Source organism: Anomaloglossus baeobatrachus, chromosome 11, assembly GCF_048569485.1.
Source record: "Anomaloglossus baeobatrachus isolate aAnoBae1 chromosome 11, aAnoBae1.hap1, whole genome shotgun sequence".
NCBI lineage: Eukaryota > Metazoa > Chordata > Amphibia > Anura > Aromobatidae > Anomaloglossus > Anomaloglossus baeobatrachus.
In genome coordinates, this window is record NC_134363.1 from 158,042,999 (window position 1) to 158,115,087 (window position 72,089).

Genomic DNA, 72,089 nt, shown 5'->3' on the forward strand with positions numbered 1-72,089 from the left:
GTTCCAATCAACAATAACACATGATGTCACCGCCAGCTAATGGAAATCTTGCGCATGCGCGCGGATCATTTCAGCCTCATCAGTGCGCGTTTTGAGCTAGGTGCACGCTTTCCCGGTTTCATTAGGCGTACATGACCAGAAGTTCAGATTACGTGTACGTGAGCCATCTTCTGAACTTCGGGTCATGCGCAGTGCGCTTAATCAGGCCGCAAAGCGTCCACCCTGCTTCTCCGGTGCACTGATGTGGCCGAAATGAGCTTGTCATTAGCAAGGTTTCCATTACCTGGCGGTGACGTCGGCTGTTGGAAATCATGTTATGCTCACAGGGGCGTGATATCATGGAAAGAGGGCCGACTAGTCTTGAGAAACAATTCCCTTTTGACTAGTCACCTAATTAGCATAGAGACAGCGAGGTTTATAAGTTGCTTTTTTAAACAGTCATATTAGTGAATTGCATTAGACAGGGCTGATTAGGGAGGGAATTTCGGCATAGAGGTATCAATGCTGCTGGGCTGGAGGGCAGAGGAGACCTGACAGGTTCCCTTTAACCCCTTCACCGCCAACTAATTTTCTGTTTTTCGTTTTTTCCTCCCTTTCTACCAAGAGCCATAACTTTTTATTTATTTTTCCCATGAATATAGCCATATGAAGGCTTGTTTTTTTGCGGGACGAGTTGTACTTTTGAATTACACCATTCGTGCTGACCCATATTGTATTGGAAAATGGGAAAAATAAAAATTCCAAGTGCGGTGAAATTGCAAAACAAAGTGCAATTGCAAATGTGTTTTTTTGGGATTTTCTATTTACCATTCATTGTATGGTAAAACTGAACTGGCAGTATGATTGCCCAGGTCAGTACGAGTTCAGAGACAACAAACATGTATAATTTTACTTTTATCGAAGTTGTGGAATCAAATTCAAAATTTTGTAAAAAAAAAAAATAAAAATAAATAAATAAATAAAAAATAAAAAAAAAGAATTGAGCTTTTGGCGTCATTTTCTGAGACCCATAGCGATCTCATTTTTTCGGTATTTGAGCTCAGTGACGGCTTATTTTTGCGTCTTGAGCTGACGTTTTTAATTTTACAATTTTTGGATAGATGCGATCTTTTAATCACCTATATTATTTTAATGCAATATTGCGGAGACCAAAAAAATGTAACTCTGGCGATTTTATTTTTTTTAGCGCTACGCCGTTTACTGATCAGTTTAGTTGATGTTATATTTTGATAGATTGGGCATTTCTGATCACGGTGATACCAAATATCTGTTTGTTTTTTATTCTTTCATCTTCAATGGGGCAAATGGGGGGTGATTTGAACTTTTAGGGTGTTTTTTCATGTATTTTTTAAAAATATGTTTTTTTTTACATTGTTAACTGATTTTATTATTTCCCTTAAGGGACTTTATGCCTGCAGTCTTTAATCGCTTCTCCTGATCAGCAGAAATAATGTGTTCCTGTGAGTGCTGGCGCTCTGCTGGCATTCACAGGAAGTCATGAAAACGACAGGGGTCATCATCTGACCCTGCGCTGTCATGGCAACACATTGGCGCCCCGTTATCATGTCACAGGAGTATTGATGGCAGCAGGGAACAGTGCGATCCCGGCCGTTGCGTGTTAGACCCGCAACACACATCCGTTTTTTTTGTACGTGTGCGGTACGTATTTGCACGTACCGGAGACACAGAGATACGGAGACCCATGTTATTCAATGGTAGATGGCACACACACGTAAAATCACACGGAACGTGTGTCCGTGTGGTAAGTACGTGTGTGCGCTTTTCGACACGGACAACATGTCCGTTTTTGGCCGGCATCACGCAGGCACGGACCCGCTACAGTCTATGGGTCAGCAAGTCACCTGTGACTACATCGCTGTCACTCGGGCGAGTTGCTGTCACAGTTGGAGGATCCAGCGGTGGCCGCGAGTTACCTCAGTGATAGCTCAGCTGATCGTGCGGCTGTCTTCAGTTGCTGCGTGGAGCGGCGGTGTCTTCTGCAGCTCCTGTCACCTCCATGTAGCAGAGCTGGATGCGACGCTGGACCTCCGTGGATTAAGCGGACATGGAGGGGTTTTTCGTGCTTAATAAAGTGGTGAACGAGGGTACTTGTTAGTGTTTTTTATTGCAAATAAAGGATTTTTTTCTGGTGTGTGTTTATTTACTGTAACTTACAGATTACTCATGGAAGGTATCTCGGGGAGACGCCTGCCATGATTAATCTAGGATTTAGTGGCAGCTATGGGTTGCTGCCATTAACTCCTTATTACCCCGATTGCCAACGCACCAGGGCAAATCGGGAAGAGCCGGGTACTGTCCCAGAACTGTCGCATATAATGTATGCGGCAATTCTGGGCGGCTGCTGACTGATATTGTTAGGCTGGGGGGCTCCCCATAACATGGAGCTCCCCATCCTGAGAATACCAGCCTTCAGCCATATGGCTTTATCTGGCTGGTATTAAAATAGGGGGGACCGCATGCCGGTTTTTTTTTTATTATTTATTTATTTATTTTACTACACAGTATAGACACGCCCACCGGCTGCTGTGATTGGGTGCAGTGACACAGCTGTCACTCAGCGTGGGGGGCCTGTCTGACTGCAATCAATCACAGGCGCTTGTGGGCGGGGAAAGCAGGGAATACGAGATTGATTAATGAGCGGCTGGCTTTTTCAAAATAGTTAAAGCCGCCGGAGTTTTAATAACAGCTGAGCAGCGCCGCGCCGGAGATCGGGGATCGGTGAGTATATGAGACAGGGCTGCTCACTTCAGTAACTCAGGGGATTAGCGGTCACCGGTGAATCTTGCACAGGTGGCCGCTAATCAGGACGCGACACAGACAGAGCCGTGGCATGACAATGAAGTCGGGTGAAGTTCACTCGAGTTCATTCTCATCGCGCAACTCTGTCTGCTGTCAGCCGACATCTATAAACGACATTGTGCAACACACAAACACGGACATTCCACGTACACATACACGTTCATGCCACACGCACACACGGTCATTCCACATGCACACACAGACAGCATACGCCATCAACACGGATGTCATACGTACCGGAGAAACGCCCCTAGAAAACGGAACACGGACCCGAAAAACGGACTGTAAGACACGTACGTTTCTTTTTGCGGAAGTGTGTTTTAGGCCTCAGATTGTGCTGTCAGAGTTTGACAGCGCGATCTAAGGGGCTAACAGGCGCAAGTGGATCTCCGATCCACCTGTGGCTGTTAGCTGCACATGTCTGCTGATCCACTGGTGGACACAGACAGAAGAGGGTCCCTTTACAAGAACAAAATATGGGCCCTTTGCAGCCCAACACATCATAAAAATGCATAATTGCACCTGCTTTGATGGTGGAAATGGGCCCCCTTACCTTATGGGCCCCTGTGCGGCCGCACAGGTTGCTCCAATGATATGTCCGCCCCTGTGCTGGTCAGATCAGCAGACATTATGTGCGGGGAATAATTTGTGCTCGCCACATGAGCCCACATTAAAAGGGGCAGACGCGGCTAAGGACATATATATATATATATATATGTCCTTGGTCGTGAAGGGGTTAAACATCATGTAAAAAATCCCTGTGCTTCCCACATTCTGCTACTCTTCAGTTTTGCGCTCCGTCGTCCAATGCATTTGTTACTTTTAGAGCGCAGTATGTGAAATCTTTACTTGTAGTTCTACTGGACATTGCTTTAGAATATTCTCTGGGGGTTATAGGCTTTTGTGATGCCCTGGCCTATCAGGTCGTCACAAGGGCGCCGTGTAATCTGCCCTTCTGCATGGTACCCGCTCCTCCTTGGTTACGGGTCCTGTCAATTTGCTGTTGCTACCAACAGGTGTATCTAAATCCTGAGGAACACTCTGCACCACACCCACCAAACACCCATTGGGCAGCCTGAGGGGAATAGGGCCACCCAGATGGAGGGATGGAAGAGGGAGGGCAGAGATGTCAGTTAAGTTGAGTAGTAGTTGAGCAGTGAGACAGCGATGATAGGACAGGTCACGCTGTGGAGCTGGGCTCCTGTACCCGTCCCAGGTGCCAGACGTTGGCCTAGCCAGAAGGAACTGGAACCCTGGTCGCAGGGGGTAGTGACAGGGGGCACGGTGCTGCTATAGAGAGCAGGCCGGCTGCCTTGTGCTAAAATCGGGCAGGGGCCAGGGCACGACGGGGTACGCGGACCCTAGGCTGGGAAGAAGCTTCACGCAGCCCAGTAACTCACCCGACGGGAACGGAGTCTTCAGGAACCATTCCCCACCCGCTCCAAAATCGGGGTACTAGCGCAACGAGTGGGATAGGACTTCCCACAACTGTCCAGAAAATCCCAAGCGTGAACCCTGAGAGCAAGCTCACCCTGCTAGCGACGCAGATGAGCGGGACCCGAGTAGTTCCAAGCGAAAGGGATCCACCAAGTTACACACAGTGCCAAGGGACAAGGCTTCAGGCCAACCAGCAACACCAAAGGGGCACAGACCCAGCGTGCTCAACCAAAGGAGACAGAGCATGCAAGAGTTTGGTTAACCTGGTGTCAGCGTCAGTGACTTTGGACTGTGTGAGTACCTGATATCCCTTCACCCCCGACGGGTTCCCACACTCCATCCATCACCGAGTCCCGGGACACCACTCCCCCTACCTACGGAGGGGTTAACATCTCGAACTGCCACACCATCGTCCCCGGGGCCCCGCCACCCTAAACGGCAGCGGTCGTCCCTCACGTTACCACACACCGTGGGCGGCGTCACAAACATTATCCCATTCACCACCCAAAACATTCCCCTCTTTTTATTCCGGGTAGCCGCGCGACCCCGTCTCGGATCCGGAGACCCCTCGAGCCACTGTGGATCCGGGTCCGAGCAGCCCGTTGGCTGTCGCGGGGGAGGCACACTTTCACCACCTCCTCCCAGATGCTGACAGTCACAGCTTGGTAAAGTTAATTTGTCCAATTACTTTTAAGACCCTGAAATGAAGAGGCTTTATAGAAAAAGGGTTGTAATTCCTAAATGTTTCACAGGATATATTTTTGTGCAATCCCAGCTTAAAGTCTTCACTTCAACTGCATCTCAGTTGTTTCAGTTTAAATCCAAAATAGTGGCCTTCAGAGCTGAAATCACAAAGATTTGGGCACTGTCCAAATATTTCTGGACCTAACTGTCTATTCCGTTTGATCTGTAATACAAATAAATATACCAAATCCCAAAACAATTACACACTCTCAATGAACTCATTACCAATCTGCCTTATTTTTGGACACAGTTTAAAAATTCGGAAACTTTGATGAATTTTCCTGAAAGGTCTTTTTTTTCCTAATTGCAATAAAAAAAAAATCATCAAATAAAAAGTACATTCATTGAGATATTATGAACACCCCCCATTCTTTTTTTTTCCCCCCCAATGTGGTTCATTTCCCTGAGCGTTACACAACCTGTCAGCTGTGGCTACAAAGAAAGAGTTCAGCACATGAGGAATGTGCCCTAAATAGGAGTGTATTTTAGTGAGGATATGCACGCCAGCCAACTGTCCATAATTTGCAAGCAATGTGTCTCTTCACATCAATTTCAAAGCGTTGTCAGTGGGACGCACAATTTATACACAAATTGCACCGATAAATCGCTGCCTCAGCAACTTTCATACATCAGTTTAGTATAAGGGTAACTGAACTCACCGATCCATGTTGTGTTCGCTTTTTCCTAACTTCATATTTTGGGGGTAGTGGATGGGTCATGTCCTAAAGTTTAAGTGAGTGAAATTTCTTCTGTAATTAATTACATTCTATAATTGTAGGTCAGTGGGATAGTTCAGAACTTGATTTTACGGGCAAAAAAAAAAATTGTGAAAACTTTTATGAAGTTTGTGAAAACTCTGTGTTTTTACTTTATTTCACCACTGGGTCACTACCAATGATATATATTCTCTGTGTGTAGTAAAATACTTAAAGGGAACCTGTCACTAGATTTGGCGACTATAAGCTGCGGCCACCACCACTGAGCTCTTATATACAGAATTCTAGAATACTGTATATAAGAGCTCAGACCGCTCTTTATAGCGTAAAAAACACTTTTATAGTACTCACTTAAGGGGTGGTCTGGTCCGATGGGCGTCGCTACTCTCCTGTCCAGCGCCTCCTCTCTCCGGTCCGATGGGTGTCGCAGCTCTCCAGTCTGGCACCTCCTCTCTCCAGTGCTGTGGGTGTCGCTACTCTCCAATCCGGTGCCTCCTCTTTCCAGTCAGACGTCTCCTCTCTCCGGTCCGATGGGAGTTGCTGCTCTCCGGTCCGGCACCTTCTCTCTCCGGTCTGATGGGTGTCGCTGCTCTCCAGTTTGGCGCCTCCTCTCTCCGGTCCTGTGCCTCCTCTCTGCGGCCATAGCCATCCTTCTTCTGAGGCCCATGTGCATGACGCGTCCTACGTCATCCACACTCGCTGGCATTGAGGTCCTGCTCAGGGCAGATCAAAGTATTGTAGTGCGCATGCGCGGGTGGACTTTAATCTTTTCTTGTTCCTGCGCATTACAGTACTTTGATCTGCTTTCAGCACGGCTAATCAAAGTGCACCTGCGCAGGTCCTCAATGCCTGTTAGTGTGCATGACATAAGACGTGTCATGCACACTGGCGTCAGAAGAAGGAGGATGGCAATCACCGCAGAGAGGAGGTACAGGACCGCAGTGTCGGCCTGTGTGGATGACGTAAACAGCTCATCCACATTGGGATGGGTAGAAGGAGGATGGAGATAGCAGCAGAGAAGAGGCGCCAGACCAGAGAGCAGATACACTTATTGGACCAGAGAGCAATGACACCCAACGGACCGGACCGCCCCCTAGGTGTGTATAATAAAGGTGTTTTTTACATTATACAGCGTGGCCTGGGCTCTTATATACAGTATTCTAGAATGCTGTATATAAGAGCTCAGTGGTGGTGACCACAGCTTATAGTCGCTAAACCTAGTGACAGGTCCCCTTTACCAGCTGCCAGCTTCTGCTGTTCCCGATACTGCTCCAGTCCTCTTCACCACATGACCGGAGTTGGGAACTATTGGATCACTCTAATGTTTGCGGAAGTCACTTCTCAATGTAAAGCTATGAGACTCAAAACAAGGCTCTCATAGACTTAAAATAAGGGTAAGTGCACACAACTGTATTCTCTAGATGTCGGCTAAAAACGGTCCGGTTATGGAAATCAGATTCTGAGCAATGTTTGATCAGAGTAAGATCAGTTTTTTTTTTTCAAAGGTGGAGAGAAAAGAAAAAGTTTCTCCACCTTCTCCATTATGTCAGTCCATGAAAATCAGACTGCCCTCGCATGTCATCCAGTCCGGTCCGATGTTTTCCACAGACCCATAGAATTATATTGCTGATTTTGATCCAACATTTGGATCAAAAATCGGACATGCCTGATTTTATCCAACAAACCATTCAATCTGTTTGTTAAAAAAACACAGCTATCATCAAGCCCTAGTGCAATCACTAGCCCAGTAATAAAAAGGTAAAAAAAAACAAAAAAAACCACACAAAAATACTTTACTGAAATAAACACTCCCTGACATTTTGCCTCATTTACCACTTTAAAGAGAACCTATCAGTAGGATTTAGCACTATACAGTAAATACATGGCCATAGTGGCACCGTGATGTTGATTAAATGGATACCTGCAGTGAAGAATTCCAATCTTCGGTTGCTGAATAATCTTCCTCCAAAGTTTTCATGATGACATCATATGTGTATCGGGGCGGGACTTGGGGTCGTCTTCTTCTCAGCAGCTCCACCTGCATCCTCCGTTTCTTCTACAGGTCACAAATATTTGAGTGACCTGCCTCCTTTTTTAAATTCTGCGCCTTTGCCGCCACCATGTATGCAGTGTGCTTCTGTGTGCGGTCTGCAACTCTTCACTATAATAATGCCAGATGTGGCACATGCGCAGACGGAGATTTTAGGCTCAATTACCTCTTCATTAAGCCAAAACCTCGATCTGTGAATGCGCCTCGTCCAGAGCTGTTTTATTGAAACAGCCGAGTGATCAGCTGATCGCTCTCAAAAGCCGGGCGATCAGCTGATCTCACTCAAAAGCCGGCCGCCGGGCGATCAGCTGATCGTTCACAAAAGCCGCCGCCGGCCGATCAGCTGATCGTTCAGCCGCTGAGAGAGAAACATTGATTTCGATGATTAAACATAAGAGCTGAGCATGCGCAGTGAAAAAAAATAAAGGATTCCGCAGCTCAAAAAACGCTACATGCTGCGTTCCTGCCGCCCGGCGGTCAGTCGTTCCACGACTGATCCGTCATGCGGCGGATGCAACGCAGACACATTAGTCGTAATGCGTCGTCAATACAAGTCTGTGGGAAACAGCGCAAGCCGTTAACTGATTGTGGTGTTTTCCAAACCGGCGGATTGCGACTAACGCAAGTGTGAAAGTAGCCTAATTGAGCTGAGTATGTGCATGCGCTTAGTCAAGCACCATTTTCTTGAAGACCTACAGACCACTCACAGAATCACACTGGTGATCGTGCTGCCCACTGCAATCAAAGCGGAAGCCCAGAATTTCAAAAAGAAGGAAGGTCACTGAATAATCAATGGACCTGTGGAAAAAAACCCACAGGAGGCAAAAAAAGAAAAAAGAAAATTCCCCAGCGAATCCAAGCAACAAAGTCTAAGGAGCATTGTTCAGACACTTCATAGACTTTACCAACAGCCACTTCCGGCTCGCGCTGCGCTGTTCATGACTCGGGGACTTTGAAGAGCGGTGATATCTGTAGCATTACTGATGTCACCATTCTTCAGAGGCGTTGGGTCTTGTGCAGCATGACCCGGAAGTGGCTGTTGGTAAAGTCTATGGAGTGTTGGAACAATGCTCCATAGACTTTGTTGGTTGGATTCGCTGGACTATTTCAGACCTCCTGTGAATTTTTTTTTTTTAATAAAGTGGTTAACAAGGGATAGTATCTTTGTTTTATTTCTTTGTGTTTCTTTTCTTTTTAGCTTTCCATTAGTGGACTACGCCAGAGTCAGTGGACTACATCGGACCCGCTGAGGATTGTTTTCTTTTAAAATAAATTGGTGATCAAGGGGAGTCTTTATCTCAATAAAGTATTTTGTGTGTTTTTCCTTTTTATTACTGGGTAACTATTAGGGGTGTCTGCGCACTTGGATTTTTTTCTGTTTTCCAGTATATTACAATGTAAAGTGAACAGTGTCATTATAAACTATAACTTGTCCAGAAAAAAAAAAAAATATAACCAGGCCCTGATATGACTTTTATATACAGAAAAATAAAAAAAATGTTACGTATCTTTTAACTCCTTCACGACGATGTACGTCCTACGTCGCCTTCCCCGGTTACAGCGGGCTCATGTGTTGAGCCCGCGGCCATCCCCACACATTTCTGCTGATGTGATCAGCAGACATGTGTGGTTAAAAGGCACGGGTGGATCGGAGATCCACCCAGGCCTTTTAACCACTTGGATGGTGCTGAACCCCTTGGATTGTGCTGATCAAACTCTGACAGCACAATCTAAAGCGCTTCATGCAGGGAACATGCCATCCACGCCGCCATCGGCAGCCCCATAATGTTATCATGGGGAGCCAATGGGTTGACATTGCACCGCGGGGCCAGACGATGACCCCTGTCGCTGTCTCGATTTTTTTTTTTCTTGTGAATGCCAGCACTCACAGGAGATTAGCATTTCTGCTGATCAGAGAGATGCTGAAGCTGATGATGATACTGGAGCATCGCTCTGATCAGCACAAGTGATTGGACTGTGCAGTGATAAAGTCCCCTAGGAGGACTAGTAAACTCAGTAAAAAAAGTGAAAAAAAAAGTTTTAAAAAATAAAAATAAAAAGTTCAAATCACCCCCCTTTTGACCCATTGAAATTAAAACAATAATAAGAAAAAATACACATTTGGTATCGTGTGTTCAGAAATTCCCGATCAAAATATAAAATCAGTTAATCTGATCGGTACACAGCGAGAAAAAAAAATCCCAAACGCCCAAATTATGGGGTTTTTTTGGTGGCAACATTAAAATGCAATAACAAGCAATCAAAACATCGCATCTACCCAAAAATGGTATAATTAAAAATGCCAGCTCAAGACACAAAAAAATAAGATGTTACTAAACCCCAGATCCCGAAAAATAAGAATGCTACATCATACATGTCTCTTAAAACTATGACAAAAGCACAATTTAATTTTTAGTTTTTTATACAAACTTCTGAATTTTTTTTTCACCATTTAGGTAAAAGTATACATGTTTGGTATCACTAACTCGTAATGACCTGGGGAATCACAATGCCAAGTCAGTTTTTCAAAATAGGGAACATGGTAAATAAAAAAAACCCAAAAACAATTATGAGTGCACTTTTTTTTGCAATTTCACCACACTTAGAATTTTTTTTCCCCGTTCTCCACTACAATATGGGGAAGACTGAATGGTGTCGTTCAAAAGTAGAACTCGTCCCGCAAAAAAAAATAAGCCCTCATATGGCTATATTGATGGAAAAATAAAAAAGTTATGGCTCTTGGAAGAAAAAACAAAACAAAACTGCCAGGGTGTGAAAGTGTTTTAAAAAAATATGACTTGTCCAGGAAAAAAAAAAAAACATGCAGAAAAAAAAAAAATAAATAATGTCTTTTGTAAGAAGGGGAGGAAAAAACGAAACTGCAAAAACAAACAGATAAGCCCGATTTCACACATCCGGCTTTTCGCCGGTTTGGAGGATGCGGCGCACGCTAGTACAGTTTTTACAGTACAGTGGCAGCGCGACAAGCGCCGGTCACATGCTGTCATGTGACCGGAGATCATGTGACCCGGAAGTTACAGCGGTGTCACTGTACTGTAAACACTGTACGGGAGTTCGCCGCATCCGCCAAAAAGAAGGATGTGTGAAACTGGGGTAATCTTCTGCTTGGGAAGGAGTTAAATTAAACAAGCCACCCTCTCACCCTGATTGTTATACCATTAATTGGAAACACCAGATTTTGGTTTCACCTTCAAATTTTCTGCTATTGCTGAGGCCTCTTTTACACGTCCGCGTAACACACACACACACACGCCCCCTCGGATCCAGAGTGTGGCTTGAGGGATTCTACCGGACCCGGGAGTTGCGTGGACACTTCAAATGAAAGGGGACATATTTGTACGGGATTTGCCGTAGACAGTCTGTGACGCCACCCACGGTGTGTGGTGAAGTGTGGCGCCACCGCTGCTGTTGTGGGGCACCCGGGGGCGATGGGATGGCAGCTAGAGGTTAACCCCTCCGTGGGTAGGGATGTTGGCCCCGGGGCCCAGTGACTCTGTGCAGGGGACGGTGATGGCAGGGGCAGGCGCGCCTGGTCATACCAGGGAGTCTTAGTTTACTCACAATTAAATGAATCAGACAAGTCCAATGGTTAACCAAGGTGCTGGTGGCCGGCCGCCGCGGCCGGGTTTATTCTGGTACCTCACCCAGGGTGATGGCCTGTATCACTTTCCTCTGCACTGTGTTTTTTTGGCGTGGTGGACTTCCCGGTGTGGAACACTGGAGTCCGCTCCCGGTACTTCTGTTGGGAGCCGTGCCCGCTGACGCTGACCCGTTGGATCTACCGGGCCCTGGCCGATGCCCTATCCCTCTTGGTGGGTGGTTGTCTGCTTTTGGGACTTTAGTTTGGACAGGACCTATAATCCTGCCCACATTTGGTTAAGCAGCTAGGCCATTGGTTCCGGTCCTGGCTTCAGGGTCCAAGTACCCCCTCTGTGCACTGTTTCCGAGTCGGGTCACCGGTCTCGGTACTGCGGACTCCAACCCGGTCCACCTCGGATCTCCGGCTGCCGTCTTCCCGTCTCCCGACAGACACAGACCACCATCTGCCACCTAGCCAATACACCGGGGCTCCAACCCCGACACCTCTGCTCTCTGAACTTGAGCTTCACTTTCTCCTCCTTGTCCACTCCACTACAACTCCTACTTTAACTCAGACTTAACTTCAAATCTCTACTTTTCCGCCCCGGGTTCTCTAGACCCCTAGATGGGCGTTCTCCATCCGCCTGGTCTCGCCCACTGGTGTGCCTTTCCTACCCTGGGGGGGGTGACTGGGATTTTGTTGGCTAGGTTTAACCCTGTGAGGGATGGTATTATGCGGGGGCCTACGCTGTGTGACCACCTGGCGGCGCCACACACACACACTCACACTCCATGATCCATGGTGAAGGTACGTGTGTCCTCTATGTGGGACATCTGGATAGCACATGGACAGCATGAGCTGGTATACTTCCCTGTATCCGGCGCTGATGTTATTTCCAAGTCTGCGGTGAGTGCAGTGAATATACATAACCATAATGAGTGGACCCCGGAAGTAAAGGCAGAGACAGCAGCCCTGGAGACAGGTAAGTATAAAAATGCTTTATTTTTATCTGACCTGTGTTTTCTCTGGTATGTGTCAAACTGATCATGGACCACATAAGTGTGCGGTCTGTGTGACACCCATGCTGCCGGACACGTGTGTACTCCATACGGAACATGTGCACAGGCCCATTGAGGCCTCCTTCACATATCCGTGTCTCTGGTATGTATGACGTCCATTTTCACACCTACCGGAGACACTTAGACCTGTTAAAATCAATGGGTTTGAGCACACGTCTGTGTTTTCACAAGGACTGTGTGGAGCATACGTGTGTTCGTGCGCTCCACACGGCGACATGTCCATTTTTCTGCCAACAGCATGGGTGTCACACGGACCGCACACTGATGTGACACGTACCGGAGAAAACACGTCATTTAAAAATAAAGCATGTTTATACTTTCCTGTCTCCAGCACTTCTGTCTCTGCCGTTACTTCCGGGCCTCATTATGCTCATGTATATTCACTGCACTCAGCGCAAACTCGGAAGTAACAGCAGCACAGGAGACAGGTAAGTATACCAGCTCATGCTGTCCGTGTGCTATCCGGATGTTAGAAAGATAGCGAGCACACACACACACACGTGTGAAGGAGGCCTGAATTTAATGTGTCTACATGTGTCTGTGTCTGAGTTACGTGTGAAAACAGACGTCACACATCAGAAACACTGACATGTGAGAGAGGCCTGTAAGTTTGCATACATGTGATATCAAATAATTTTTCTCTATTAAAAAACAAATACATTTTGTTGTTTGTTCTGGTTATCTTCAGATTTAGGTAAAATGTATTGTGAAAATGGATAATTCTGAAGGATTCACAAACTTTAAGCATGTATAGGGCTGATGTCTACTATGCAAAGACCCATGTGTCAGGATCCGACATTACACGTCCTAATAGTTCGTATGTCACGAGCCCCCCATTACCAGCAGCGCGCCCCAGCACGTACCGCTACTTGTCTCCACTTCCGGTCTGTCTCGGCAAGGCCGCGTGAGTACCTCCCAGCCAATCACACTCACGGAGGGGAGCCCCCTGGAAGGAGGCTTGTGACGGCCAACCAGAAGGGGGCGGGTCCTCGTACACTATAAAAGCCGAGCGCTGCTGCAGTTGCTTCTCCTTTCTTAGCCGGAAAGCAGAGTACGACCATCCCCAGAGGTGAGTGCTGCAAAGAGACTCCTCAATGTAGAAGCCTGTCATGGCGGATGATGGGTGGTCTCCTTATATTAGTAAGTGGACTTGTATTTAGCCCTCCCCAGGAATGTGGCCTCCAGTCCTGTGTGGGGTCTGGTGCAGCGCTGCTCTCGCCTCACATTCTGCAATTTACCTACTTGTTGCAGATTTTCTCAATTTTACATGAAGCAGTCAAAATTTATTTCTGTCCATGTCTTCTGTGTATACGTGACCATGCACCAGAGACCTCTCTGCAGATCTGGCTATGTGCATGGAAGATTGACAGCAGATACATGTCTGCAGATAAAGATCTCATGTGCATGCTCCTCATAAGACTTAGTGCTACAATACAGGCAACTATGTGATATTGTTGCAATGGTGGTCATGTATCCCATAGGTATGGGGAAGCTGGGCTCCGGGCTGCCAGAGGGGAAGGTGGGCTCCTGGCTGCCAGAGGGGAAGGTGGGCTCCTGGCTGCCAGAGGGGAAGGTGGGCTCCTGGCTGCCAGAGGGGAAGGTGGGCTCCGGGCTGCCAGAGGGGAAGGTGGGCTCCGGGCTGCCAGAGGGGAAGGTGGGCTCCGGGCTGCCAGAGGGGAAGGTGGGCTCCGGGCTGCCAGAGGGGAAGGTGGGCTCCGGGCTGCCAGAGGGGAAGGTGGGCTCCGGGCTGCCAGAGGGGAAGGTGGGCTCCGGGCTGCCAGAGGGGAAGGTGGGCTCCGGGCTGCCAGAGGGGAAGGTGGGCTCCGGGCTGCCAGAGGGGAAGGTGGGCTCCGGGCTGCCAGAGGGGAAGGTGGGCTCCGGGCTGCCAGAGGGGAAGGTGGGCTCCGGGCTGCCAGAGGGGAAGGTGGGCTCCGGGCTGCCAGAGGGGAAGGTGGGCTCCGGGCTGCCAGAGGGGAAGGTGGAGTGCTACTCCTCTGCCCTAGGGGCTAGAAAGCTGAACAGCTCTGCAGCATGGCAACCACTCCGCACTACCATGGTGATCTGTGCAAGGGAAGACGTCATGGTGCCAAATGAGGCTGGGGCTCCATTCCCCGCTGCCCCTCCACTATGTGCCCCAGGAATGTGACACCTGTGGGTCCTGTACAGTACCCCTCCCCTCAAAGTGACAGATGCTTCCCTCAGCTGCTGCTGTCTACAAATAGAACCCTGCATGTATGGGGTGGGATCCTGCCCCTAATATTTAGCCTTAACCCCTAGCTGTCTCCAAATCCATTCATTTGTGGCCTGCTGTAAATTGCCCATAACCGTCCATTATTTCTCAACCCTAAGTAGATATTTCTTATTATTTTACCATTTATTCTCCTAATTAGCTGTTACAATCTCTGCTTTCTTTGCAAAATTGTCCGATGTCTTCCTAGACAGTTAAAAAAACTGAGTCATTCTCCCTTTTTAAAATGGTTGTCTTTCCGGGCTACTTTTATTCTTAATTGCTTTACCTAAGGGCTGACAATTGGCACCTTGTGCCTGCAGTTAATGGGTTAACATTGGCGCTGCAATCTGATCTTTCCTCTTAATGAGCTCTGTTGCCAGGGTGCAGTGGGTGTGGTGCGTGTGCAGGTTACATAGTAATGGTGGCTATGAAATTTTATTTTTATTTTTTTTTAATAAAATATAGAAGTTTTTAGCTTGCAAACATTGATTTACGGTTTATTTTTTTAATGTATTTTTATTTTATTTTTTTATTTATTATTATTAAATGTTATTATTCCATGGAGGGGTTTAATGAGCTGCACTTGTGCTTTAGAGACTTGCTCATATATTGTAGCAGGGGGGCTTGAAGGTGATGTATGTAGTTTTATGAAAGCTCATGGCCTTTTTTTTTTTTTTTTTGCATTTCCGTTCATTGCAAAATTTCCCTTTTCCAATGGCTGCCTTGTCCCGTGATGTAATGCTGCACAGCATATTGTGGTGAACCCTTTAACGATTGCCAGGCCTGGACGTGTTCTGTTTCGTGAGTAACCGCACGTCTACAGAGCAGCCATTTTCTAGAAATGAGCATTTCTGCTCCTTGAGTCACTCTTCTGTTCCACATCTCAGATGCCAGCCCCCCTCCCCTGCAGAAGGAAGTGCATTTATGACTAATAATCCTGCACGGAAATGAGGACACGGGGGTTTCTTTGCCCTTGCATCAGAACACCAATATTAGTCTTCTGCGAATGAATGACTTGCTGTTCCAGTCATGATGGGGTTAAGTCCGCACAGTCTAGTGCTTTGGGGCTGCAGGCAACCAATGGAGTCCAGATACTGGAGAAGTGGCTCATTGGTGATCTGGGTGCAGGGAGGCGAATGTTTTGCAGGGACTGTGCCCTTTCATGTGAACCTTTGTACTGTCTGAGAAAAACAATGTGACGCCATAAACCTGCTTACTGGGCTCTTCTTCACTGCAGCCAAGTGCAATTTTGATATTTTAAGAAAAACAAGATGTGTATTGTCAAGGGAAGGAAGTTATGGGAAAGATTTTGCTTCTGTGCCCAGTGCACGCTGATGTGCCGGACTTGCAGCTTGCTTTTCCTAAAGAAAATCCATTGCAGATTTTGATGTCGAATGTTTCATTTCTGACAACTCTGTAGCAAAATCCAGAATTCTAGAATGGTCAAAGGCTTAAAATTAAAAGCCCCTTCATACCTCCTCTCGTGCTCAGTGCCAGTCTTTTGAATGATCTGTTGGCATGTGGTTATTTTGTGCAATCTGCACCAAAAATGATAATTTTGGTGCAGGTATGTGTCAATCTACACTTGTGAAGGCAAAGGATATGGGGTTGAGTTGATCACTAGGCACCCAGCAATTCCAAAAAGGGGGCTGTGTAGCACAGGAGCGTGGGGGGCTGTGTAGCACAGGAGCGTGGGGGGCTGTGTAGCACAGGAGCGTGGGGGGCTGTGTAGCACAGGAGCGTGGGGGGCTGTGTAGCACAGGAGCGTGGGGGGCTGTGTAGCACAGGAGCGTGGGGGGCTGTGTAGCACAGGCGCGTGGGGGCGGTATCCAATTCCCTCCTCCCACCCAAGTTGATCAGAGGTGTGCATGATGGATGTCCACACTGTTCACGGTCTATGGGACTTCTGAAGATGGCGATGCACTGTTCGTCAATTTTGGGAATACCATATTCAATGAATGGTGTTGAGCATATCCTCCACTCACGGCGGGACACTGTATTCTGTATCACTAGGAGTCCCAGAGGTCAAACCCACCCATTATCGCTTATCACCAATCCCAAGGTTAGGGGGGGTGATGACTTGCTGAGTAATGACCTTTCAAACTGGGGCAATGGAATCTGGATTGTATAAAAATGGGTAACATTGTTAACATTTGCTTCCTATGGCTGTGATGCCTGTCTACAAGGTGTCCATTGTGGATGTCTTATACAGCTGCAGATGCCGTATACCAGCCATCATCTGCATCCTATAAAATCCATGTCTTCCCTAGACCTGGTACAAAACCAGATTATATAAATATGGAGCGTGCTTTTGTAAATTGCACTTTTTCCGTTTTACGGCATGGGTGTAGCAGCTGCACAGTCTGCTTCCATAAAAATGGTGCTTGCAGGAGACGGATGCCTCTGCCTCCCGGTGTAGATGCTTTTAGATGGGATGCACGGCTGCTTTTCTGAAGATGTCGCATTGTATTTCTCAATGCCGATTATGTAGGATGACCTCTAGATCTAAAGGATGTAGGACGCCCTTGAATACGGTATGACCTAGCCAGGCTTCTGAGCATGCCCTGAAGCTCTGAGGATGCTACGTGATGAGAAAGGTGGTGATGAATGGAGGAGGTGCGGGGACTCTGACTCCTCTTCCTGCCTAATTTCAGTCAGGTTGGGCTCTGCGGCACCCATCAATAAGCCTCTAATCCTCGGGCTCCTCTGAAGACCCTCTATACTGTAAAAAATCTTTTTTTTTGATGAGAAAACTGTCTGCTTGCAAGAAAAGGGTTAACCTGAATTGCAGCATTTCTGACGTTGCGGAGGAGGAGGAGGAGCGCAGAGACAGGAAGGCTTATAGTCAAGGACGTAGCTGTGAATATAGGGTATGTGATGATAGTGCTCCTCCATTAGGTTCATCTATAAGAATATGATGACAGAAGCTAATCCCTGGCCGGACAAAGGGAGGGGGCATCAGGATTTCATGACCTTGGGGAGGGGGTGCTGGATTTGCATTGGTTAATACAGGGAAAGGGAACGAAAAATGGCACTTGCATAAATTTGGCTAAATTACAGGTCCGAAACCAAAACATTTTATTCAGCCAAATGCAGGTTTGGGCATATTGTTCAAATTCTGAACAACCCCCTTTTAATTTAATCTAATTCACATGACCTATATAACTTCAAACCTGTGTGTAAAACATTTATACATTTGTGTGTGTTCCACCATACTGCACACAACCTGTTGATGGTTGTGGACCAGTTTTCAGCAAAAAAGAGGTATTTCTAATTCTGGACAACCCCTTTAAATTAGTCTAATTCATGTCATATAAAGCAACAGCAACAAAGTGAACAGCATATTCTACCTTTTCCATATAACTCCGGTATAGGAGCATATAGATCAGTGTCATGGAGTTGGTCACTTTGTGCTATACCACTAATTTTTATATTAAGTTTTTGGGGGAATTAAAGGGAACCTGCCAGGGGTAATATGCACCAGGAAGCACAAATGGTTCTGGGTGCAGATTGCTAATCCCTGCCTAACCGTCACTGTATCTAGTAGCATAGATGGAGATCTTTAGCAAAAGTATTTCTAAAGATCCTTTTATGATATGCTAATGAGCACAGGGACTTGCCACAAGGGCGTGAGTTTCTGCTTTCATTCCACCCTCTTAGCATGCCCACAGGGGCATGCTAACATGTTGTTCAATGCAGCATCGTACCTGTACGCAGTGCGTACCGGTGTCCGCTGTCCCAGCACTTCTCGTGATGCAGTTTGATGGGTGTAGGTGTCACGGTCCTGCTCACTTGACCTCTCAAAAGCCGGGACGCGTACACCCGGCTTCATAGTGCACATGACCGGAAGTGCCGGGCATTCTGATCAGTGGTGACAGCAGACACAGGTATGCACATCACTGCTGATGACTCTGCATTGAATAGCACATTGGCATGCCCCTGTGGGTGTACTAACATGCAAAGAGGGCAGAATGAGCACAAGACGTAACGCCCTTGTGACTAGTCACTGTGCTCATTAGCATATCATAAAGGATCTTTATGCTACAAGATACAGGGACAGTTAGGCAGGGATTTGCAATATGCACCCAGAACTGCTCGTGGTCCTGGGTGCATATTGCACCTGACAGGTTCCCTTTAAAATGCCAGTCATTTAGATAGAGGGATAGAGATCAGTGTGTGTGTGTGTGTGTGTGTGTGTGTGTGTGTATATATGTATATGTGTGTATATATTATAATATAATATTTTTTTTTTTTTTGTGTATGTGCAATCTGTATTCTTGTAATTTATTGCATATTTTTTTTTTTCTATTTTAGCACCATGTCCATCCTAAAGGTTCACGCAAGAGAGATCTTTGACTCCCGTGGGAACCCCACTGTGGAGGTTGACCTGTATACAGAAAGAGGTGGGTTCCTGGCGCACTTCAGAATTTCCAAAGCTGGAAATTATTTGTATACCTCCATTTAGTTTTTTTGTGATAATTCCTTAAAGTTGGTGAACCTTGACGACCAACTCTAAATGAGCCCCCCATCACAAAGGGGTACATTAAAGGGAACCTGTCAGCAGAAATCTTGCCCTAAACCTAAGTTTCCCCTTCTGCAGCTCCTGGGCTGCATTCTAGCAAGGTTCCTATAGTTATTCTGCCCCCTTTTAGATCAAAATAAATAATTTATAAAGTGGTACCTTTTCAGTTTGAAAATCTTGTTAATGGTACACGGGGGCGGGCTGTCTGGTGTCAGTTACTGTCCTTCCTGCCGCTTTAGGCCGTCCCCCAACGCTCCTTTACATACCTCAGGACGCCGCACAGTGCATCCTATGTCTCGCGCATGCGCCATTCCACTGTAGCGGGACTGTGCACAGTGGGACCGCTGGTGACGTTGCGCAGGCACGAGATTATGGGCGGTGCTGTGATTTTCATCAGCAAGCTGCCGCCCATAATCTCGTGCCCGCGCTTCCCCTCTGCCTCCACCGTTCTGCGCATGCCCTGGCCAGATGACCAGATGATCGGTGGTGTCCTGCCCTGCTCCTCTCATCTATTTCCTGCTCCAGGGCTAGATGGGAAAGAGGTGACGTTGGGTCATCTGGCCAGGGCATGCGCAGAATGGTGGAGGCAGAGGGGAAAGCGCAAGCACGAGATTATGGGCGGGAGCTTGCTGATGAAAATCACAGAGCCGCCCATAATCTCGTGCCTGCGCAATGTCACCAGCGGTCCCACTGTGCTCAGTCCCGCTACAGTGGCACGGCGCATGCGCGAAACATCGGACGCACTGGGCGGCGTCCTGAAGTATGTAAATGAGCGTTGGGGGACGGCCTAAAGCGGCAGGAGGGACAGTAACGGACAACAGACAGCCTGCCCCCGTATACCATTAACAAGATTTTCAAACTGAAAGGTTCCACTTTATAAACTATATTTTGATCTAAAAGGAGGCAGAATAACTATAGGAGCCTTGCTAGCATGCAGCCCAGGAGCTGCAGAAGGGGAAACTTTTAGGTTTAGGGCAAAATTTCTGCTGACAGGTTCCCTTTAAACTAGTTTAATTCTTACTGTATGTACCCCATTACGATGCTATACTTAGCAGTGTAGGGGCTCACTTACAGAGTACCCAAATGTGCTCCATCCACTGTGGTGCTGATATTGACACCCTGGCCTGAGGTCACTTCTATAGGAGATGATTGCATCACAGACCAATATTCACATCTTGGCCATGGATGTCAGATGCTGCTGATTAGCGACAATTAGTGACATGGTTAGCAAGTCCCTAAATAATTGTCAGCCTGCACCACTGAAGATTGGTGATCGGATCTTCCGCTGTCTGCATCCATTTGACTATACCAGCTTGCAGACTTGTTGATTGGCACGGGCGCGCTGTCGTCATGCCAGGGCATCTGGACGTGGTGCGACCAAGACGTTCCTTGAAAGCACTTCACACATGCACTAAACAGGACTCTTCCTCTGATGCCGTCAAGCTAAATATTAACTTGTTGGTGCCTCCTATCTTGATTGATCTGTCATTACGGTCACTTGTGCTTCTGCTCCTTATGGATGATGGCTGTATTTTACACAGATCTAATGCCAGGGGTGTAATTATAGCTGCTCTAAACACTTGGCGAGACAAAAAAAAAATCGAAATACTGAAGTCCTAAAACACTGCCCAATCTAGTCTCTGCAGTGACTGAAAGGCTGCTATGTGGACGCGCACTCGTACAAAACGGCCTGTCAGTCACCACCCTAGGAGCGCTGAAAGGCAAAAGGAACAGCAGTTTTGCAGGAAAAAATATACTTAAGTGGTTGATCATTTAACAAATTAACTGAATCACGACACTGCCACATTTATTAATCAATTTGGCATAGTTTAGTGCCACTGGGTGACAAGCAAACAGTTCCTGGGAATGTTCTTTAAGGGAACAAACCACCAGGATTTTGCGATGTGAAGTAAAGGCAGTGCCATACAGGCACTAGGATGCTGACTCCAGGCACACCTGTAGAAAGATCCGATGCTTGGTTGCTGAAACATCTGTAATCAAAGTTGCAGAAATGCACTGCACTTTGATTGACATGGGTTGGATCCTTGGAGTTTCGCCGGTGTCCTCTTGACTTGCCCCTTTTCTATAGTTGAATATCCTGGCACACCGCCATTACTGTTGGTGGCGCGTGCACATTGCCACAGTAATTCTGTCTTCATTAACAAGGTACAAGAGTCCGCGCATGCATGTATTGCGATCTCCAGTGCCATTTTATTGAGGGCCGAGAGGTATCGGCGTGTGTGCAGATGTGAAGAATAATCTGCGCATGCGCCCATACTTTAGTCTTCACCGCAGTGTCTTCAATAAAATGGCACTGGAGATCGTGGCATGCAAATGCACAGACTGCGGCGCCATTTTAATGAAGACAGAATTGCTGTGGCAATGCCCATGTGCCTGCCATCAACAGTAATGGTGGTGTGGCATGATATTCAAATAAAGAAAAGGGCAAGCCAAGAAGACACTGGAGGAGGAATAAACTCTGAGGACCCGACCCACAAAGGACCCTCCCCAATGCACACATCAAAGTGCAGGGCAGCTCTGCAACTTTGATTCAAGAGATTTCATCAACCAACATCCAATCTTTTTATAACCGATATGCCTGGATTCAGCGTCTTACTGCTAGTATGGCACTGCCTTCAGTTCATATCACAAAATCTTGGTGGTTGTTCCTCTTTAATCGACAGATCATTCATGGATGAGAGATTTTGACTAAAAAAAATCCAATGCGGCGGAGTTTATTATAAACAAATGTCTGTGTCAAACTATTTGATTATATAAAATAAAATAAATTAAATTGTATTATATAAAAATGTTTTATTAAATTCAATATATAAAATAAAAAATTACATATATATATATATATATATATATATATATATATATATATATATATATATATATATATATATATATATATATATATATATATATATATATATATATATATTTTCGTGTGTACATGATATAGAAAGAGGTGTGTGTATATATATGTATGTATATATATATATGTATGTATATATGTATGTATATATATATATATATATATATATATATATATATATATATATATATATATATATATATATATATATTAATATTTATATTATATTTTTTTTTTTTTTTAAATAATGTAGTTATTTTAATTTTGTAACTGATTTTAATTTATTGCCTATGAGGGGCTTTTAATCGATTTATACCTTGACCCACTAACTCTCCTTTTGCAGGTCTTTTCCGTGCCGCAGTACCCAGCGGAGCCTCCACCGGTATTTATGAAGCACTTGAACTCCGTGACAATGATAAAACTCGTTTCTTGGGAAAGGGTGAGTCTTTTGCTTTCTTTTTTTTTTAAAAAAAAAAAAAAAAAAAATTATAAACCATGTTCATAAATGTATCAATCCTTCTTGCTTCTGATTGTTTGAAGCCGAGCCAAATCTGGATCATCTTTACAAATAAAATGCAGAATTGTTGCTCCATCAAACCTAATGAATGAACGGACACTGGACACTACTTGTCCCTTTGTTACATGTTCTACTTTGTGCAGATCTGTCCATTAAACCATATCTAGACTGATTAAACTTAACGTTAAGTTCTAGTCATGCATTTCTAGGAGGAATAGCTGGCACTACACCATGCAAAGTTAGGGTAAAGTGTAAGCACATTATATTTATCGGAGTTCCAATATTTGTATTGAAAAAAAAATTAAAGATTAAAATATTACCTGCAGGGTTGTGTGTGTGTGTGGTTTTTTTTTTATTTTTTTATTTTTTTTTATATATACACACTTCAATTTTGTATAAGGATTTATTTTTCAAAATTCTAAGGGGTAAGCTCCAGGACTGTAGATCTTTCCGCAAATGACCAAGAAGGTTTTAAAGATGCATCCATACAGGTTGGAGACTTGATTTTTCAAATATTACTACAGGAACAGCGTTGTGGATGAGGTTTTAGAATTTCATCCACATGCTGCAAAGATAATCCACATTGAGTGCTGCTGCAGGTTTAATGTTTAATGCTGGATTTCATCCCATGCAAAGCGGTAAAATCTGCATTGAAATTTCCTGTGGCTTTTACCTAAAGCTTAGTAATATTTTGACCTAGCTTTTAGAAAACCCCTTTTTTAATGGTTAACAATCCATTTACAGTAGACTGAATTTTTGCAAGAACTCTAATCCAGGATTGTTAGTCTGGTTGTGCATTTCCTCACCTTTCTGTCCCTTGCTCTCAGGTGTGAGCAGAGCTGTGAAATATGTAAACGAGTTTCTGGGACCTGCTTTATGCACCCAGGTAATGGGAGCCCGTGCCCGGCACTCCCAATGCATGGGGTTTGACTAACTACTGCGATGGCATTCCTAGACGGCCAGCATCTCCTGCTTGTTGCTTTTTTTTAAAATGTGCATGTAATTGACCGGCAGATAAGAACGTAGCCTTCAGCAGGAGATGTCGGTCTAGAAATGCCTCTGCTGCATGCAAGTGTGATCCGTGCAGTGATTGAATGTGCTTGTCCCTTCCAGGTGTCTCTAAAGCCGTTGCGCACATCAATAATACCATTGCACCAGCACTGCTTGGAAAGGGAAAGGTACGGGTTCTTGTTTTTTTTTTTTTTTTTTTTTTTTTTCTACTAACTGCCTGCTAACACATCTTGTGCTCTTAAAATCTTCTGCTTTGATATCATTCCAAAGTTAAAGCTGCAGGATTGGACTACTACATTGTCTTCGAGTCTCTTGACTGTACCCTGACATATATTGGGTACGAACAATTGGGCATGTCGAATTTCAATACCCAGCACTCTAATGGGTAGAGGAAAAATTTCCCTGGGGCAGGGAGGGAGAAACGCATGCATGCTCTGACCAACCGAGCGTGCATGTAAGTGAGGCAGGTCAGGAGTTGTTTACACACCTTTAGGCCTCTTTCACACGTCTGAGCAAAACGCGCACGTCTGAGAAAAATATGCGCACGTTTTGCACTATTCTGTGGTGTAGGTGCATGTGTGTTCAGTGTGTATGGTCAGTGTGCTATGTGTGACATCTGCATAGCACGTACTTCTATTTTTGCCTGTGCCTGGCCTTGCTGTCTCTAGTGCTGCTGCTTCAAGGTCCACAGTGCAGTGAATATTCATGAGCATAATGAGCAGGCCCAGCAGCGCTGGAGACAGCAGCGCATAGAAAATAATTTTATTTCAAAGACACGTGTTTTCTCCAGTACATGTCACACGGATCATATGTGGTCCATGTGATATCCTTGCTGCCATAGAAAAACTGACATATCGCTGTGTGGAGCACACGGGCCATCTGAAAACGTGTGTGTGTGTTTTCTTTTTTTTTTTTTTTTTTTGCAGGTCCTCTGCTCAACGTCGGGTGAGTGTGATGGCGGAGTCTCCTTCCTATAAGAAGTGTCCTGCAGTATCTAACTGTTTTTAGCTGCATGGACACTTCATTATGGATCCGACGCTAGGGCTTTTTTTCGGGGGAGGGCATATATTTAACCCTTGCTCTGAAAATCCCTGCTAGGGCTTATTTTTGGGGGAGGTCTTATTTTTGGAAAAAACACGGTAGTGGAAAAACCTCCGAATGGAAGTATTGTATTGAAAGATGCCACGAGTTTATCAAACGTTGCAACATTTTCATATATTTGGTGCAAATACCTGCAACGCAGCCACAAGCAAAGAAAGTAAGAAAAATCTGTTCCCATAATATTTAGCTTGGCCAGCTCTCAAGGCATCTGCTTTGCAAATAAAGGCTTTGTGCTCTCTGATCTTGTCTGTATTTGAAGGACAAACCTTAAACATGGATTTGTAAAGTGCTTTCACTCCATACAGAAGTTGGCTGCATTGCAATGGGTCTGACGGGGGATTTATAACCCAAGTACCGGGCCATTTCAATCCCTTCCATTCACTCTTATTAAAAACATATTCATCAATAATTGAAACCTTTTAGCTCTTCTGCAACATTTCCCAATGCTGCTCCATACAGCATACATCTGGCTACCACTGGAACACAATAACACCCCACTGACTACAGCTGCTTGCAATGCAAATGGGATTACAAATCCATGTAGAATCTGATCATAATCTGACTGTTCCCACATACAAGCTCTCATATTTGTAATCCGCCTGATTTGTGTTCATAATTGCGTTTTTTTTATGTTTTTCTCTCAAACTATGGAATTTCTGCCTTGTACAGTATCGTAATGAATGCATAGGAAGCCCTTGTCTACCATTATTGGAATAGCTACATTAGTCTGACATCTATATCTTGGATCCATGCTGCTGTAATGGAGGAGCGACATAAACTTACAGCAGCAGGTGTTGGTGGAGACACTTGTTACATGATCTCAAGTCTTATTTAATGAGCAGGCAGACTTGTAGGAAAGCAGACTGACAACTGTAGGATAACTGCTGGTGCAAACTGGTCCAAAGCTTCTATTGACCTGTGCAAACGGTATATATGTAGTCTCCTATAATAGCAGTACATATGGAGTCGTCCAGAACACGATACTCTTTTGGATTTGTGCAGAAACTTGTAGTCCTTCGTATAAAATTGAAGGTACTGTAATGGGCTTTGCAGAAACCCCAAAATGTTAAGAATGCCATTGTGCAGGTTTCTGAATCAAACGCACACTTTTGGTCCTTTTAATTGTTTGGTTTGGGCAAAGGAATTAAAGATTTATATGGAACATAAGTAAGATCTTTAGTGGGGTATTCTCAAGCTATTCATACAGCATGAAAATGATCAGGTTTGCAATGGCATTGCATTTCTGATCTGTAATTTTCCTGCAATGAGAGCTTTTACTTTTCCCTATACAGCTTGTTTCCATGAAACTCAGCCACTTGTGCTTGTCCAGACCCTGGACAAGAGTGCCCAGAAGTTGTTGTTCTAGGAGAGACGTTAAGGGGTAGTTTGCACGCTGCGACATCGCCAGCCGATGCTAGCAATGCCGAGCGCGATAGTACCCGCCCCCGTTGCACATGCGATATCTTGTGATAGCTGCCGTAGCGAACATTATCGCTATGGCAGCTTCACACGGACTTGCCTGCCCTGCGATGTCTCTCTAGCCGGCGATCCGCCTCCTTCCTACACACTGCAGGCGGCCAATAGAACCGGAGGGGCGGAGATGAGCGGGATGTAAACATCCCGCCCACCTCCTTCCTTCTGCATAGCCGGTGGAGGCAGGTAAGGAGATGTTCCTCGCTCCTGCGGCTTCACACACAGCGATGTGTGCTGCCGCAGGAACGAGGAACAACATCGAATCTCCTATTGGTACGACATTATGAAAATGACTGACTCTACACAGATCACCGATTTTGACGCTTTTGCGGTCGCTATCGGCACATCTAGGCTTTACACGTTGCGACGTCGTTACCGGCGCCGGATATGCGTCACTTTCGATTTGATCCCGACTATATCGCAGTAGCGATGTCGCAACGTGCAAAGTACCCGTAACTCTGAATATCTCCGCCACCTCTCTCCAGCCTATTGAATTCTATACAGCAGTTATCTGCATACCTCATTCTCCCTCTTGGCTCCTGACAAGTTGCTGTTATATATCTTGCAAAATCACCAGCATAAGGTGTTCCTAATCACAGCTCACTGTCCAGGGCAATGCACTCGTTCAGATGCCTTGATCTGGGTAAATAGTGAATGGTTCTCACTCCAAAACTGGTGGCTGAAATGTTACTACAGAACTTTGTGCTGAGCTGTATAGTTCTACCAATACTACAGTTCTGCTACTCACCAAAACGGTCACTCAGAGGAGAGCCAGAAACCAGGAAGTAAGGAGACTGCATGCTCTGAGCTGCTAGGAGGCAACTTGAGAATAACCCATTAATTATTGACCCTAACTTGTCAAGGTCATATTTATGGGAAACGTCTGTGCTAATCTTGTCTTTCATTTCCAGAATCTAACTGTTGTGGAGCAGGAAAAGATCGACAAGCTAATGCTTGATATGGATGGGACTGAGAACAAGTGTAAGTGCATTCTGTGTTTCCTACAGGGACGGCATTCATAAAATATTCACTCTGCTTTACCATTACCACTGTTACGGGTACAGTACTGGAAGGAGTACAAATGTTTAGTAACTGCAGCCTTTTGTTGAGGCTTCGACAGAATACTAATGAGTTAATGCAGTTTATACACCAGGGTAAAATTTGCCAAAGTTGATTGCCAACAAGAACTTGGCTCTTTTAATTCAACTGATAAATGCAAAATGTTGGAGCATAACCTGCAAAAATGTCCAGTCTCCTTACCTACATCGGTGTATCAGTAGCCACGAGTGATTTTTGTCGTAAAATAGTCCACAAGTACTATGCAGGAGTAAATGTCACAACTGGGTTATCCATCTTGTGACCTGTCTGCAGGCAACACTGATGGCAGAGGACCTTCCATGTAGTCCTATAAATAATGCACTTGTCGCCGAAATATATTGATCCTCAATTTTTTATTTCTGTCCCCTTGTGCAGCAAAGTTTGGTGCTAATGCCATCCTGGGAGTCTCTCTGGCGGTGTGTAAGGCTGGCGCTGCTGAAAAAGGAGTGCCCCTGTACCGTCACATTGCTGATCTGGCTGGAAATCCAGAAGTCATTCTTCCTGTCCCTGTAAGATTGACTACAATTCATTAAAATGCAAAAATAACACTTTATGAATGTTAAACATGAACGTCAAGTAATCCAGATGCATGAATGCAGAAATGGACATACTTGAGATCCTAACTGGAACCTTTTCTCCCCCCCCCCCCCCCCTTCCTTTTTTTTTCCCCCACAGGCATTCAATGTGATCAATGGTGGATCCCATGCTGGCAACAAGTTGGCTATGCAAGAGTTCATGATCCTGCCAGTTGGTGCCTCCAGCTTCAAGGAGGCCATGCGCATTGGTGCTGAGGTTTACCACAATCTAAAGAATGTGATAAAGGCCAAATATGGCCAGGATGCCACCAATGTTGGAGACGAGGGTGGTTTTGCACCCAATATCCTTGAGAATAAGGAAGGTAAGTGTCCTGGTTAGTGATGGGAGAACTCACAGATATCCGTGATAGACAGGACTAACCAGACATTAAAAAAAAAAACAAAAAACTGTTCCAGCCCGCAATTGATCCCGGGTAGCTGGCCGAACGCTGGTCCCCATGTAAGTCTATGGGATCCAGAAGCCAGGGATTTAAAATTTTCGTAGAGGGAAAAGTGCACGTTACATGCCAAGGCTACGATGCGGCTGTAACTGCTCCTACAGCCGCTCATTCACTTACTGGGCCGCCCATTAAGCTCATGCATATGCACTGCTATCCCCTCCCACTGACGTCTGTGATTGGTTGCAGTCAGACACCCCCCCCACCCCACCCTGAGAGGGACAGCGTGTCTGATTCTTCCAATCACAGGCACTGTCTGCAGATCTATATTGTACAGTAAAAATAAATAAAATAAAGTCTGCTTAGGGTTCCCCCATGTTATGATACCCAGCATGGATAAAGCATGCAGCTACAGGTTGCAGCTCCCAGCCATGTGCTTTTCTTGGCTGTGTATCAAAATAAATCAAAATAAGAGGATTCCCAACAGCTGGGGGCTGGTATTCTCAGGCTAGGGAGATCCATGATTATTGGGAGCCCCCCCCCCAGCCTAAAAATAGCAGCCTGCAGCCGCCCAGGATGGTTGCATCCATTAGATCTGACAATCCCAGCACTCTACCCCGCTCTTCCTGATTGCCCTGGCGCGGTGGCAGTCAGGGTAATGACTGGTTAATCTCAGCTCATAGCTGCCACTAAGCCCTTGATTAGTAATGGGGAGGGCCTAGAAGACTGTGTGAAAGTAAAAAAAACACACCAAAAAAACCTTTATTTGAAATAAAGACAAAAAACGCCCTCTTTCACCACTTATCAACCCTCAAAACACCCCTGCAAGTCCAACATGATCCACATGAGGTCCTATTACGATTCCAGCTCTCCTACATTACTGAAGATAAAGCGTGTGTTCATGGAACATGTCTGAACACTGTGGTTCAGGCAGAGACTGAGCCGCAATGAGTGGTGACATCACTCAGGTTAGTTGCAGTCAGGGTGGATAAAAATCTTGATTTTTTTAAAAAAATCAAAAAAATCAGATTTTTTTGATTTAAACCAGATTTTTTTGATTTAAATCATATTTTTTAATCAAGTTGTACACAAGCAAAACTTTGTCTTTTTGCAAATCTAATTGTTTTACACAAATAAAAATATTAAAACAGTTGATTATGAAACCTAATAATTTTTATTTGCACTATTAAACACTCAGAATTGAACTACAGAGAGTAAAGGCCCCGTCACACTAAGCAACATCGCTAGCAACATCGCTGGTAACGAACAACTTTTGTGACGTTGCTAGCGATGTTGCTGTGTGTGACATCCAGCAACAACCTGGCCCCTGCTGTGAGGTCGTTGGTTGTTGCTGAATGTCCTGGGCCATTTTTTAGTTGTTGCTGTCCTGCTGTGAAGCACAGATCGCTGTGTGTGACAGCGAGACAGCAACAACTAATGTGCAGTGAGCAGGGAGCCAGCTTCTGCTGAGGCTGGTAACTAATGTAAACATCGGGTAACCAAGAAGCCCTGTCCTTGGTTACCCGATATTTACCTTTGATACCAGCCTCCTCCGCTCTCACTGCCTGTGCTGCCGGCTCCTGCTCTGTGCACAGATAGCTGCAGCACACATCAGGCAATTAACCCGATGTGTGCTGTAACTAGGAGAGCAAGGAGCCAGCGCTCAGTGTGCGCTGCTCCCTGCTCTGTGCACATTTAGCTGCAGCACACATCGGGTTAATTAACCTGATGTGTGCTGTAACTAGGAGACTGGGGGCTGGTCACTGGTTGCTGGTGAGCTCACCAGCAACTCGTGTAGCCACGCTCCAGCGATCCCTGCCAGGTCAGGTTGCTGGTGGGATCGCTGGAGCGTCGCAGTGTGACAGCTCACCAGCAACCTCCTAGCAACTTACCAGCGATCCCTATCGTTGTTGGGATCGCTGGTAAGTTGCTTAGTGTGACTGGACCTTAAGTACTTTTTAACAATAGCCTATCTCTAATGTTTGAAGTAAGCAAACATCTTCAGTGAATACATCAGTCCTTTAAGCCTACTGTTTATTTAGGACTTTTAATAGGAAAACCAGTTGTCCTGCTTTAGCAGTTCCTAAGCGGTTAATTGCCAGACTTACCACTAGTACTAGGCTCCTGGTGCATAAGAAGCTGTGGGGGTTCATTGACATTAGTTGTATCACTATCAACATCTTCATTTCCCTTCTGGTTGCAGTTTTCATAATGTGATTTCAAACGGCAAACAAGTCCTTGGATATCCTTTTGACAGTATTTGCACTTTGCTCTTGAACCTTTCTTTCCAAGATCTGCTGCTGGCATCTCAACAAAATGAACCCAAATAGGGTCTCTCTTACGACCTGCTGCCATGGCTCACACAGATCACTTATGAAGTTTGATTGTTACTACAGCCTGAGCCAAGCACTGCTGATGTTACTACAGCCTGAGCCAAGTACTGCTGACTATCCAACAAGTTTGGGCATGTCAACTGAATGCAGGGAAAAAGAAACTAAACCAAAACTGAAACCAAGCTAGAAGTGTGGAATTAAAGGGGCAGTATGAACAAAATGTGGAGGCTATTAATATTTTATACAATTAAGACATGCTGCTTTTAAACACCTACCTATTGCCATATAGTAAAACAAAAAAGATTTTTACTTACTTTGGGGTCCCCCCCTCACCCTGGCGTTAGATCGTTGCCCCTAGTTTCGTCCGTGTAACTATGGGCACACATGCACACTGCTCTCACTTCTCATTTTAATCGTGATTTATATTAAAAAAAACCTTTTGATTTAAATCAGTGATTTAAATCATGATTAAAATCATGATTTAAATCGATCCGATTTAAATAGAAAAAAATCTTTTGATTTAAATCGTGATTTAAATCATGATTTAAATCGGCGTGATTTAAATCAATCCACCCTGGTTGCAGTCACAGCTGGAGGTTCACGGTACTCCACCTGGTATAGCGGGTAACCTGACCGCCATTAACTTTCATGAAGTTCAGACCTGAATCTCCAGGCAGAAAACTCTGATGGATTTATTTATTTTTCCCAAGAGTTGCAGATTTGGTGCTGACATTTCTACACCATATGCCTGCACCCAATCTACACCTCCTCACAAAAAACTGCATCACTACTGCATGCATATTTACACATCTACACCATTCAAGTCTGGACTCTGTTCCAAAGCCCTGATCTGTGGATTGCTCGGGGTCCCAGTAGTCAGACCCTCAGCAAGTGATCACTCTGTCCCATAGATGGGCAAAAACTAGTGATGAGCGAGCTCTACCATGTGTCTGCACTCATAATGAAAATCTTCCGTGGGGGGAGTAATGCTTAAATTCCCCATTGTCTTCCATTATAGTAGAGCCTGTCTGAGCATGAAGTTGTAAGTTATGCGTACCAGTGCAGAGGTGTTCAGCCATGACAAGGGTCACTTTGTTTTTTTGTGTTTTTTTTTTTTTTTTTAAAGGAAATATAATTAGCAAATTAATACCTTCCAGATATTGCTCCAGTGGGAAAACTGCTCTATATTTTCACTGATAAATGATCTGCAGCCGTTCTGTTACTGTAACTGTATACAGCATGTGGCCATACTGTGGGAAGACTGGCAATCTAAAAATAGTGTTAATCGGCTGTACACCCGGGGAGGACATGGAATGTTAAGTGACTGAGCAGCTCCCCTGCGGGAGAGCCGGATGAGATCAGGGACACATTCAGTCTTAAATGTGACGTGAACAGTCGCTGAGGGACTATTGGCAGAAGCAAGGATTGTCACATACATTTCCAAAATCTGTGACCAAATATATAGGGATAGTGCAAAATGTCACTGACACTCCCATTGTTGCATTCTTCGGAATACAAACATTACATCAAATGCACTACACGCCACATATGTAATATAAATACATGGTTCACACTAATATTAAAAGGCTAAGAATGTCTAGCATTAGCTTGTCATTCCATGTGGTTTTGTAACCGGATATACTCTCCCCTCTATCAGCATTGGAGCTTCTGAAGACTGCCATTAACAAGGCTGGATACCCAGATAAGATAGTGATCGGAATGGATGTGGCAGCTTCTGAGTTTTACCGCGACGGAAAGTACGACTTGGACTTTAAGTCCCCAGATGACCCCGGCAGATACATCTCCCCTGATAAGCTAGCGGACCTGTACAAGGGCTTCGTTAAGGACTACCCAGGTGAATCCTAGTGCTCTACAGCCTTAGTTTGTGCTGCATGCTTTATTATTCAGTCTTTAATTGCTGTGATTTCTTCCAGTGGTTTCCATTGAAGATCCCTTTGACCAGGATGACTGGGCTGCATGGTCAAAGTTCACAGACTGTGTAGACATCCAGGTAGTCGGCGATGACTTGACTGTGACAAACCCCAAGAGAATTGAGAAGGCCGTCAGCGACAAGGCCTGCAACTGTCTTCTGCTGAAGGTCAACCAAATTGGCTCCGTTACTGAATCTCTGCAGGCGTAAGTAATGGTTTGGGGATGCAAACGAACAATCTGCTTTTTGCAAGGCAGTCAGATGCTAAAGGCCACGTCACACTAAGCAACATCGCTGCTGAGGCACGACGTTTGTGACGTAGCAGCGATGTTGCTAGTGATGTCGCTGTGTGACATCCAGCAACAACTTGGCCCCTGCTGTGAGGTCGTTGGTGGTTGCTGAATGTCCTGGACCATTTTTTTAGTTGCTCTCCCGCTGTGAAGCACAGATCGCTGTGTGTGACAGCGACAGAGCAACAACTAAATGTGCAGGGAGCCGGCTTCTGCGGACACTGGTAACCACGGTAAACATCGGGGAACCAAGAAGCCCTTTCCTTGGTTACCCGATATTTACCTTGGTTACCAGTGTCCGCCGCTCTCCCACTCAGTGCCGGCTCCCTGCTCTCTGCACACGTAATTAACCCGATGTGTACTCTGGCTAGGTTTTTGGGTGTCTGATGGTCATTGGCATAGCTTCACATTTTGCTTTTATTTTTCTTGGCTAGATGCAAGCTGGCTCAGACCAATGGTTGGGGAGTAATGGTTAGCCATCGATCTGGAGAGACTGAAGACACCTTCATTGCTGATCTTGTGGTTGGCCTCTGCACTGGACAGGTATGACTATAGGATGTCCTATGTGAATTACTTTGTCTTTTCTTACTCTCCCCAAAACTATCGACTTATCTTCCACTTTTTTTTGTTCAGATAAAAACTGGTGCTCCATGTAGATCTGAGAGACTTGCGAAATACAACCAACTGCTCAGGTGAGTGACCGAAACACTGAGTTCCTGAAACACGAGGCTTTATAGTAGGTGGGGGGGAAGATCTTCAAAAAGGTGTCATTTTCAAGAGGAAAAAAAAAATATTGAATTGATGAGGACAGTTGGGGTTGATAAACTCTATGGAGCAGAGGCACAAACACTTCTCAGAAAACTGCTCTCCATAGAACTTAATGAGCAGCAACTGTAATTCTCAATTCACAGGTAGTCTGTCCTCAGTGAATAGATATTTTCCCATTACTGAGATCCGAGATTGAGAATGATTAGTCCAAGAAGGGAAAGGAGCTGATTTCTTGAAGATGCATTAAAGTTTTTATGAGATAAAAGGTAATGAGACTTCAGCTTACCGTAGGCAACTGTGCTCCGGGACTTGCAGGTGCTCGTGGTCCTCCAGGCTGGTATATAGCTGAGAAGTGAAGAGTGGAACCAGCACCACAATCCAGTATATTAAAATATCAATTTATTAGATATGAAAAAAATCCAACTGATCCAAAACTTGATAACACTCATAAGGGCACCTTACGTGTTTTGGACAATAAGTAAAAACCAAGTCCTTAATCATACGTAATCACCTATGATTAAGGACTTGGTGTTTACTTATTGTCCGAAACGCTTAAGGTGCCCTTGTGCGTGTTCTTTCAAGTTTTGGATCAGTTGGATTTTTCTTTGTCGCTCCATTGGGAGACCCAGACAATTGGGTGTATAGCTATTGCCTCTGGAGGCCACACAAAGTATTACACTTAAAAGTGTAAGGCCCCTCCCCTTCTGGCTATACACCCCCAGTGGGATCACTGGCTCACCAGTTTTGTGCTTTGTGCGAAGGAGGCAACACATCCACGCATAGCTCCACTTTTTAGTCAGCAGCAGCTGCTGACTATGTCGGATGGAAGAAAAGAGGACACATATAGTGTCCCCAGCATGCTCCCTTCTCACCCCACTGTATGTCGGAGGTGTTTGTAAGGTTGAGGTACCCATTGCGGGTACGGCGGCAGGAGCCCACATGCTGATTCCTTCCCCATCCCTTTTTACAGGGCTCTGGGTGAAGTGGGATTTACCGGTCTCCAGGCACTGAGACCGTGCTCCATCTACAGCCCCTGGAGAAGATGCTGGATGGAGCGGAGTACATCAGGGACATGGCCCTGCTTCCTCAAGGTACTCTGTGTCCCCGTGCATTTGGCGCTCACACCGCAGCATGCTGGGTGTTGTAGTGCGCCGGGGGACATCAGCGCTGCGGCGCCTGTGCCATAGCCTCATTCAGCTTAGCTGAAGCAGGCACACTTATGGGACTCGGCCGCGCCGGCCGCTGGGACTGCGGCACGGCTGGCACTTGTAGTGCGCCGGGGACTTCAGCGCGGCCTGCGCTTTTACGGCGGCCGCGCTGATAACTACAGTCCCCGGCTTTTGCGGCCTGCTTCCGTTCGTTCCCGCCCCCAGACCTGCCAGTCAGGAGAGGGGCGGGACGCTGCCCACGTCTAGGACTCGGGCGCGCCGGCCGCTGGAACAGCGGCGCGGCTGGCACTTGTAGTGCGCCGGGGACTTCAGCGCGGCCCGCGCTTTTACGGCGGCCGCGCTGATAACTCGAGTCCCCGGCTTTTGCGGCCTGCTTTAGTTCGTTCCCGCCCCCAGACCTGCCAGTCAGGAGAGGGGCGGGACGCTGGCCACTTCTAGGGCGGTCGCGCCGGCCGCTGGGACTGCGGCGCGGCTGGCACTTGTGGTGCGCCGGGGACTTCAGCGCGGCCCGCGCTTTTACGGCGGCCGCGCTGTTAACTCGAGTCCCCGGCTTCTGGGCCTAGTCTCCCTTCGTTACCGCCCACAGCCCTGACAGTCAGGGTAGGGGCGTGACGCTGCATAGAGCAGAGCTGAGAGCTGGAGTATGTTTTGCATACTCCACCCCTCTCACTGTGTGCACTATGAATCCGGATTCCCGCACTTTCTCAGGCACGCCCACGGCTTCCTTCTCTACAAGGACACCGGCAGCCATTAGTGTCAGTTTCTGTACGATACAGAGACAAGTGTGGAAGACCCTGGCATTCTGATAGTCACACAATCGCTGCAACAGGCGTTAAGCAGCACCTGTGGTGCTAACCCCACTAGTGCAGAAGTGCACTTATAGATATGCTTGTACTATATACATTGCACTGTTTGGTCGCACGTTGTATATACCCTCCTGGATTATGCGGAGGAGTTATCAGCATATTCTCTGTGTAAAACAAAGGTGCAGAACCACATGTTTTTCTATACAGCTGGTACAGCATGTACGGCTATACGGCCGGCAGGTACATAGACTCCCATTGTATGCACTAATGGCCAGGGGATGAGGACGGTGTCTGCAGTATTTACTGACAGTTTTTCTGAGACTATGGCTATGATACTAGAAGCCTAGCAGTCCGGACATGTCTCTCACAATATGGGCACTGTTGAATCATTGATCCATGGCCCCCCTCAGTGTGAATAACTAACAGCTCCGGGAATGTCACACGCATCCCAGAGTCACGGCTCTGCACGGACGTCAGTCCCAGACAGCCTAAGTGGGCTCGCTATGAGCGGCCTCGGTTTCATCAGGGTCCTAACAGAAGGACTCGCTGTGTAATGAGGCGGAAGTAGCGGCTCAGGATTCTGATCCTGAGACCGCTCTCAATCTGGATACACCTGATTGTGACGCCATAGTAAATAATCTTATAGCGTCCATCTATAGAATGTGGGTTATTTCTCACAACTCCTCCAGTGGAGGAGTCAGCTTCACGTATTTTTCTGGACCACTCTGCCTTCAGAGAGGCAGTCCAGGAACACCACGCTTATCCAGATATGCGCTTCTCCAAACGGCTTAGGATACACGCTATCCCTGTCCCCTGACTTGGTCAAGGACTGGACCCAATGTCCCGAGCGGCATCCTCCAATCTCCAGACTTGTAGCTAGATCCATAGTTGCAGTGGGAGATGGAACTGCAAACTCAAAGATGCCACTGACAGACAGATGGATCTCTGGTCGAAAGCCATCTATGAGGCTGTCGGCGCACCGTTGGCTCCGGCATTCTCTCCCTTGGGGCACTCCAAGCTATTTCAGCTTGTCTTACACAGATTGACACGGTTACACGTACATCTGTGCCGCAGGTGGCATCCTTAACCTCTCAAATGTCTGCATTTGTTTCTTACGCGATTCAGGTTGTCCTGGACTCTGCGAACCGTGCGGCGGTAGCCTCCGCTACTCCGTGTTTTTAAGCAGAGCCTGGTCTGCTCGTTAAGTGAATGGAAGGCAGATTCTGCTTCCAAAAAAGGTTGCCTATCCAGTTGCCTTTTTCTGCTGACCGACTGTTTGGTGAGCGTTGGATGTAACCATCAAACAGTCCAGGGGTAAGGATTCATCCTTTCCTCAGCCCGGACACAACAAACCCCAACAGAGCAAGAGGCAGTCGGGGTTTTCGGCCTTTTCGAGGCTCGGGCAGGTCCCATTTTTCCTCGTCCAAGGTGGACTCAAAAGGATCAGAGGAGCTAAGATTCTTAGCGGGCTCAGTCTCGCCCAAAAAAGCGACAGTCGGAAAACCCGCTTCCAAGGCGGCTTCCTCATGACTTGCGGCCTCGGTCGGTAGCAGGCTCTCCCGCCTTGGCGATATTTAGCTGCCATAGGTCAGTGACCATTGAGTGTGAGACATTCTGTCTCACGGGTACAGGATAGAGCTCACTTCTCGTCCTCCAACTCGATTCTTCAGAATTTCTCCACCTCCCGGCCGGGCCGCTGCTCTTCTGCAAACAGGGTGCACTCTATAGGCAGAAAGAGTGATGACCCCCGTTCCTCTTCAGGAACAAGGTCACGGTTTTTACCCCAAATTCTTTGCGGTACCTATAACAACGGGCCGTTCCGTCCCGTTCTGGATCTAAAAATGCTCAGCAAGCTCGTGGACACCAGGCGGTTCCGGATGGAATCCCTCCGCCATGTCATCGCCTCAAGGTCCCAAGGATATTTCCTAGCATCATTAGGCATCAAGGATGCTTATCCACACGTGCCGATTGATCCAGAGCACTAGCGTTTCTACGCTTCGTTATAGGAGACGAACACCCTCTGTTCGTAGCTCTACCTTCCGGCTAGCGACAGTCCAACTGGTCTTCGCCAAGGTCAGGGCAGCAGTAGTCACAGTCCTGCACTCTCAGGGTCACTCTGTGGTCCCGTATTTAGACGATCTACTTGTCAAGGCACTCTCTTAGGAAACATGCCAACACTGCCCGAACGTTGCGCTGGAGACTCTCTAGAGTTTTGGGTGGATCATCAACTTTTTAAAGTCAGATCCGACCCCGACCCTATCGATAACATATCTAGGCATAGAGTTTCTTACTCTCTCAGCGATAGTGAAGCTGCCGCTAGACAAACAGCATTCACTACGGGCTGCAAGCTCTTCTTTAAGAACCAGTCGCACACATTGACACGCCTCATGCACTTCCTACGTAAGATGGTAGCAATGGAGGCAGTTCCTTTCGCGCAGTTTTACTGCGTCCACTACAATGGGACATTCTCCGCCAATGGGACGAGGAGTCGACGTCCCTCAACAGAGTCGTCGTTCTTCTCAGGCGGCCAAGGAATCTCTACGGTGGTGGCTTCTTCTCACCTCTTGGTCAAAAAGAAGGTCCTTCCTATCCCCGTCCTGGGCGATAGTTACGACAGACGCGAGTCTATCAGGGTGGGGAGCAGTTTTTCTCCACTACAGCGCTCAGGGTACGTGGACTCAGCAAGAGTCCACTCTTCAGATCAATGTTCTTGAACACAGAGCAGTGTATCTTGCCCTACAATCCTTCCAACAGCGGCTGGAAAGCAAGCATATCCGACTTCAGTCGGACAGCTCCACAGCGGTGGCATACATCAACCACCAAGGAAGAACGCGCAACCGGCAAGCCTTCCAGGAAGTCCGGCAGGTTCTGATGTGGGTGGAAGACACGGCATCCACCATATCCACAATTCACATCCCAAGTGTGGAAACTAGGAAGCTGACTTCCTAAGTCGCTGAGGTGTGGCCGAAAGAGTATGGTCTCCTCACCCGGACGGGTTTCAGGAGATCTGGCGCCGCTGACAGAGGCCGGACGTCGATCTAATGGCGTCACGGCACAACAACAATGTGCCAGCTTCATGGCACGGTTTCACAATCATCGAGCTCTGGCGGCAAACGCCTTAGTTCAGCATTGGTCGCAGTTCCAGCTACCTTAGGTGCCACCTCTGGCATTGTTGCCCAGAGTACTGCGCTAGATCAAGACCGACTGCGGCCGCGCCATCCTCGTCGCTACAAATTGGCCGAGGATGTTGTGGTACTCGGTTCTGTGGTGCCTCACGGTAGGCTAACCGGGGGCACTACCAGACCAATCAGACTGGCTGTCTCAAGGGCCATTCTTCCATTTGGATTCTACGGCCCTCAACCGGATGGTGTGGCATTGAGTCCTGGAACCTAGTGTCGTCAGGATTACCTCAGGACGTGGTTGCCACCATGAGACAGGCTAGCATACCAACGTCCGCCAAGATTGACCACAGGACGTGGAAGATGTTCTTATCTCGGTGCTCGGCGCAGGGTGTTTCTCCCTGGCCGGTTGCATCGTCTGTTTCCTTCCTTCCTGCAATCTAGGTAGGAAAATGGGTTGTCGCTCAGTTCCCTTTAGGGACAAGTCTCAGCGCTATCTGTATTTTTTCAGAAACGACGACTTCCTCAGGTACGCACGTTCCTACGGGGAGTTTGTCTTCTCAGCACTCCGTACAAGCGGCCGTTAGAGCCCTGAGATCTGAACAAGGTTCTAATTGCTCTCCAGATGCCGCCTTTCGAGCCTTTGAAGGATGTCTCCCTTCCCGTTTTTCACGGGAAGTGGCCTTCTAGTAACGGTCTCGTCTCTTAGGAGAGTTTCCGAGCTAGCAACGCTCTCATACAAACTCCCTTCCTGGTCCTTCACCAGGACAGGGTAGTTCTGCGTCCGGTTCCGGAATTTCTCCCTAAGGTGGTATCCCATTTTCATATCAATCAGGATATCACCTCACCTTCTTTGTGTCCTCGTCCAGTCCATCAATTTCAGAAAGATTTGCATCTGTTGGTTCTGGTGAGAGCACTCAGGTTCTACTTCCCGCATGGCGCTCCTGCGCCACCCGGATGCACTCTTTTGTCCTTGTCGCTGGTCGGCGTAAACAGTCGCAAGCTTCCAGATCCACCCTTGCTCGGGGGCTCGAGGAACCAATTCTTGAAACCTACAGTTCTACTGGGCTTCTGGTTCTCTCAAGGCCGAAGGCCCATTCTACCAGAGCCGTGGGTGCATCCTGGGCATTACGGCACCAGGCTACGGCTCAGCAGGTGTGTCAGGCACCCACCTGGTCGAGTCTACTTACTTTTACCAAGCATTATCAGATGCATACCTACGCTTCGGCAGACGCCAGCCTAGGTAGATAAGTCATTCAGGCGGCGGTTGGCCACCTGTAGGAGAGGGCCGTTTGACGGCCCTATCATGAGGTATTCTTTTACCCACCCAGGGATTGCTTTTGGACATCCCAATTGTCTGGGTCTCCCAATGGAGCGACAAAGAAGAAGGGAATTTTGTTTACTTACCGTAAATTCCTTTTCTTCTAGCTCCAATTGGGAGACCCAGCACCCGCCCTGTTTTCTCGGGGTTTTTCTGTTTGTTCGGGTACACATGTTGTTCATGTGGTATGGTTCAGTTCTCCGATGTTTCCTCGGATTGAATTGGTCTTTAAACCAGTTATTGGCTTTCCTCCTTCTTGCTTTGGCACTAAAACTGGTGAGCCAGTGATCCCACTGGGGGTGTATAGCCAGAAGGGGAGGGGCCTTACACTTTTAAGTGTAATACTTTGTGTGGCCTCCAGAGGCAATAGCTATACACCCAATTGTCTGGGTCTCCCAATTGGAGCTAGAAGAAAAGGAATTTACGGTAAGTAAACAAAATTCCCTTCTTTTTCATATCTAATACATTTTTGATATTTTAATATACTGGATTGTGGTGCTGGGTCCACTCTTCACATCTTCTTGATTAAAGTTTTTATGGGTACTATCTATTTATCAAATAAAGTATCGTTTTTTTATTGTTAGTATGTAAGACTGTGTTCAAAGAGTGTGAGTGTGCCACAATACCCAGACTGACCGTGGATCTCCTAATCCAAACATGCAGCTTTGTAGAAGCATATTGGGCTGTACGTACGTTCAGGGTGGGAGACTAGTCTGTATACGGACCATGAAATAGGGCTGTGTGAACCTGAATAAGGCAATGGAGCATGTATTCAAGCAGACAAGAGTAGTCATTAACCAAAAAATTCTACTAATCAGATGTGTCCACATTATGTCATGGAGATGTCCACTGTTTCTCGTATACCCTCACCATCCGGCCATTATTTCTGGTGGCCGGGTGTAAGGGTAAGAACGCACTTTGTTGTGTTCTGCTCTTCAAGCTTAGTCTATGGGAATTTGGTTTTCTAAACCGCACTATGCAGTTCAAACTGCAGCCTTTTTGTGGCAGAAATTTGATCAAAAACTCAGCTTTGCAGTGCAAAATCCAAATGGCAAAAACAATTGACATGTCTGCTTGGACCTCATTTGAAGTGCATCCCTGCACATATTGACCTATACCCTTACCACATATGCAGATGTGTTCCTCTAGACCACCAGTCTGACGCCACGCAGGTGTTTAATCGGATTCATTAGCCTAATTATTTTGATGTCTATATTCATACATGAGCTCTAATTGCTCGTTTTCACATTTATTCATCACTATCTGTTATACAGGACACATGACACAATTCCCTTTCCCATATAAGGACTATCCTTAATGACATAACTCGCGTCCTTCGCATAGCACAACATACTGTGGATATCTGTCCCTTTTGGGGCTCACTGCGCTGCATCTTTGACCTTTTGTCTCACCATTTCCTGCTGCTTCACAGATAGTCCTTTGATGAAGACCATATTGGTCGAAACGTATTGTTTAGACATCTGTTTTGGACTTTCATGTAATAAAGAACCTTTTGAATTAGAACGATTGTTTGATATTCTTTTGAGGTAGAGTGCCGGGGTTTACCTTGTGCCTTTTTAAATACTATTCCGTAATGTAAAATAAGATGCTTGCCTCCAATCATAGCAGCAACATCACTGGAACAGGAGGTAACCATCTATTTTACATTGGAGAATGTAGCACTTAAAGGGGTAGGCTGAGAAGGGGATAACACTTAGATATTTGAAGAGCTAATTTTCACAGGACTCTGCTGTTGACTGTACATCCAAACAATTTCTTGGTTTTAAAATAGAAAAATTGCTAGACATTTGTAAAGTTTTCATTCTGTTAATTTTCTTTGCTATGCAGAATTGAAGAAGAGTTGGGATCCAAGGCTCGTTTTGCAGGCAGAAACTTCAGGAAGCCAGTCATCAACTAAGAAGAATCATGGCACTGAGCACTTAACCATCTTAATGTAGTCACTGTACACCTCGGAGTCTGCAGGAGACGCTGTTGCTGCTGTAGAGGCCTGTCTCTCCACAAGCCCCTGCAGCAATGACCGTACGGGGCACCCGAGCCTCACAATCCTGCAGGTTTTGACCTTCCAGCCCCAGAAGCTTTGCTGCTTATTAGGATGATTCCTTGTCTGTCACTTGGTGCCTGCATGTTGTCCTTGTTTTTTCTTGTGGTCCTGATCACTATAACCCTATAAATGGTGTTATCTTGTACTGCAGACTATCAGGAGGCTAGTTAACAGTTCATGTGCAGAGTAAAGAGAATGTAGTTTTATGAAGAGGAAATAAATTTAATTGAAGGTGACTCTGGCTTTTTTGGTTTTCCTTCATCCGCAGCACAATATTCACATACCTGATAAATGGCAAAAAGCTTAAATTGAAGTCTGAGTATTATGGCAGAGCCTGTCGACCTGGAGTGTTTCTGTAGTTGCCTATACAGTTTTTGGACAGGTTGGGGTGGTGGTTGGTTGGGGTGGTGGTTGGTTGGGGTGGTGGTTGGTTGGTTGGGGTGGTGGTTGGTTGGTTGGGGTGGTGGTTGGTTGGTTGGGGTGGTGGTTGGTTGGTTGGGGTGGTTGGTTGGTTGGTTGGGGTGGTTGGTTGGTTGGTTGGGGTGGTGGTTGGTTGGTTGGGGTGGTTGGTTGGTGGGGTTTTTGTTTTTGTTACATCAATCCTCAAGTGCCACGTTAAACTTGGGGCCTTATAAGGAAATAATAACCTATAAAAGGTAAACGCCCTAGAATAGCCACCTATGGGGGAGCTGGTGGTCTCTCCAATCAGCTCACCGGACAGGATAGAATAATGGGTACAGGAGGCTTTCTCTCAATTGTATAGACTGCGATTAATCTGACATGTCAATGCTTACATTAGTTGACAACTTATTGTCTACATGCCAACTAAATCGTTCTGTGCACAAAATATCATTGATCCTTGCAGTGCAAGTCATGTGAACAGGACAATGTCACACCGAGTAATTTTATTTATTTATTTATTTTTTTTTTTAAACCTGCTTAGGAAAATAAACATTCGCCAAAAGAATTTTGCTCATTCATTGAGTGATATTTGGGAATGCGAATTCCTCGTCTTCAGCAAGTGTTCTTATCTAGGTAGATTTGCTTGTATCACACTCCAATGATGGCTGGCGATGCACGGACCAGTTGCAGGTCTCCTGACCCAATTTTGATGGTTGCCTATATATGCCCACCTGTCACCAAACTTCTACTGATGGAGATCTGAGTCAAGACCAAAACATCTATTATTGGATTGCAAGTACCTGAATAAGTAAATACTATTTGCTGCACTGAGATTTTTGAGTGTCAAGTTTTAGTTTGATTAGTGACCGGTTTGGATCTGATGAGCTCCATCACGTTCTTGTACAGGTTCCCTCTTCAGTTCGTGTCCGCGATAGGAACACACTGCTTGGAATCTAGGCGTACACAAGCAAAAAGATTTCCAAGAGAATCTAAACACAAAAGAAAAATTACCAGCACATCCATGAAATGTAAAGTATAAAAGCCTTCTTCATTAGGAAATTTGGTTAAAATCCATGGAATCACATGGTATGCAACAATACTGACGCGTTTCCGGCTCGCCAAACTCAATCATATGATTTTGCATTCCATATAGTTCCAGAAATTTTAAACTAGGTCCTAATAAAGAAGGCAGCTTTTTATATTTTACATTTCATGCATGTGCCGGTATTTATTCTTATCTTTTGTGCTATAGGTCTGTTTTTTATGCAGCGTTAAAAAGTACAGTGCAAAACAAGGAAGCCGCGGAGACTCAATCACATGTTTCTCAATGCTGGGAGGAAACTAGCCAGGTCTTTCACCGGGAAGGAACAACCACGGGAAGGGCAGTCGCCAGTCAAGGAGACCACCTATGCCAAACATGGTATTCATCCACAGACAGCTGTTTCGGGGTATTTGCCCCTAATCAGTGTAGAGTAGGAAACTGGCTAGTGGGAGCAATGCCTAGTAGAAGACTATATAGCTCCAGATGGTTGACCTTAGGGAGAGCAACATCCAGCACCGTGGAGACACAATCACATGTTTCTCAACGCAGTGATTTTAGAGCAATGCCCCCTGGGAAATATGCTAAACAAGGAAGCCGCGGAGACACAATCACATGTTTCTCAACGCTGGCAGGTAACTAGCCAGGTCTTACACACACACACACACACACACACACACACACACACACACACACACACACACACACACACACACACACACACACACACACACACACACACACACCCTCACCACCCTTGATAGTGTTCTATAAAATGAAATATTTCCTCCAGAAACTTAATACTACACTGCCCCTTTTGTATATCCCTACATACACTGCCCCTCTGTATAATATCCCACAAGCACACTGCCCCTTCTGTATATCTCCCCACACATACTGTCCCTCTGTATAATATCCCCCCACACAAACTACCCCTCCTGTATAATATCCCCTACACACTGCCCCTTTGTATATCATCCCACAAGCACACTGCTTCCTCTGTATAATATCCCTCTAGACACTGCATAATATCCCCCACACCGTGCCTCTCTGCATGAGATCTTCCCACAACCACTGCCCCTCTGTATAATATCTTCTCATACACACTGCCCCTCTGAGTAATATCCCACACACAGTGCCTCTCTGTACAGTATCGAACCACATAAATTCCCTTTTTTACAATGTCCCCTCATACACATGCTGCACCTCGTGTAATATCCCCTCATACACTGTCCCTCTGTGTAAGATCTCCTTATATACACTGCCCCCTGTATAATATTTCACGCACTCCTAGTAACTGTGCCCCCTTTCAGATTTTCCCACAATTAACCTGTAATATGCCCTTGAAGTAACACTTTGCCCCCTTCCGTCCCCTCCCCTCCAGAGTAAATGGTGAGACGCATAATCTTCATCTCCTCCTTGGAGCGCTTACCCTTCTTTACCTCCGCATGGCCCGCAGCAGTGTGGTCGTAGGGTTGAGGTCGTAGCGTGATGACCTCATCACGCTGCTGCAAGTCAGGCAAGGATAATGTGTACTGCTCTGCCCCATTGACCCTGGTGCATGTGATGAAAAACTGGAACGAGTTTTGGCTTTTTTGGCTTTTTTTTTTTTAATGCAATCAATATTTTTGGTAGAAAAAAACTAACAAAGTAGAAACCCAGCCTTTTTTTTTTTTTTTTTTTTTTTTCCACCCATCTTTCTTTCATCTGTTTGGATGAGTTGTAATTAAGAATGTGGAGGAAAAAAAATCTAAAATTGGAAAATCTCTTGTTTACTGCACCTAGCAATGGACAGAAGCCTTTGGGGAGGGAAACTATTTGCTATATTAGAAAAATACTTTTGTATTTTTATTTATTTTTTTTTTTTTTGCAATTGTGAAATTGGAAAAACATTATCACATATATGCATGATGCCATGCTACTGTACCCTAGGCCTACATTTCAGGCAATGCGGCCCTGGTGTGCGCATTTCTGAAATGATTGTATTTTGACCATAGGCCAGAACTCCAATGTGGCGCACACAGTTCCTACTGTGGTGTATTATAGAATCATAGATCAGATATTTTCACAATATTTTTGGGAAAAACACCACTACCTTTTTTTTTTTTTTTTTTTTTTTTTTTTTTTATGCAGTAGTGGTCCTAAGTAGGGATATGCGGACCCATGGATGTTCAGGTTCTCCAGGTTCTAACGGACCTTAGTTAACAGTTCGGTTCAGCACTCAAACCTGACCCCGGACCCAAAGTATTGGGCTGTAAGCTGGTCATAGTAAGGGCTAGGGAGCAACAAAATGAAGCAAAATGGAGGGTAAGAGCAGGACAATTGTGGATAGGCAATAAATAATTAAAAAAAAAAAAAAAAAATGGCAAAGGTTCCCCTTCCACCCCCCCCCCTTCTTTTTTTTTTTTTTTTTTTTCTTGCACTTTACCCAGCTCTTCACAATTGCCCTGGTGCGGTGGTAATTGGGGTAATGGTTTATGGGGTTGATGTCAGCTGTGTAATGGTGGCTGGCATCAAGCCCAGGGGTTAGTAATGTAGAGGTGTCTAAGTTCACACTTCAGTTGTTTTGCATCAGTCACAATCCATAGCCTTGAGGAATTATGGTATCCTGCAAAATATTTTGCAGGAATCCTGTTTTCCCCCATAGTCTTCTATTAGTGACAGATTGTGACTGATGATGCTGCGTTGCATCCGCTGCGTCGCGGTCAGTTGTTTTTTAACTGACCGCCGGGCGGGAGCAACGCAGCATGTAACGTTTTTTGAGCAGCGCGATCCGTAGGATTTTGCTGCGCATGCGCTCTCTGGCTCCCCGCCCCCATAACCAGGATAAACATAGGGTAACCAAGCAATGCGCTTTGGTTAGTTACCCGATATTTACAGTGGTTATGGGTGCATGGAGCCCGCGCTAAGCTGGTATCAAAGATAAATATCGGGTAACCAAGCAAAAAGTGCTTTGCTTTTAGTTACCCGATATTTACCCTGGATACAGTGTGCAAGGAGGCCGACACTTCACCACTCGGCTCCGCCCCCTCCCGCACTCCGCATGTACACACACACACACTCACCTGTCCTTAGCTCCGCCCCCCAAACTCCGCCCCCAGCACACAACGGAGTCCGACAAAGGAATTCTTTTCTTTGTCACCGTTGTCATCCGTTGTAAAACGCATCAGTCACATGCGTCAAGCAACGCATGTGACTGATGCAAAACAACTGAAGTGTGAACTTAGCCTTACCCGATAAGTGTAAACTAAAAAAAACACACACACACACACACACACACACACACACACGGAAAAATAGTTTATTTGAATAAAGACTTTTTTGATAACTAGTGCAGGTAAAGCAGACAGATGGGGCTGGTATTAGGCTGGGAAGGTCCATGGTTATTTGGCTCTTCCCAGCCTTAAAATAGCAGCCCGCAGCCGCCCTAGAATTTGCGCATCATATTAGATGATCCAATTGTGTCACTTTGCCTTTGCACCAGGGCAATTAGGAAGAGTTGAGCAAACAGAATAATAGTTTATGGGGTTGATGTCAGCTGTGTAATGTTAGCTGGCATCAAGCCCAGTGGCTATTAATGTAGGGGCGTCTATCAGACACCCTCATTACTAACCTCATAAGTGTAAAATAAAAAAAAAACAAAACACAATTACACAGGGAACAATAGTTTATTTGAATAAAGACTTTTATGATAACTAGCGCAAGTAAAGCAGACAGCTGGGGGCTGGTATTATCAGGCTGGGAAGGTCCATGGTTATTTGGCTCTTCCCAGGCTGAAAATAGCATCCCGCAGCCACCCCCGAATTGGTGTATCACATTAGATGATCCAATTATCTCAATTTGCTCAACTTTCCTAATTGCCCTGGTGCAATGGCAAACAGAATAATGGTTTCTGGGGTTGATGTCAGCTGGCATCAAGCCCAGGGGCTAGTGATGTAGAGAAGTCTATCACACAGCCTTATTACTAGCCTGTTAAGTGTAAACATTAAAAAAAAAAAACACAAACAGGGAACAATAGTTTATTTGAATAAAGACTTACCCACACTATATAACTTGTTCATTAATATATTAATAAAAAAAAATAATCTGCCGTGTATTTACAATGTAATTCAATTCAGAAATCTGGGGGCTGAAAATTGGGTTTCTGCAAATTAAACTGATATGCACACAGAATAGCTGCTTAAAACGGGGCTGCTGTGTCTGCTGTGCACTTACCTAGGGAGCTGTTCCTGACATATGCCTTAAAGGAGTAGCTAATCTTTTATTTATGGGTTTTTTTTATATTTTTGTCCAGCATGGAAAATTCTGAAATTTTGCAAAGCTCTCACATAGGAGCATTAGACAATTTTTGCAATAAATGTTTTACATTTCCAGCAATAACACTCTTACTACAATGCACATTCTATAGAGTAAACTAAATGCCAACAGAACAGTCTCTGTTGCAAAATTAGAATAGTTTTCCATATCACTGTTAACCTCCCTACACGAAGATCCTAAATAAATAATCAAAGCCGCAGATGTCAACCGCGTATTGTGCTCCAGATGGAAGCCCCAATTTTGGCTCTAGTTTCTTTACTTGCAAGCTTTTATCACCGAAATGTGGAATTTAGCGCCCTCTGGTGGAACATTTACAAGCTACAGTTATATTCAAAATACAATTTATACTGGATAGGTTTGCAGTGTTAGGGTGGATTCATTTTACGTTTTGTAGGGTCCATTTGGAATATGCATTAAATCTGCCTGATATATACATGTAATGAGGACCGTAGTAGGTAATAAAAATCCCACCCAAAACTGAGCTCATCTGTAGAAAAGAAAAAACAAAACAAAACACAACTAACAACTTAACTTTGCCCTCTAGTGGCAGAACCCAGTATTTCACTTAAGAAATTAAATTGCATTTTTACTATAAAAAAATTGTTTTTTCTGCACTATTCTAAGTCCTGTTGTGTATAAATATGTGACTCTTCAGATTTTGTGTTATACCATGCCTGATGAAGAGACCTGAGTAGTCTCGAAAGCTTGCAATTATTACCATCTTTTCAGTTAGCCATTAAAAGGTATCAACCACTGAGGACTCTGTTCTTTTAAACAATTTTTTTATCTCTACTGGCTAACACGGTACAAAGATATATTTTACTTGTATTTTTACTATAGAAATTACAAGTGCATCTCAATAAATTAGAATATCATCAAACAGTTAATTTATTTCAATAATTCAAAACAAAAAGGGAAGCACATATATCAGTTAGAGTCATTGCACACAGAGTGATCTATACCTATACATTATATAGTCATTACACACAAAAGGATCTATTTCATGTGTTTATTTCTGTTAATGTTGATGGTTATTGCTTACAGCCAATGAAAACCCAAAAGTCATTATCTCAGAAAATTATAATAATTACCACAAAACTCCCGGAAAGGCTTCCTAAGCATTCAAAATGGTCCCTTAGTCTGGTTCAGTAGGCTACACAATCATAGGGAAGACTACAGCCTGCTATGTGCGCACGTTGCGCTCTCTGCAGTGCGGAAAAGAACACACCCTCTGGCAGACTGGACACTGCGTTTATAAAATAAAATGCATCCACAACGCATGCATTTTGGATGCTATTTCCATGTGTTTTGGATGCATTTTTGACAGTGCGTTCCCTCGGCAATTCAGCTCTGCTACATGCCGGCTGACAGCTGACACAGACAGTCGCGTGATGAGAATGAACTCTGGTGAACTGCACCTGACTTCATTGTCATACCGCGGCTCTGTCTGTGTGTGGCGTCCTGATTATCATCTTCACCACACACATCCCGACATTACCGCCGACATCCCCGCACACATCCCGACATTACCGCCGACATCCCCGCACACATCCCGACATTACCGCCGACATCCCCGCACACATCCCGACATTACCGCCGACATCCACACATCCCTGCACACATCCCGACATTACCGCCGACATCACCGCACGCATCCCGACATTACCGCCGACATCACCGCACACATCCCGACATTACCGCCTACATCCCTGCACGCATCCCGACATCCCCGCACACACCCCGACATTACCGCTGACATCACCGCACACATCCCGACATTACCGCCGACATCCCCGCACACACCCCGACATTACCGCTGACATCACCGCACACATCCCGACATTACCGCCGACATCCCCGCACACACCCCGACATTACCGCTGACATCACCGCACACATCCCGACATTACCGCCGACATCCCCGCACACATCCCGACATTACCGCCTACATCCCCGCACACATCCCGACATTACCGCCGACATCCCCGCACACATCCCGACATTACCGCCTACATCCCCGCACACATCCCGACATTACCGCCGACATCCCCGCACACATCCCGACATTGCGGCCGAGATCCACACATCCCTGCACACATCCCGACATTACCGCCGACATCACCGCACACATCCCGACATTACCGCCTACATCCCTGCACACATCCCGTCATTACCGCCGACATCCCCGCACACACTCCGACATTACCGCTGACATCACCGCACACATCCCGACATTACCGCCGACATCCCCGCACACATCCCGACATTACCGCCGACATCCCCGCACACATCCCGACATTACCGCCGACATCCCCGCACACATCCCGACATTGCGGCCGAGATCACCGCACACATCCCGACATCCCCGCACACATCCCGACATCCCCGCACACATCCCGACATTACTGCCGACATCACCGCACACATCCCGACATCCCCGCACACATCCCGACATCCCCGCACACATCCCCGGACACATCCCGACATTACCGCCGACATCCCCGCATTACTGCCGACATCACCGCACACATCCCGACATCCCCGCACACATCCCGACATCCCCGCACACATCCCGACATTACCGCCGACATCCCCGCACACATCCCGACATTACCGCCGACATCCCCGCACACATCCCGACATTACTGCCGACATCACCGCACACATCCCGACATCCCCGCACACATCCCGACATTACCGCCGACATCACCGCACACATCCCTGCACACATCCCGACATTACCGCCGACATCACCGCACACATTCCGACATTACCGCCTACATCCCTGCACACATCCCGACATTACCGCCGACATCACCGCACACATTCCGACATTACCGCCTACATCCCTGCACACATCCCGACATTACCGCCTACATCCCTGCACACATCCCGACATCCCCGCACACATCCCCGCACACATCCCGACATTACCGCCGACATCCCTGCACACATCCCTGCACACATCCCGACATTACCGCCGACATCACCGCACACATCCCGACATTGCCGCCTACATCCCTGCACACATCCCGACATTACCGCCTACATCCCTGCACACATCCCGACATTACCGCCGACATCCCTGCACACATCCCGACATTACCGCTGACATCACCGCACACATCCCGATATTACCACACACATCCCTGCACACATCCCGACATTCCAGCACACATCCTGACATTCCCGCCGACATCCCCGCACACATCCTGACATTACCGCCAACATCCCCGCACACAACTTGACATTACCGCCGACATCCCCGCACACATCCCGACATTACCGCCTACATCCCTGCACACATCCCGACATTACCGCCTACATCCCCGCACACAACACTGCACACATCTCGACATTACCGCCGACATCACCGCACACAACCCCGCACACATCCTGACATTACCGCCTACATCCTGACATTACTGCCGACATCCCCGCACACAACCCGACAGAACCGCCTACATCCTGACATTACCTCCGACATCCCCGCACACATCCCGACATTACTGCCGACATCCCCGCACACAACCCGACATTACCGCCTACATCCTGACATTACCGCCGACATCCCCGCACACATCCCGACATTACCGCCGACATCCCTGCACACAACCCGACATTACCACCGAAATCCCCGCACACAACCCATTCCCGCACACATCCTGACATTACCGCCTACATCCTGACATCACCGCCGACATCCCCGCACACATCCCGACATTACCGCCGACATCCCCGCACACATCCTGACATTACCGCCAACATCCCCGCACACATCCCGACATTACCGCCAACATCCCCGCACACATCCCCGCACACATCCCGACATTACCGCCGACATCACCGCACACATCACCGCACACATCCTGACATTACCGCCGACATCACCGCACACATTCCGACATTACCGCCTACATCCCTGCACACATCCCGACATTACCGCCTACATCCCTGCACACATCCCGACATTACCGCCGACATCCCCGCACACATCCCGACATTACCGCCTACATCCCTGCACACATCCCGACATTACCGCCAACATCCCCGCACACATCCCTGCACACATCCCTGCACACATCCCGACATTACCGCCGACATCACCGCACACATCCCTGCACACATCCCTGCACACATCCCGACATTACCGCCGACATCACCGCACACATCCCGACATTACCGCCTACATCCCTGCACACATCCCGACATTACCGCCTACATCCCTGCACACATCCCGACATTACCGCTGACATCACCGCACACATCCCGATATTACCACACACATCCCTGCACACATCCCGACATTCCAGCACACATCCTGACATTCCCGCCGACATCCCCGCACACATCCTGACATTACCGCCAACATCCCTGCACACAACTCGACATTACCGCCGACATCCCCGCACACATCCCGACATTACCGCCTACATCCCCGCACACATCCCGACATTACCGCCTACATCCCCGCACACATCCCGACATTACCGCCTACATCCCTGCACACATCCCGACATTACCGCCGACATCACCGCACACAACCCCGCACACATCCTGACATTACCGCCTACATCCTGACATTACTGCCGACATCTCCGCACACAACCCGACATTACCGCCTGCATCCTGACATTACCGCCGACATCCCCGCACACATCCCGACATTACTGCCGACATCCCCGCACACAACCCGACATTACCGCCTACATCCTGACATTACCGCCAACATCCCCGCACACATCCCGACATTACCGCCGACATCCCTGCACACAACCCGACCTTACCGCCGAAATCCCCGCACACAACCCATTCCCGCACACATCCTGACATTACCGCCTACATCCTGACATTACCGCCGACATCCCCGCACACATCCTGACATTACCGCCGACATCCCCGCACACAACCCGACATTACCGCCGACATCCCCGCACACATCCCGACATTACCGCCGACATCCCTGCACACAACCCGACATTACCGCCGAAATCCCCGCACACAACCCATTCCCGCACACATCCTGACATTACCGCCTACATCCTGACATTACCGCCGACATCCCCGCACACAACCCGACATTACCGCCAACATCCCCGCACACATCCCGACATTACCGCCGACATCCCTGCACACAACCCGACATTACCGCCGAAATCCCCAGACACACAACCCATTCCCGCACACATCCTGACATTACCGCCTACATCCTGACATTACCGCCGACATCCCCGCACACATCCTGACATTACCGCCGACATCCTCACACACAACCCGACATTACCGCCGACATCCCCGCACACAACCCGACATTACCGCCAACATCCCCGCACACAACTCGACATTACCGCCGACATCCCTGCACACATCCCAACATTACCACCTACATCCCCGCACACAACCCGACATTACCGCCCACATCCCCGCACACATCCTGACATTACCGCCTACATCCTGACATTACCGCCGACATCCCCGCACACAACCCGACATTACCGCCTACATCCTGACATTACCGCCGACATCCCCGCACACAACCCGACATTACCGCCTACATCCTGACATTACCGCCGACATCCCCGCACACATCCCGACATTACCGCCGACATCCTGACATTACCGCCGACATCCCCGCACACATCCCGACATTACCGCCGACATCCCGACATCACCGCCAACATCCCTGCACACAACCCGACATTACCGCTGAAATCCCCGCACACAACCCATTCCCGCACACATCCTGACATTACCGCCTACATCCTGACATTACCGCCGACATCCCCGCACACAACCCGACATTACCGCCTACATCCTGACATTACCGCCGACATCCCCGCACACATCCTGACATTACCGCCGACATCCCCGCACACATCCTGACATTACCGCCGACATCCCTGCACACAACCCGACATTACCGCCGAAATCCCCGCACACAACCCATTCCCGCACACATCCTGACATTACCGCCAACATCCACGCACACAACCCGACATTCCCGACAACATGCCCGCACGCAACCCGACATTCCCGCCCCCATCCCGACATTACCGCCGACATCTCCGCCCACATCCCGACATTACCGCCGACATCCCCGCACACATCCTGACATTACCGCTGACATCCCCGCACACAACCCGACATTCCCGCCAACATGTCCGCACACAACCCGACATTCCCGCCCCCATCCCGACATTACCGCCGACATCTCCGCCCACATCACGACATTACCGCCGACATCCACGCCCACATCCCGACATCCCCGCCCACATCCCGACATCCCCGCCCACATCCCGACATTACCGCCGACATCTCCGCCCACATCCCGACATTACCGCCGACATCTCCGCCCACATCCCGACATTACCGCTGACATCCCCGCCCACATCCCGACATCCCCGCACACATCCTGACATTACCGCCGACATCCCCGCACACATCCTGACATTACCGCCGACATCCCCGCACACAACCCGACATTCCCGCCAACATGCCCGCACACAACCCGACATTCCCGCCGACATCTCCGCCCACATCCCGACATTACCGCCGACATCCCCGCCCACATCCCGACATCCCCGCACACATCCTGACATTACCGTCGATATCCCCGCACACATCCCAACATTACCACCAACATCCCCGCACACATCCTGACATTCCCGCACACATCCCGACATTCCCGCACACATCCCGACATTACTGCCGACATCCCCGCACACATCCCGACTCAACAGCCTTCATCATCACTGCACACACACCGGCATTACCTCAGTGACATCCTCGCTGACAGCGCGATTCACTTCAGTTGCTGCGTGGAGCTCACAGAGGCGGCGGTGTTCTACTGCCGCTCCTGTCAGCTTCATGTAGCAGAGCTGGATGCGTCGCGGGACCTCTGGATTACACCGGACCTGGAGGGGAATTTGGGGATTTTAATAAAGTGGTGAAAGAGGGTGTTCTTTTGTTTTTTATTCCAAATAAAAGATTTTTTCGGGTGTATGTGTTTATTTACTTTCACTTACAGGTTAATTATGGAAGGTATCTCCAGGAGACGCCTGTCATGATTAACCTAGGACTTAGTGGTAGCTATGGGCTGCTGCCATTAACCCCTTATTACCCCGATTGCCACCGCACCAGGGCAATTCGGGATGAGCCGGGTAAAGTCCCGGGACTGTCGCATGTAATGGATGCGGCAATTCCGGGTGGCTCCTGGCTGATATTGTTAGGTTGGGGGGCTCCCCATCCTGAGAATACCAGCCTTCAGCCATGTGGCTTTACCTTGGCTGGTATCAAAATTGGGGGGGACCGCACGTCGTTTTTTTTTAATTATTTATTTATTTTACTGCACAATATAGACCCGCCCACCTGCGGCTGTGATTGGTTGCAGTGAGACAGCTGTCACTCAGCGTGGGGGCGTGTCTGACTGCAACCAATCATAGGCGCCGGTGGGTGGGGAAAGCAGGGAATACGAGATTGAATAATGAGCGGTCGGCATTTTCAAAAGAGGAAAAGCCGCTGGAGCAGTGTGAACGCCGTGCAGCGCCGGTGATCGGGGACCGGTGAGTATGAGAGAGGAAGGGGAGACTGACTGACGGACAGAGAGAGAGACAGACAGACAGAGAGACAGAGAGAGAGAGAGAGACACAGACAGAGCGAATAACTGACAGAGAAAGAGACCGACCGACAGACAGACAGAGGGACAGACAGACAGAGAGACCGACAGAGAGAGAGAGAGAGAGAGACAGACAGACAGACAGAGCGAATAACTGACAGAGAAAGAGACCGACCGACAGACAGAGGGAGATTCACCGACATCCACAGACAGAAATTGACCGACATCACAGAGACTGAAAAGACCTGCGTTTTGCTGGTCAAAAAGCATGCAGAACGCAACAAAAATGCAGTCCAAGTGCATTTTGGTTGCGTTCTGACCCACATCATTGATTTCAATGGGTGGAGAAAGCAGCTACAACGCACAAAAGAAGTGATATGCTGCTTTTTTTTCCCGCAGCGATTTTGGGCATCCAAAACGCTGCATTTACTTTGATTTTCAGCTTTCTCATAGACTTTGCTGGGGAAGCTGAACGCATGCAGTTACTCTGCAGTTCAAAACGCAGCATTTCCACGGGAAAAAACGCAACGTGCCGTCATTGACACACTCCACAAGTAGGGTAAGCCACAAAAGGTCATTGCTAAAAAAAAAAAGCTGACTTTTCACAGAGTGCTGTATCCCAGCATATTAATGGATTGTTGAGTGGAATGAAAAAGTGCGGTAGAAAAAGGAGAAAAGCAACCAGGATAACCTCAGCCTTGATAGGATTGGTAAGAAAAGGCCATTCAAAAATTTGTAGGAGATTCACAAGGGGTGGACGCTGCTGGAGTCAGTGCTTCAAGAGCTACCACACACAGACGTATCCAAGACATGGGCTACAAGTGTCACATTCCTTGTGTCAAGCCACTCATGATGCCAGAAGCATCTTACCTGAGCCAAGACGAAAAATATCTAGAGTGTTGATCAGTGTCCAAAGAGATGTTTTCAGATGAAAGTAAATTTTGCATTTCATTTGGAAATCGCGGTCCTAGAGTCTGGCGGAAGAGTGGAGGCCACAATCCAAGCTGCTGAGGTCTAGTGTGAAGCCTCCACAATCAGTGATGGTTTGGGGAGCCATGTCATCTGCTGGTGTAGCTCCACTGTGTTTTATCAAGACCAAAGTCAGCGCAGCCGTCTACCAGGAAATTTTAGAGCACTTCATGCTTCCCTCTGCCGACAAGCTTTTTTGAGATGGAATGTAACTTTCCAGCAGGACTTGGCACCTGTCCACACTGCCAAAATACCAATACCTGGTTTACTAACCACAGTATCACTGTGCTTGATTGGCCAACAAACTCTCCTGACCTAAATCCCATAGAGAATCTATGAGAGACACCAGGCCGAACAATGCAGACGAGCTGAAGGCTACTATCAAAGCAACCTGGGCTTCCATAACTCCTCAGCAGTGCCACAGGCTGATCGCCTCCATGCCACATTGCCGCATTGATGGAGTAATTCATGCAGAAGGAGCCCAACCAAGTATTGAGGCATTTACTGTACAGACTTCAGTAGGCGCCAACATTTCTGAGTTTAAAATAATTTTTTCAGTTGGTCTTATATAATCTAATTTACTGAGATAATGACTTTTGGGTTTTCATTGGCTGTAAGCCATAATCATCAACATTAACAGAAAGAAACACTTGAAATAGATCCATCCCTCTGTGTGTATTGACTCTATATAATATATAGGAATAGATCCCTCTGTATGTAATGACTCTATATAATATATAGGAATAGATCCTTCTGTGTGTAATGATTCTATATAATATATAGGAATAGATCCCTCTGTGTGTAATGATTCTATATAATATATATGAATAGATCTCTCTGTGTGTAATGACTCTATATGATATATAGGAATAGATCCCCCTGTGATTAATGACTTTATATAAATCATATGAATAGATCCCTCTGTGTGCAATGACTCTATATAATATATAGGAATAGATCACTGTGTGTAAAGGAATAGATCGCTCTATGTAATGACTCTATATAATATATAGGAATAGATCCCTCTGTGTGTAATGACTCTTTATAATATATAGGAATATATCCCTCTGTGTGTAATGACTCTATATAATATATGGGAATAGATTCCTCTGTGTGTAATGACTCTATATGATATATAGGAATAGATCCCTCTGTGATTAATGACTCTATAGAAATCATAGGAATAGATCCCTCTGTGTGTAATGACTATATAATATATAGGAATAGATCACTCTGTGTGTAATGACTCTATATAATATATAGGAATAGATCCCTCTGTGTGTAATGACTCTATATAATTTATAGGAATAGATCCCTCTGTGTGTAATGACTCTATATAATATATAGAAATAGACCCCTCTGTGTGTAATGACTCTATATAATATATAGGAATAGATTCCTCTGTGTGTAATGACTCTATATAATATATTGAAATAGACCCCTCTGTGTGTAATGACTCCATATAATATATAGGAATAGATTCCTCTGTGTGTAATGACTCTATATAATATACAGTTAGGTCCAGAAATATTTGGACAGTGACACAATTTGCGCGAGTTGGGCTCTGCATGCCACCACATTGGATTTGAAATGAAACCTCTACAACAGAATTCAAGTGCAGATTGTAACGTTTAATTTGAAGGTTTGAACAAAAATATCTGATAGAAATTGTAGGAATTGTACACATTTCTTTACAAACACTCCACATTTTAGGAGGTCAAAAGTAATTGGACAAATAAACCAAACCCAAACAAAATATTTTTATTTTCAATATTTTGTTGCGAATCCTTTGGAGGCAATCACTGCCTTAAGTCTGGAACCCATGGACATCACCAAACGCTGGGTTTCCTCCTTCTTAATGCTTTGCCAGGCCTTTACAGCCGCAGCCTTCAGGTCTTGCTTGTTTGTGGGTCTTTCCGTCTTAAGTCTGGATTTGAGCAAGTGAAATGCATGCTCAATTGGGTTAAGATCTGGTGATTGACTTGGCCATTGCAGAATGTTCCACTTTTTTGCACTCATGAACTCCTGGGTAGCTTTGGCTGTATGCTTGGGGTCATTGTCCATCTGTACTATGAAGCGCCGTCCGATCAACTTTGCGGCATTTGGCTGAATCTGGGCTGAAAGTATATCCCGGTACACTTCAGAATTCATCCGGCTACTCTTGTCTGCTGTTATGTCATCAATAAACACAAGTGACCCAGTGCCATTGAAAGCCATGCATGCCCATGCCATCACGTTGCCTCCACCATGTTTTACAGAGGATGTGGTGTGCCTTGGATCATGTGCCGTTCCCTTTCTTCTCCAAACTTTTTTCTTCCCATCATTCTGGTACAGGTTGATCTTTGTCTCATCTGTCCATAGAATACTTTTCCAGAACTGAGCTGGCTTCATGAGGTGTTTTTCAGCAAATTTAACTCTGGCCTGTCTATTTTTGGAATTGATGAATGGTTTGCATCTAGATGTGAACCCTTTGTATTTACTTTCATGGAGTCTTCTCTTTACTGTTGACTTAGAGACAGATACACCTACTTCACTGAGAGTGTTCTGGACTTCAGTTGATGTTGTGAACGGGTTCTTCTTCACCAAAGAAAGTATGCGGCGATCATCCACCACTGTTGTCATCCGTGGACGCCCAGGCCTTTTTGAGTTCCCAAGCTCACCAGTCAATTCCTTTTTTCTCAGAATGTACCCGACTGTTGATTTTGCTACTCCAAGCATGTCTGCTATCTCTCTGATGGATTTTTTCTTTTTTTTCAGCCTCAGGATGTTCTGTTTCACCTCAATTGAGAGTTCCTTAGACCGCATGTTGTCTGGTCACAGCAACAGCTTCCAAATGCAAAACCACACACCCGTAATCAACCCCAGACCTTTTAACTACTTCATTGATTACAGGTTAACGAGGGAGACGCCTTCAGAGTTAATTGCAGCCCTTAGAGTCTCTTGTCCAATTACTTTTGGTCCCTTGAAAAAGAGGAGGCTATGCATTACAGAGCTATGATTCCTAAACCCTTTCTCCGATTTGTATGTGAAAACTCTCATATTGCAGCTGGGAGTGTGCACTTTCAGCCCATATTATATATATAATTGTATTTCTGAACATGTTTTTGTAAACAGCTAAAATAACAAAACTTGTGTCACTGTCCAAATATTTCTGGACCTAACTGTATGTGTTTCCCTTTTTATATTGAATTACTGAAATAAAGTAACTGTTTGATGATATTCTCATTTATTGAGATGCACCTGTAAATGTCATGAAGAACTTCATTAAATAAGTAGGTGATAAGAATCCTACCCAAAACTGAGCTCATCTGTACAAAAGAAAAAAAATATTTAAACATTGCCCTCTAGTGGCAGAACCCAGTATTTCACTTTAGAAATTAAATAGCTTTTTGATTATGAAAATTATGTAATGAAACCCATTATTAATACAGAGAACTACATTAAAGGGGTATTCCCATCTTCAAGATCCTATCCCAATATTTAGTAGGTATAATAATAATAATAATTTTAGCAAATGTCTCCAATTAGAAATGTAGTATAGTTCTCTTGATTAGGTATGTCTTTTACCTCATGCGTAGGGCATTGCAGTAGCTTTAGGTATCTTTGGGTACAAACACTAATAACTAACTAACTGTCACTGGATCAGTGGTCATTACCATGGGTATGTAAGCTGCAATGCCCTGCACATGAGGTAAGAGACATGGCTATATCAGGAGAACTATAGTACAATTCTAATTGGAGGTATGTGCTTTTATTATTATTATTATTATTATTATTATTATTATTATTATTATTACATCTACTATACTACTCACAAAAAGTTAGGGATATTTGGCTTTCCGATTAAATTTATGGGAAAATTAAAAAGTTAACGCTACATTGATATTTTTATCATGAAAGTAGAGCATTAAGTAGAAGCAGCAATGGGGATTTCCTCATCTCAAGCAATTTATTAAAACAAAAGCCAACACCAGTGGTGGGGATACATTTTTACATTTTACATAAATTTGACCTGAAAGCCAAATATCCCTACATTTTGTGAGTAGTGCCCTTACGAAATAATTTTCTTCCTATTGCTGCCCCTAGATTCCGCTTTCATTTCATCCATAAAGTATGATGTCAACAAATGTGCCCCACTAAAACTTTATGATACTCCCACAGTGAATTCATCCACAGTACCCTCCACCCTCCTTACGCACAGTATGATGACCCTAATGTACCACCCATCAACTACCCCAGGAATGAATGGTGACCCTCACACAGTATGATCGCCAACCGTGACCCCCACACAGCCCTCCATGCAGTATAATGGACCCCACACCGCTTAACACTGTATAACGGCTCCCACTAGCCCTCCAAACAGTATGATAGACCCACATTGCCTTCCATATAGTATAATGTACCCCCATATTCTTCCATATATTATAATCCACCCCAGAGTTCTCCATATAGTATAATGCACCCTCCATTTTCATCCATATATTATAATGCACTCTCATAGATCTCCATATAGTATAATGCATTCCACCATAGTCCTCCATATATTATAATGCACCCCTCACAGCGCTCCATATATTTTATAATGCATCTCCATAGTCCTCCATATAGTAAAATGCACCTCCATAGTCCTCCATATAGTATAATGCACCCTGCCATAGTCCTCCATATATTATAATGCACCCCTCATAGCCCTCCATATATTATAATGCACCCTATTGTCCTCCATATATTATAATGCACTCCCATAGTCCTCCATATATTATAATGCACCCCTCATAGTGCTCCATATATTTTATAATACATCTCCATAGTCCTCCATATATTATAATGCACTCCCATAGTCCTCCATATAATATAATGCACCCCTCATAGCCCTCCATATATTATAATGCTCCCCATAGTGCTCCATATATTATAATGCGCCCCCATAGTCCTCCATATAGTATAATGCACCCCTCATAGCCCTCTATACATTATAATGCACCCCTCATAGCCCTCCATATATTATAATGCACCCCTCATAGTCCTCCATATATTATAATGCTCCCCATAGTGCTCCATATATTATAATGCACCCCCATAGTCCTCCATATATTATAATGCACCCCATAGTCCTCCATATATTATAATGCACCCCATAGTCCTCCATATATTATAATGCACCCCATAGTCCTCCATATAGTATAATGCACCCCTCATAGCCCTCCATATATTATAATGCACCCCATAGTCCTCCATATATTATAATGCACCCCATAGTCCTCCATATACTATAATGCACCCCTCATAGCCCTCCATATATTATAATGCACCCCATAGTCCTCCATATATTATAATGCACCCCATAGTCCTCCATATATTATAATGCACCCCATAGTCCTCCATATATTATAATGCACCCCATAGTCCTCCATATAGTATAATGCACCCCTCATAGCCCTCCATATATTATAATGCACCCCATAGTCCTCCATATAGTATAATGCACCCCTCATAGCCCTCCATATATTATAATGCACCCCATAGTCCTCCATATATTATAATGCACCCCATAGTCCTCCATATATTATAATTACAAATAAATACCTCTTCCTTTTCTCCCGCTGCTTTCGCTCTCTGCAGTGTTGTGTTTTCTGCAGCTTTGCTCATCTCGGCATTGTGGGCGCGTATTAGTGATGTCACTGCACCCGCTGCGCTGAGACGTCAGAGCACAGCACAGACACAGAGGGAGCATTCTATCTTTCATCATTACTTTTAACTGTAATGGCATTAGCGGGAGGGGGAGGGGGTGGGATGTCGGCAGTGGCACCGCCCTCCCCCTCCCCGACTCATGGACCCCATAGCAGTACGCTACTGGCTGAGGGTCTTACTCTTATCAGCCCCCACTGATGAATGAAGAGAACGTGTCCTTTGTTTAGCAAACACAGTGCTGCACTTTTAATAGTGACTATTTCTAGTACTGCAGCTCAGTCCAAGTCAATAGACTAGAATCTGAGGCACGGCCTCTAATCAGGGGGGGTGCCGAGAGAAGCTTTGTCATATATCTTATTGAGAAATCTGCTTCTTTATGCTCCGGGACTGATCATTCTTGATTCACGGGTAAAATCTGTCCTCAGTTAATACAGAATTTCCAGTTAATGAGAGAGCAGATGACAGTTAGTGCTCATAAAGTTCTATGGAGAACTGTAGGTGTCGTTTCCGGAGAACTTGCAGCAGAATATGTGGGTCAGACTCTAGTTCCTCCATAAGATTTTCAAAGCACCAAATGACATCTCATATCACAGTAAAGTGAAAATTGGTCTCCGAATAAGAGTGAAAGATGAGTCCAGAAGGAAAAAGAAGCAGATTTCTCTGATAAGATATATTACAAAGTTTCTTATTTTCATGTGTTCTATTGATTTATGAAATAAAATGTAAAACGTTTACTCTTTTTTTTTTTTTTATCTTTATCATCAGTACTTAGTGCTACATTTGCAATCTATGGGGACTCCTGGGATAACAGATTCAACGCACTGAAGGCAGGAAGAGGGAATTTGTTCAGAACTGTCACTTCACACCCGGTATTTGTTACCAAGCTGCAATTTCTTCTTTCTTGCCTGGTATTATTTTTTTTTTTACCTATTTATTTGGGAATTGCATTATCCCGTTGAGGTGTCTACTGAACAAAGTGTTTCTTCATGTATATAGTTCGGCGTCTTGCACTTTAAGCTGAAATGTCATCTGAATCATTAATGTCTCGGGGATACATCTCCTGCTGAAAAATGTCATTTAGCAATTCTATCAAAGCATCAGTCACATTAAAGGGCAAAGCAGAAAATTGTCTAATACTGATACTAACCTAAGCTACAGCCGTGCATTTATATAGGGAGACTGGATACAAGTTATTGTGGCCTACTATAAGTGTATTGAATCAATACAATATCCATTTTCTTTTAAACAAAACCTGTAGGAAAGCGCAGTCTTGCTACCCTCATCCCCCACAACAAGGTATTACTGTTTTTTGCTGCATATACCAGTGAAATATATCCCTGATTCTCATGGGTAACTTTTATGCATTTTTTTTTTAAGTGGGCCATTCCCCATCATTAGCATTCTGCCAGCACGATAGGTGCTGTAAATCCCTTTCAATCATTTCCCAGTATGCATTATCTTGCCATTGTCCAATGGCTTCCCTGTTGCGAACTAAAAGCCCGCCTCCCTATTTTGACTAGATGCAATTTGAACGACGCTAGCCACGCCATCTAGCAGATGTCAGAGAAGCCCTGGCCTTCTCACTTTAATACCCTAGATAGGGATCTGTTCTTACAGTGGTGCCCCTGGGTTGCATCCACAGGAATCTGTCTTAAAATGGGGCCAGTGGGTTGCATCCATGGGGATCTGTTCTTACAATTGTGCCCCTGGGTTGCATCCACAGGAATCTGTCTTAAAATGGGGCCACTGGGTTGCATCCATGGGGATCAGTTCTTACAATGGGGCCCCCTGGGTTGCATCCACAGGGATCCATTCTTATAATGGGGCCCCTGGGTTGCATCCACAGGAATCTGTCTTAAAATGGGGCCACTGGGTTGCATCCACAGGGATCAGTTCTTACAATGGGGCCCCCTGGGTTGCATACACAGGGATCTGTTCTTATAATAGGGCCCCTGGGTTACATTCACAGGGATCTGTTCTTACAATGGGGCCCCTTGGTTGCATACACAGGGATCAGTTCTTACAATGGGGCCCCCTGGGTTGCATACACAGGGATCTGTTCTTATAATAGGGCCCCTGGGTTACATCCACAGGGATCTGTTCTTATAATGGGGCCCCTTGGTTGCATCCACGGGATCTGTTCTTATAATGGGGCCCCTGAGTTGCATTCACAGGTATCTGTTCTTGCAATGGGGCCCCCTGGGTTGCATCCACGGGGTTCTGTTCTTGCAATGGTGCCCCTGGGTTGTATCTGTAGCACCAAGGGGCAGGGGGAATCAGCCACGGGGTCTCGTACCTGAGTTACTCGTTACCGGGCCGGTGTGGTGGTCTGGGATGTCGCGGTGGCTTGCCCGGCTACGTACCCCAAGGTGTACACCAATAAGGAGGGAGGGTGATGGGGGTTGTAGTAGGATGATTGTCGTGACGCCACCTGTGGTACGCGGCCAGAGATTAGCCGCCGCTGCTGTCGCTGTCCTCCGGGGTGGATGGTAATAGCAGCCGAAGATGGTATCGCTCCCCACAGGTGGAGCGGGCCCCAGGAAGGATGATGAGGGGAGTAGTGATGGCGAAGGCCTTTGGCACCGAGGCGCAGGGCGGCGGCGCCGGTAATAAGAGTCCGAGTCAGATGCTGCGGTTCCAGGTGTCTTTACTCACTCTTTGTGTCGCTCGCCCAGGTAGTACTGGTCACTCGCTGTGATGTGCCCCATCGACCTCGGATAAGTTAGAAGCAGTCACTGGTGTTAGAAAGAAGAAAGTCCTTTTTCAGAGTTGCCCTTCCAGCTGTGAGGAACCTGGGCTGAGCGCTCCGCTCCAAGCTGCAGGCCCCGTGAAGAGAAGAGAAGAAAAGGTGATGGTGTTGTGTCCCAGAACTGGTGTCCCGGGTCAACCGTCTGAAGAGTGTGTGAGTTGCTCCTACTTCTACCCCAAGTGGAACCCGCCCCCCAGGTGATTGGCTTCAGTGACCGGGGAAGTCCCATGCCTCGTGATGGCCACCCCTCTATCTACCCTGGACCATCCCTCCCTGTGAGAAGGCTCCTAAGCTGTATGTAAAGTGTGAATGTGGAACACCGGTGATTAACCCCCTCCTTACCCGAGGCGAATAGCGCACCTTAAATAAGATGCAATACTGTGTGGCGACTGGAGCCTCAGGGGCGCCTCACATCCACGTAGATCTGTTCTTACAATGGGGCCCTTTGGGTTGCATCCACAGTGTAAGGTTAAGTTCACACACTGCGTATTTTTGACGCTGCGGTTTTGTGCGTTTTTGGCCGCTAAAAATGCACAAAAACGCACCCGCGTCAAAAAATGCATGCGTTTTTACCGCGATTTGGTGCGTTTTCGCTGCGTTTTGCTGCATTTTTGATCTCTGCGTTTTTCTGCGGTTTTCCAATGCATTGCAAGGGGGGAAAACGCAGAAAAACGCAGGAAAGAATTGACATGTCCATTTTTTTTTTAAGCTCAAAAACGCAGCTTAAAAAAACAGTTGTGTGCGGACAGCAAAATTGAAAACTCATAGACTTTGCTGGGGAAGCAAAGTCATGCAGTTTTGAGGCCAAAAACGCACCCGAAAAACGCGCAAAAACGCCGCGAAAAACGCACTGTACGCACATTGCCTAACTGCTGGCCAAAGGAGCGAGGTGGAGGCAAGAGTAGTCAGAATGGTGGGGTTTGTAACTGGAGGAGCAGAATCATAAACAGAATCACAAGACAAAACTTTACTCCAGGAAATAGCTGTGGTCTGATACCAGGGTCAAAGTAGTCAAGGTTAGGGACAACAGGGGGTTGAAAAGAAAAATGATGTCAGGGTCACAAGCCAGGTAAGGATCAGGAACAGAACACTACACTTTAATAGTACACAAGCAGTGTAAAGGCCCAGTCACACACAACGACTTACCAGCGATCCCGAAAATGATGTGACCTGATAGGGATCGCTGGTAAGTCGCTGGGAGGTCGCCGGTGAGATGTCACACAGTCAGATCTTACCAGCGATCCCGAAAACGATGCGACCTGATAGGGATCGCTGGTAAGTCGCTGGGAGGTCGCCGGTGAGATGTCACACAGTCAGATCTTACCAGCGATGCAGTAACGATCAGTGACCTGTGTAACGATCTCAGCAGTCACTGTGACCCTGTCACTCAGCGTAAAACACAGCGATGCGTCTTGCCCAGCAGGACATCGCCTTTGAAGAAAATGACCTGGACCATTCTGCAACGACTAGAGATCTCACAGCAGGGCCCTGATCGCTGGTAGGTGTCACACATAACGAAATCGCTAACGGGATCGCTACTGCGTCACAGAAACCGTGACTCAGCAGCGATCTCGCTAGCGATCTCGTTATGTGTGACGGTACCTTAAGGATACAGATACAATACCTGGCCACTCCCAGCAGAATGCTAGGCATATAATTAGGGTGTATTGCTGCCCATAGACTACAGCAGGGAGCTGAGTACCTATTTTCTCTGGCTGGAGTGCACCAGAATGAAAATTGGTGCATTCAAAATTCTACAGAGAGGGGAGGATGGAGAAGGAAAGAGGAGCTAGGGGCAGACACACAAACATTCTACTGCAAGTTCCTTTGTGGAGAAGAAGGGTGGAGCTAGAGGGCAGACACAGACATTCTGCTGCAAGTTCCCCTGTGGAAAAGGAAACAGGAGCTAGGTGGTAGACACAGACATTCTGCTGCAAGTTCTGCCATGAAGAATATAGGAGGAGCTAGGGGCATATACAGGCATTCTACTTCTAGTTCCCCTCTGGAGAAGGAGGGAGAAGCTAGGGGCCAAAACAGACATTCTGCTGCAAGTTCCCCTGTGGAAAAGGAAGGAGGATCTATGGGACAGACACAGACATTCTGCTGCAAGTTCTGCTGTGGAAAAGGAAACAGGAGCTAGGTGGTAGACACAGACATTCTGCTGCAAGTTCTGCCATGAAGAATATAGGAGGAGCTAGGGGCATATACAGGCATTCTACTTCTAGTTCCCCTCTGGAGAAGGAGGGAGAAGCTAGGGGCCAAAACAGACATTCTGCTGCAAGTTCCCCTGTGGAAAAGGAAGGAGGATCTATGGGACAGACACAGACATTCTGCTGCAAGTTCTGCTGTGGAAAAGGAAAAAGGAGCTAGGTGGTAGACACAGACATTCTGCTGCAAGTTCTGCCATGAAGAATATGGGAGGAGCTAGGGGCATATACAGGCATTCTACTTCCAGTTCCCCTCTGGAGAAGGAGGGAGAAGCTAGGGGCCAAAACAGACATTCTGCTGCAAGTTCCCCTGTGGAAAAGGAAGGAGGATCTATGGGACAGACACAGACATTCTGCTGCAAGTTCTGCTGTGGAAAAGGAAACAGGAGCTAGGTGGTAGACACAGACATTCTGCTGCAAGTTCTGCCATGAAGAATATGGGAGGAGCTAGGGGCATATACAGGCATTCTACTTCTAGTTCCCCTCTGGAGAAGGAGGGAGAAGCTAGGGGCCAAAACAGACATTCTGCTGCAAGTTCCCCTGTGGAAAAGGAAGGAGGATCTATGGGACAGACACAGACATTCTGCTGCAAGTTCTGCTGTGGAAAAGGAAACAGGAGCTAGGTGGTAGACACAGACATTCTGCTGCAAGTTCTGCCATGAAGAATATGGGAGGAGCTAGGGGCATATACAGGCATTCTACTTCTAGTTCCCCTCTGGAGAAGGAGGGAGAAGCTAGGGGCCAAAACAGACATTCTGCTGCAAGCTCCCCTGTGGAAAAGGAGGGAAGAGCTAGGTGGCAGACACATACATTCTACTGCTAGCTCCCCTGTGGAAAAGGAGGGAAGAGTTAGGTGGTAGACAGACATTCTACTGCTAGCTTCTCTGTGGAAAAGGAGGGAAAAGGTAGGTGGCAGATACGGACATTCTACTACAAGTTCCCCTGTGGAGAAGGAGAGAAGGAGGGAGGAGCTAGGGGGCAGACACAGACATTCTACTGCAAGTTCCCCTGTGGAGAAGGAGAGAAGGAGGGAGGAGCTAGGGGGCAGACACAGACATTCTACTGCAAGTTCCCCTGTGGAGAAGGAGGGAGGAGATAGGACGAAGATACAAACATTAATTTCTGCTGCAAGTTTCCCTATTGAGAGGGAGGGAGGAGCTAGGGGGCAGATACAGACATTCTACTGCAAGTTCCCCTGTGGACAAGGAGGGAAGAGATAGGGGGATGATACAAACATTCTGCTGCAAGTTTCCCTGTGGCGAAGGAGGGAGGATTTAGGGGGCAGATAAAGACATTCTGCTGCAAGTTCCCCTTAAATGTCAGTTACAATTATCCATTGAGCTGTATGCACACCAACTGTCATCTATCTAACTGAAAACATATAGGACCTGTGAATTGAGAATTTTTGAAAATAAATGATCTGTCCAGAAGGAGAAAGAAGCAGATTTCTCTTGCAAGATATATGACAAAGTTTCTTATTTTCACGCATACTATTGATTTCTGTAAAACAAATTAAAACGACAGTTACTCTTTAAGTGATCTGACGGCGACAATCAATATCCAGAAATCGTAGTCAGTAATGTATTCTCTAACAAGGAAACTATTAAACTGTGCAGTTTTGCGTTGCAGACGCCTTCTTGTCCCCTGGCGGAGAGCTCGTCTTATTATCCATCCATATCACTTGATGCACACTGTAGTTTTACACTCAGCTCTTTCTTTATTCCGCAGTCAGATTCCTCTCTGGATTCTCTACCTCATTACTGGCCTCTCTGCAGGAGATGCAGCCAAATGGCTTTCTTATTCCCACTTGTCCCATCTTTATTAACCAGCCAGTCAGTCTTAAAACAGCCAATGTAATCTCCAATCAAATGCCCGGCCATCTATAAAACACCTAATAAGTTTTCTCAAACAAGTGGAGACGGCCAAGAGAAACACAATGAAGGAAGTCAGCGGCAATCCACGGCGGGATTTATATACAGAAGGTTTGTATTTTCTAGAGGATTTGGGGAAACTGCATGCTATCCTGATACATATCTGACATCTATAAGTTCCTACTCTATTTACCACCCACCCTATGCATATATAATAACCTTATAAAGGACATATGATGAGATATACGAAGCTAAAGATTAAAAATTGCTGATCTTAGAAGCAAAAGTAGAATTTATGATCCTAAGTTGCAGCATTGTGCTGGATAAACTACTTAAAGGGAGTTTATCGATATGCTTCGACCTCAACTAATAGTGGTATGGCTGAATAGGTGCATGTCATCCAATAAAAATGATACCTTTTTTGTAGAGATCCGATGTACCAGTCACGAGTAATCTAGTGTAAAAGTTATACGCAAATCAGGCAGGAAGTGCACTGAGGGGCGGGAACAAGCAGCACAGGTGCACTGACACGCCCCTCTGTGCTCTTCCTGCCTGATCTGCATATAGGTTATACACTAGATTTCTCATGACTAGCACATCGGATCGCTACAAAAAAGGTATCATTTTAATTGAGGGAAAAGGGCTTTTGCAGGTATACCACCAAGTTCAGTTAAAGAGAATAGTATAGAGTTATCATAGACTTCATAATATGTAATTTAGAAACGTCCTGGCGACTGACAGAATTTATGGTCTCCTTGTCAAAACAAAAATATAGCTTACCTTATGGTCTATGGTGCTGATGGGCTTAAAGAACAAGCCCTGGTGGTGTAGTTTATTACTAACATTCCTTGTGGCCTAGGGTAGTGAAGGGGTTAATGTAATCTTTCATGCAGAGAATGAAGTAGTTTACACACCTTCAGCAATGTCTCCTGTCTCTGCATAAAGCTAGTGATGCAAATGTATTGACTAGTGGTGAGCGGGCACTACCATGCTCGGGTGCTCAGTACTCGTAACTAGTGATGAGCGGGCACTACCATGCTCAGGTGCTCAGTACTTGTAACTAGTGATGAGCGGGCACTACCATGCTCGGGTGCTCAGTACTCGTAACTAGTGATGAGCGGGCACTACCATGCTCAGGTGCTCGGTACTTGTAACTAGTGATGAGCGGACACTACCATGCTCGGTACTCGTAACTAGTGAGGATTGGGCACTACCATGCTCAGGTGCTCAGAACTCGTAACTAGTGATGAGCGGGCACTACCATGCTCGGGTGCTTAGTACTCGTAACTAGTGATGAGCGGGCACTACCATGCTCGGGTGCTCAGTACTCGTAACTAGTGATGAGCAGGCACTACCATGCTCGGGTGCTCTGTACTCGTAACTAGTGATGAGCGGGCACTACCATGCTCAGGTGCTCAGTACTCGTAACTAGTGATGAGCGGGCACTACCATGCTCGGTACTCGTAACTAGTGGTGAGCGGGCACTACCATGCTCAGAACTTGTAACTAGTGATGAGCGGGCACTACCATGCTCGGGTGCTCAGTACTCGTAACTAGTGATGAGTGGGCACTACCATGTCCTCCATATAGTATAATACACCCCCATAGTCCTCCATATAGTATAATGCACCCCCATAGTGCTCCATATATTATAATGCACTAAGTAAACAGCAACAAAAAAAGTGGATTACATGGCGTGCGTCAGGTTTATTGTGTGTTTATTTTTCCATTCTGTGTGTGGAATGGAGCAATATTAACCTATGTGCTTCAGATCTCAGTCCCCTTGGAAAAAGACATATCTTATGGTAATTTACGCCAGTGCATGTAAATACTAAAACCGCTCCTGCGCTCGTCCACTAAAACACACAGAGCTGTACACAAAGCTAGTTACAGAAATGACTGATCAGGGTTTGTCTGAACTCAAAGGATAACGGCAAGGCTATGTGCGCACGTTGCGTAAATTCATGCAGTTACGCTGCGCTTTGCAGCGCAGCGTAACTGCATGCGTCCTGCGTCCCCTGCACAGTCTATGGAGATTGTGCAGGGGCCGTGCGCACGTGGCGTCTCAGTGCGCAGCGCTTCGGCTACTGCCGAAGCGCTGCGCAAAAAGAAGTGACATGTCACTTCTTTCCTGCGCTTTGCCGGCAGCTCCTGCTCTGTCTATGGCAGGAGCTGCAGGCAGAGCGCATGGAATCGGCGCTCACTACGGACATTTCTGCAGCGATCTAAAGCGCACATGTGCTCTTCAGATCGCTGCAGAAATTTCTGCAGGCTAGTACGCAACGTGCGCACATAGCCTAAGGCCTAAGCCACACGGCGAGAAAATCGGTGCGAGTGGAGTGCGATAAAACATCGCATTCCCCTCGGACCAATTCTAGCCTGTGTGACAGCGCACATGAGCGATTATTTTCTCAGCCCTAATCGGACCGAGAAAACAATCGCAGCATGCTGCGATTGTAATCCGAGACTCTTTCTCTCGCACCCATTCAAGTGAATGGGGCGAGAGAAAAATCGCACTGCACTCGCGGTACACCGGTGTACCGCTAGTGCAGTGCGAGAATGTCTATAGCCGGCTACACAGGCGAGAGGGAGAGAAATCCCTCCCTCCCCTCCTGAGTGCCGGCCCGCCCCCCGCAGCTGAGGTCTGCTCGCACGAACGGACCTCAGTTGCAAGGACACAAGCATGAGACTCGGCTCTGCTATACTGCCAGCACGAGCCGAGTCTCATGCAAGGGGATCGCAGTAGTCCCCGTGTGGCCCCGGCCTAATTGCAAGTAATCTTCAGCGATCATGTGTGTATGTAGCGTTATTTTTGGCCATTATATGACTTGTATTCTGCATTTTCTCCTTTGCAGCCTTTTATTTTTTAACTTGCATTTGACTCTGAGCTGGTAGGTGGAGATTAGCAGCCATAATATCTCCCACACATACCATAGAGAGATGGATGGAGAGAAGCAGCATAGGGGCTTGGTTCCACCTGTCTTTTGCACAGACGAGTGCAATCCGATAAAACATTGGATTGCTCTGGCACCAGTGCAAAACTATGGGGCAGCATCCATCTGCTATTGATTTCTCATGTCATATCGGCATGAGAAAAGAATCACACCATGCTGCGTTTCTCAGCGAGTCTCGGCTCACACACGCACCCATACAAGTCTATAGGTGCGTGTGAAACATT

The 72,089-nt window shown here is 46.4% G+C and overlaps 1 protein-coding gene across 2 annotated transcripts; it reads left to right on the forward strand.

Annotated features, from left to right (window-relative positions):
- Positions 1–13,408: 13,408 nt before the first annotated feature.
- On the forward strand, positions 13,409–42,287 carry ENO1 (enolase 1). Of its 2 annotated transcripts, none has more exons than XM_075328301.1 (12): positions 13,409–13,516; positions 18,992–19,080; positions 22,424–22,519; positions 23,425–23,483; positions 27,094–27,163; positions 27,656–27,789; positions 27,956–28,178; positions 32,244–32,441; positions 32,521–32,722; positions 33,241–33,349; positions 33,440–33,498; positions 41,838–42,287. In XM_075328301.1, exons 2-12 carry the CDS (start codon positions 18,996–18,998, stop codon positions 41,905–41,907), a joined length of 1,305 nt encoding a protein of 434 aa, XP_075184416.1. In that variant the 5' UTR covers positions 13,409–13,516; positions 18,992–18,995; the 3' UTR covers positions 41,908–42,287. The 2 variants fall into 2 exon arrangements, with proteins under 2 accessions (XP_075184416.1, XP_075184415.1); XM_075328300.1 differs by lacking the exon at positions 23,425–23,483 and adding an exon at positions 23,711–23,775.
- Positions 42,288–72,089: the final 29,802 nt, after the last annotated feature.

What these genes read in the sequence shown, in the direction of transcription:
- ENO1 (XM_075328300.1), top strand. Translation starts at nt 18,996, where the DNA reads ATGTCCATCCTAAAGGTTCACGCAAGAGAGATCTTTGACTCCCGTGGG. An exon ending in CACTGCTTGGAAAGGGAAAG is followed by an intron (nt 23,776 to 27,093) that starts GTACGGGTTCTT and finishes TTTCATTTCCAG; the next exon opens with AATCTAACTGTTGTGGAGCA. An exon ending in TTGGCCTCTGCACTGGACAG is followed by an intron (nt 33,350 to 33,439) that starts GTATGACTATAG and finishes TTTTTTGTTCAG; the next exon opens with ATAAAAACTGGTGCTCCATG.